The sequence below is a fragment of the Lolium rigidum genome, chromosome 5, assembly GCF_022539505.1.
Source record: "Lolium rigidum isolate FL_2022 chromosome 5, APGP_CSIRO_Lrig_0.1, whole genome shotgun sequence".
In the NCBI taxonomy this organism is placed as follows: Eukaryota; Viridiplantae; Streptophyta; class Magnoliopsida; order Poales; family Poaceae; genus Lolium; species Lolium rigidum.
In genome coordinates this window covers 59,442,748-59,514,836 of record NC_061512.1, presented here as the reverse complement: position 1 = coordinate 59,514,836, position 72,089 = coordinate 59,442,748, and the positions used below count along the sequence as shown (strand labels likewise).

The window sequence follows — 72,089 nt, the reverse complement described above, 5'->3', positions numbered from 1 at the left end:
ACTGACCAAAGACATTTATACAAACGACCAGTGTCCTCCGGTAAGCTTTGTTCTTTTCGCCGCTTCAAACTTCACAAGTTTTTGGATGTTTAACTTAACTTTTGTTCATCTTCCTTCCAGCTCAACACTTTGGCGGAAGAAAACTTTCGCACCATTCTCCGCGTCCCCGTCACCGAAGACACGGCGGAGGAGGTTCCGGATGACGATGAGGAGGAAGAGGAACAGGCACCTCGCAAGGCGGCCCCTCGACCTACAAAGCGTCCCCGCGCCAAGGCTTCCGGCTCTGAGGCCGGAGCTAGCGGCGAGGCCTCCGCCAAGAAACCGAAGACGGTAAAACCACCTCCGCTAGACTCAAGGAAAGCGGAGCGTGCACGTATAAGGATGCTCTCAACGGCCGGCCAAGGCACGCGCCCCATCATCCCCGGCGCCCCGTAAGTTTCCGAGCATGATGCGATTTTAACTTGGAGAAATTATCTCTTGTCTAAACCCTTTCACTTGTTCGCAGGAATCCGAAAATCGCTGCCACGCGGACCACCAGCCAAGAGCCCATCACAAAATACATGAAGAAATCTCCGGCTGTTGGTCCCTCTACTCCGAGCTCCACCAAGCGTCTCCCACCCAACTCCCCAACCGTCGCCCCCTCAGGCGGATCCATCTCCCCCACCTGCCGCAAACACTCCACCGGAAATAATTCCGGTTAGCAGCGGGCATGCGGGCGAAGAAGACCCTAAGGCAAAAGGCCCTGCCCAAGAAGAGGCGGAAAAACAAGTCCAAGGAGAGGTTGAAGTAACTTCTTCCGAGAAAGCTGGAGAAGGCGCTGGCGACATGGTCGTTTTTCCGAAGAACTTTGGAGATCCGGCTGACACCACTTCCACCCCAAAGGCCTATGCCACTAAGTTTTTCAACAAGCTGACTGAGGCGGAGAAGTGGGAGCTTCAACAAGACCTGCTTAACGCCATGCTGAACAACGCCTGGGGGAAACCTGATTCCAGGACGTCGGAAATCCAAGACTTCAAGAAAAATGTTGGCCGCTTCTGCGACCAGCTCATCCGTAAGCAAAAGGTACTCCCCAAGTAGCCCCCAAGCATGTAAGCGGAAACTGAAAAAGTAGTTAGCGCTTAGATGCTTAGAGAAAGATTACTTCCGGGAAAGTTTTTTAGAATGAACCAGTAGCCCCCAAGCATTATGGCGGAAAGGTTCCGGCAATGATGCTTTTAAAAGAAACCACTGCTACAGGCGGAATTTTTACTCCTGCACTGTTTAAATTTTACAGGAACAGCAGGCGCTGCACTACGAGCTGCACAAGAACATTGCCCTGCAGCGCCGCGTTACTCTGAGTCAGGCGGAAAATATCCGGACCCTGAAGGATGAGAATGCAGAATTGGCTAAACAACTGGCGGACGCCCAAGGTTGGTTTCCGCCTTCTTCATCATTAACCAAATTCAGACTTTAAATTTGCTGTTAACTTATGTTATTATAGGCGCATCCTCCTCCCTGGCAACAGCTTCGACTGAACTTGAGAACCTGCGCTCCTCGTACCAAGAATTGGAGACGAAGCTAAAGGAGGCGGAACTTAAGAGGGAGCAAGCCGAAAAGCAGCTGGCGGAGAAAAACTCCGAGCATATCAGGGAAAAGGGCGAGCTGGAACTAAAAAAGAATGCTGATAGCGAGACCATCAGGAGGCAGCAAAAAGAGCTCAACGGACTCCGGAAATATATGGAGACCGCGGAACAGCACTGGGATTTGCTCAATGAGAACATCTTGGGTACCGATACTGGAACCTTGCCCAGATTTTTGTTCCGACGTTTTACTTTATGCTCAAAACTGTATGCTTATATCCTGACTGTTTTATGCAGAACCACTTGGGTATTTGGAAGAGCGCCGGAATTTGTACCCACCTGATGACCTTCTTCAACTTGCAGGCGATGACTGCAAAGATCTCATCTCCGCCTCCCGCAAGATATGTTATAACCTATCCATCAAGAGGAGCCGCACTTGCGACGTCCGGAAACTTATTAGAAAGATGGATGTTCTGCCGGAGCTAGTGACGGATCTGCAAGCATCATCAGCCCGAGGTGCAGCTGCAATGTCCTTGACCATGTGCCTAGCACATAATGCGGATCTTGATCTTGATCAGGTAACCACGGGCGTTCCTCCGGATGCGGATGTTAGCGCGCTACTGGATGCAGTGAGCGGCTACGACACCCGTATTGCGCGCAGGATCCGGCACGAGGAATTCTACGACAAGGTCGTCCTTCCTGCGGACGAGCCCTTAGAAGCGGAACTTCAGAAGGAACTTGCTGCCAAGGCGCGACCTGCGGAATCCGGAACCCAGTTTACCTGGACCAGCTCCAAGGATGCTCCCCAAGAGGAACCCAAGACCAGCACTGCTGCTTCTGAAAAAGAAAGTGATGAAGACGTGTCTTCTCCGGCCGAAGGCGCCAAGGAAAAAGATCCAGAGGGCAAGACTTCTCCAGCTAAGGGGGAGTGAGAACTTTTATTCCTGCGGGAAAAACAATGCATCATTTTGGCCCCAGCGAGGGTTTGTAATAAGACTTTAAATTCTTAAGTAGCTAGGAACGAAACGATTATGCATGGGGCGGAAACACTTATCCTGCTATCCGTTTAATATTATGTGCATGTTTCGTTTTATGTCGGAAAGCAAGTGCTGATTTCGTTATTTTCCGGCTTGCCCGCTTGACCTTCCACGAGCCGGAAAACCTTAGCCGGAAATGCTCGCCAGCGGCGACGAAGCCCAATGGCAATCCGTCCATAACCGCGGAAACAAGCCCCCAGGCATAGGTGTCGGAAATCGCTACTAGGAATCCACGAGTTCGCAACAGATAACAACTCAATCAGAAAACTTAAGCTTACGTCCTAAAGGACGGTTTTAGAAATCACAACTTTTATACACGCCTAGGCGGAAAACATCCAGCTCTGCGGTTTTAGTCGGAAAAAGCATACACGATCTAAAATGAACAAGTAAAGGAGGTAAAAGACTCAAAGAGTGAACCATAAGCTTTATTTCATTGATCATGTATAACTATTACAGAGTTTGTAACTCGGAAAAATATGCTAAGTGTAGAAAGGACGTAGCTGTGCGATATTCCAAGGGCGATCTGTTTCAGCGTAGATGTCATCCGGATCCTCACGCTTGCGTTTCCGGCGCCGGCTAGCAGTGTCTATCCCTCGGCTCGCGGAAATCGACAAGGTAGTACGATCCGTTATGAAGCACTTTGCTAACGACAAAGGGTCCTTCCCATGGAGATTGCAGCTTATGGTCTTTCACCTGTCGAAGGCGGAGGACCAGGTCTCCGGCCATGAAGGAGCGTTTCCGAACTCGACGACTGTGATAGCGTCGGAGCTTCTGCTGGTAGATGGCGGAGCGCTGATCAGCTAGATTCCGAGCTTCCTCGATCAGGTCCACAGATAGCTGTCTGGCCTCGTCAGCTGTTTCTTCGTTATAGGCGGAAACTCGCGGTGAATCATGGATGATGTCGGAGGGAATCACGGCTTCGGATCCGTATACCAGGAAGAAAGGGGTAAACCCTGTTGACCTGTTAGGGGTAGTTCACAAACTCCACAAGACAGCGTCTAGTTCGTCGGCCCAAGCTCCAGCCTGCTCGTCGCAGCGGTTCTTCAAGGCGTGGCTTGATTCCCGATAATATTAGACCGTTAGCTCTTTCGACTTGACCATTGGATTGTGGGTGAGCCACGGATGCAAGGTCCAATCGAATCCCCATTGTCTCACAATAATCCTTCAATTCTCCCCGAGCGAAGTTTGTGCCATTATCTCGTGATTATGCCGTGTGGGATGCCGAATCTCATCACGAGGCTGCAGACAAATTTTAGTGCCGTGGCACCGTCGGCTTTTCTCACTGGCTTGGCCTCGATCCACTTGCTGAATTTGTCAACAGCCGACCAGGAGGTATTCACAACCACCAGGAGATGATCTTTTTAACTTACCAACCATATCGAGCCCCCGCACCGCAAATGGCCAGGTGATAGGTATGGTCTTCAGCTCTTGGGCTGGAGCGTTTGGTTGAGTAGCGTAGTACCGACAACCTCGGCAGGTCTTGACTATCTTGTCAAGCATCTTCTTTAGCCGTGAGCCAATAAAAACCTAGCCGAAAAGCTTTCGCAACGAGTGACCCGGGAGCGGCATGGTGCCCGCAAGTCCCTCGCGTGGATTTCTCTAAGGATTTCAATGCCATCTTGATTTGAGACGCATTTGAGAAATACCCCTGTTGCGCTTCGTTTGTAGAGCTGTCCATCAACAATTGTGTAGGATCGTGCTCGTCTGATGATCTGGCGCGCGAAGACCTCGTCCTCCGGCAACTTCTGATCGATGAGGTAGTCCAGGAAAGGCTGTGTCCAAGCCGGAATGGTAGCCAATACCTCTTTAGCCGGAGATACTGCCACTTCTGGGTTTTCCGGGTTAGCGCCCTTCACCGAGGGTATCCGGAGATGCTCTAGGAAAATTCCAGGCGGAATTGGCTTTCTGCCGGATCCGAGCTTGGATAGCATATCTGCCGCTGTATTGTCGTCTCTCCGGACGTACTTGACTTCGTATCCGAGGAAGCTCTTGGCGATCTCGTCAACTTCGTCTCTGTAGGCCGCCATGACGGAATTTCTGGCGTTCCAGGTTCCGGCTACTTGCTGTGCCACCAGGTCGGAATCTCCGCAACAAATGATGTGCTTGATCCCTATTTCCTTAGCGATGCGCAGTCCGTGTAGTAGAGCCTCGTATTCCGCCATGTTATTTGTAGCTTCGAAGTGGATCCGCGAACATACCGCAGCTCTTCTCCGGTAGGGGACTTCAGTGGTGACTCCGGCTCCCGAGCCTTGATGCTGCTTGGATCCGTCGAAGTGCATGACCCATGTTTCCGGTTCCGGCTCCGGACTTGCATCCGGAGCTTCCGTCCAATCCGCAACGAAATCTGCCAAGACATGGGATTTGACCGCAGTCCTTGGCTTGTAAGCGATGTCGAAGGCGGATAATTCGATGCCCCATTTAGCCGTCCGTCCCGTTGCGTCGCCGTTGTTGAGAATTGTTGACAGCGGAGCTTTGCTCACAACCGTTATCGGGTGCTCTTGGAAGTAGTGTCTCAGCCTTCCGGCTGCCTAGGAAAACTCCATAAGCTAGCTTCCGAAAGTGAGGGTATCTTTGCTTTGACTCCGTCAAGCACCTCGCTTATGTAGTAGACAGGTCTTTGGACGTCATATTCATGACCTTCTTCCTTTCGCTCCACCACGATGACGAGGCCGATGACTTTGTTGGTAGCTGCCGATAAAGGAGCATTGGCTCGACTCGCCGGGGCTGCCAGGATAGGTGGGGAGGTAAGTATTTCCTTCAACCCTCGAAGAGCTGCGTCGCCTGCGTCGTCCCGTACAAATTTGTCTCGTTTTCTTCAACAACTTGTACAGAGGTAGCGCCTTCTCGCCAAGACGGCTAACAAACCTACCGATTGCTGCGACACAACCAGCTAGTCGTTGCACATCTTTGAGACAAGTTGGCCGTTTGATACACAGGATTGCCTTGATCTTTTCCGGGTTAACCTCAATGCCTCCGTGAGAGACTATGAAGCCAAGGAGTTTTCCCGGCCGGCACGCCAAAGACGCACTTCAGCGGATTCAACATCATCTTGTACCGACGAAGGTTCTCAAAGGTTTCGTGAGGTCGCTGATCAAGTCGGATCCTTTCCGGGTCATGACCGCGATGTCGTCGACGTAGGCGTGCACGTTCCGGCCAATTTGGTCCTTCGTGCATCGCCGCATCGTACGTTGGTAGGTGGCACCTGCGTTTTTCAAACCAAAAGGCATAGTAACATAGCAAGAAGTGCCAAACGGGGTAATGAATGAAGTCGCCTTTTGGTCGGATTCCTTCATCCGGATCCGATGGTACCCGGAATACGCATCAAGAAAACACGAAGTTCCGCCCCCGCCGTCGAATCAATGACTTGGTCAATGCGCTGGCAGGGGAAACGGATCCTTCGGGCAATGTTTGTTCAAGCCGCAGTAATCGATGCACATTCTTAGTATTTCAGTTGTTCTTTTTGGGTACAAGGACGGGATTCGCGACCCAATCGGTGTGGATAACTTCTATTACAAAACCTGCTTCTAGTAACTTTGCTAGTTCCATTCCTATGGCGCGGCGCTTCTTATCTCCAAAGCGTCGCATAGCTTGCTTCACCGGTTTAGCCCCCGGATTTATGTTGAGGTAGTGCTCGGCGAGTTCCCTAGGTACTCCGGACATGTCGAAGGTTGCCATGCGAAGATGTCCATGTTAGCGCGGAGGAACTCGACGAGCGCGCTTTCCTATTTGGGGTCCATGTTGGCTCCGATCGAGACTTGCTTGCTAGGGTCATCTTCCTTGAAGCTGACTTTCTTGGTCTCTATCGCGGCCCTGAAGGAGTTTTTCTGTTCGGAGATCCGCTTCTTGGTGGTTTGCATCTCGCCGGATCCACCGCGGCCCCGTAGCCTTCGCCTCTTCTCCGGATATGACAGACTCTCGCGAAGGCGGCTTCGCCCAACTCGCACTCGTGAGCCTTTTTGTAGTCTCCGGTTATGGTGATCATACCATTGGGACCCGGCATCTTGAGCTTGTTGTAGATATAGCACGCTCTTGCGTGAAACTTGTGGTAGGTGGGCCTGCCGAAGATGACGTGGTAGGAGCTCTTGAAGGGCACAACTTCAAACGTGATCTTTTCTTCGCGGAAATTATGAACATCGCCGAAAGCCACGGGAAGTGTGATGCTGCCGAGGGAGTTCGCCTTCTTACCCGGAACCACGCCGTGAAACTCGTGGTGCCGTGTTTGAGCTGTTCCTTGGTGAGGTTCATCCGCTCCAGAGTCTCCAGGTACATGATGTTCAAGCTGGCTCCGCCATCCATGAGGCACTTGGAGAAGTCATACCCGTCTATGCGGGGACTCACAACCAAGGCGTAGTATTCTTTTGGCACAATGGCGGGATGATCCTCCCTGTCAAATGTGCACGGAACTTCCGACCACCCGACATATCGCGGCACAGCCGGAACCGTGGCGTTCAGGATCCGGGTAGCTGATTTTGTAGCGCGGACCGTGGGGGTTCCGAGGAAGGTGTGGTAAGTCCCCACGCTCTTTTTCTCGAAGGGGTTGGATTTACCTCGCGGATCCGGCTTTGGGATCCGGCGAGTTATCATCCTCGTCCATCGCCTCGGAACTATCCTCCTCCTTGTCCTTGTTCTTGCCCTTGCCTCCTTTGCCGCGTGGGCGGTGCTTCCGGGCTCGCTTGTATCCTCGCCTCCGGGTCGTTCTTTAGGTCGTTGACCCACTTGCGCTTGCGGTTGGTGTGAGTGGACTTCCCCGTAGCCGGATCCAAGTGGGCCAGGCAGGGCATGTCCCCGTATTCCTCGTAGGTTTGCGGGGCGCGGGATCCGCCGGCAGCGGACCTCGCGTGCCATGCCGCCGACCCCCGCCGGCTCCGCTCTCCGCGGCCGCGTCCTCTTCCGCCTCCCCGAGCCTCCGCGTTGGAACGCCATGGCGACCATGTCGGATCCGCCACTCTTCTCGGTCATCGTGGTTTTTGCGTTTGTGGCCGCTCGCTATTACCGTTATCACGGTTCTTCTTTTGTTGCTGCAGGGGGATTGTCGTAGCTGCGATATCACCGCCCGCGTCGTCATCGGCGGCAGTGTGATCACCGGCAATGGAGATCATCTCATCCAAAGTCGGTTTGTTGGCGTTAGCCAAACATGTAAGCTTATGCCTCAGCAGTCCTCCTCTCCGCAGTCCCCCAATGAAGGCGTACATGGCAAAGGTGTGGTCGACGTTCTCGCACTCGTTCCCGCATGCCAACCATCGTGTGAGGAAGTTTCTTGAGGTTTCTCCCTTCTTCTCGGATACAAGCTTGTAAGTCGCTTGCCGTGGCAGGTCTTTTGTAGGTGCCTCCGAAGTGTTTCTCAAAAGCGGTCTTCAGTGTCGAACCAAGCAAAAGATGGAGTTTTTCTCGAGGTCGCCGAGCCGCATCCGGGCTGGTCCTACAAGGTACAACCGGAGCATGCGGCAGGCGATATTAGGGGTTCCTCCGGCGAAGGTTACCGCATTGTAGTAATCCTCGATCCAGGTATCCGGCCTTTCGGTGCCATCGTAATGCTTCAGTGTTCCGGGTAACTTGAGGGAGCTCCTTGGCTTTGGTTCCTCTCGAATCATCCCCGCCAAAGCACTTCGGTCCGATGTAGTCGGTTCTCGTATTCGTTGAGGCGTTCCCGCGCGCCGCGCGAGCCGTGACGGGGGACTGTGAGCGAGAGCGAGATCTCCGGCCACCTCCTCCGCCTCCACCTCCGCCGCCACCGCTAGGTGGTGGTGAGGGAGACCTGCGAGGGGGCCGATCCGACCTCCTGCTTCCGCCTGCAGATTCTCCCCGGCCCTCCCGGTGCTGGCTCCGGCTCCTGTGGCTGCCTTCGCCGTGACGTTGGCTGCCCTGGTCGTTCCGGCTCCGGCGGGGCTCCGGGTCGCGCTCCTCATTCCGGCTCCTCCTAGGCTCGGGCTCACGATCAATGTTCTGATTCCGGCGAGGTTCCGGCGTGCGCTCCCTGTTCCGGTTTCCGGAAGGCATCACGATGTCGCGGATAATAATTCCACCATGCCCTTGAGGCCTGGTGTTTCCGGCTGGACTACGGCGACGAGGGGGACGCGGGTAACCATTAGGCGGAGGAGAGGCGTTGCGGTACTTGTCTCGTCCGGAGTACATTGCATCCTTTCCCTTTCTCGGATCCGACGGTGGCGTCTTTGATGGTACGGGGATCGGATTTGGGTGTTCCCCGGCTTTCCTTCCGCGTTCCGAGGATCCGGTTCGCGACTCGTCATCTCGATGGCGATTGTTGTGGGCGTCCTTCGCGCGCAGTGGAGACGCAATGCTCCGGGTTAGATTCCAACTTGCGCGAAGTATCCGCCTTGCTCGCTCGTTTAACCGCCGAAGCGACGAGCGTGCGCAAGTAGTTGATGTCAACCTCCTCGTCACTTTTCTTCGGAATTTCTGCAGCTTTTGCCAAATTGTCCTTTGGGGTGGCGAGCGGCTGCCGTTCGGCAGGGGTTGCGAAGTTGATCCCGCGGGGAGGGATTGCTTCTCCGACGATTCTATCAGCCTCCGCCTGTGCGTAGGTCATTTTCACCTCCCACTCCGCTCTCATACTCTTTACTTGCTCGAGCGTTGCGGTGACTTCGCGATCCTGTCTTTCAAAGCGATCCATGATCAGTGCAGCTTCTTCCCTCTCATCCAATATATCAGCTGCGGTGTTAGCAAACTTTTTGGCTGTGGCCAGCATCTCCTTTCTAGTGGCCTCTAAAGCCTCCGGATCTGCGGCATCGCCAGGAGTTATTGGCTTGTTGAGGACGTCTGACTTTGCGACCAAATCCATGCGTGCTTGTGCAACTATCTCTTCAGGCGACAGGAGGCTTTCCGAGGAAGGATCCCTACGGGGCCGTTCCCGCGACATCGGAGATCCATGGTGAGATGGCTGGGGGTCGGATTGAGTGTCTGCCGCTTCTGATCCGTCTTCTCCGAGCGCTGCTACAGTTGCAAGTACCTGCTTTGGCTGGACGGAGTCGACTTCAGGCTGTTCACCGTATCCGAGTTCCGTCACCTTGCGATCAAACTCTGCAGTGTCCATGGACTGGGTGTCTCCGGAGATTGGGCTTAGATTTCCCAAAATCGATTCTTCAGCCGGAGTCTCGCTTTCTCCGACAGCCTCCTGCTGATCCGGAGCAGCGTTGTTTTCCGGGGCCTCGACCTGCTCGGGACCAGCTCCGGCTCCATGAGGGGCGGTTCCGGCGGTATGGGCCAAGAAGTGTACGAAGTGACACCTTTGCTTCTCTAACACCTGGGAGACCCAGGCGGATCCGCATTGGTCTTCCACCGTTACTTCTCGCTCGGGGGCGGATTGGGTGGGTTTTGATTTTTTCAGATCTAAGGCGGAATCTTCGCTAGGAAGTTCCAGCGTCTCGGATCGGATCTTCGCGACCGCGTCCTCGCTCGGCCGGCGGTCGCGTCGGCGCTACTTACCAGTGGGTTTCCGTCGGAATCGACGGTTTCCCCGATGAAGATGTGTATGCCGCCAACTGGGACGATGGAGAGCTTGACGGGGTCGGTTTTAGCCGGAATCCAACACTCATCCGGAGGGACGATCGGCAGATTTCCGGCGTAAAGGACATGCCCCACAGCGATGGTGTCGTCGTAGCTTCCCATGGCGGAACCCTCCCGGTTCCGGCCTCCGCACGCCGCAGGCCCCACGGTGGGCGCCAACTGTCGTTGCCTAATCGACGGTACCCCGGAGGAGGGATCCTCACGAGGGGGAGAAGAAGTAGGGGCCATAGGGCGGAGTGCACACGGGACGGTGGTACGCGAGTTACCCATCTTCGGAACACCTGCACGATGACAGGGGCCTACCGCCGCTTGTCCGGAATTATCCGGGCGCTTTCGCGTTGTTACAATGAGTTGTGGTTGTGCCTCTAGGGCTCCCGGGATCCGGCTTATAAAGGCGCACGGATCTAGGGTTTACATGGAGAGTCCTAGCCGGATTACGGATAGCCTAGCTACGGTACAATATCTTGCCGTGCACGTCACGGATCCGCCTTCCGTACACGTCGTCCCGGATCCGGGTTCCTCATGGGCCTCCATGGATCCGGGTTACTCCTATGTCGGTACGGATCCGGCCTGCCGATCCCGGGCTGGACTTCTTCCTTCATGATCAACAAGAATCGGGCCGCCCGATGGGGCACATGCCTCATCACCGTCTGTGGGCCACCCGGGCTCGCCGGATCTAGGCACTGTCGATGGTACACCCATGAAGTATACCCACAACAGATGCCTTGTGTTCCTGGTTGCGTTCTTGATCACTGGTTTTCTATGATAATGCCTCGTTGATGCCAAATTCTGATTTACTCCCTCTAATCACCATTTGGGGTTAGGACAAGTTCCTAATTTCCATTTAGCTAGTTTCCAATATTAACATTGCCTCACCAAAGGTGAGGAAAATATTTTAACATTAACACAAACAATTCCTTTTGTCTTTGTTATTGGTTTATTTTGCAGGGAAAGAAGAATTAGAGGATTGAGAAGATTAGATTTAGGAATTCTTTTATTTCCATTTTCTATTCTTTGTAAATTTGGTTTCTTTTCATGGAGTTGTAAATAATTGAATTATGATATTTGTAATAAGGTTTAGATTATTTATCTATTTTGAATTATCAAATGTGTTAACTTTTACATATTGTATTTCAAATTATAGTTTGGAATTCAAATTCAATTCAATATCTTATTTGAGTTCATGTTATTCATATTTGATTTGAATTCAAACTTGTTCTCCCAAAAACACATGAATGCACAAAGGTCATGTCGAAATTTGTCGCACTTACATCGATGACTAACTCAATTCCACCGATGCAAGAGAAACCTCGATCACTTTGACAGTTTTAAACAAAAGCGCGAAAATTCCCCGGATTTTCTATGCATGAATGCAATGCACACATCTGTTTCCTTTATTTTTGTAACCCCAAATACTGGGATATTACAGTCTCTACCCCTTAAACTAAACTTCGTCCTCGAAGTTTAATCTCTCTCACGTTTCGGAGTGTGGATCTGACTTATGCGGTCTACATCTTTTCTCAAACTACGTGGTGATCTTTGAATATTTCCCTTGTCCAGATTCTTCCTAGAATCCATTAGTGTTTGTCTCTGAATAGTGGCTTCTTCCTTCAATTCCTTGATTTCTTTCAATACTATACTCTTGTTTCCTTTCTCATTGCAGATTCAATGATTGGGACTTCTTCTGGTGTTGTTGGTCTTAACTGAAGACTAATTTGATGACCTACTCCTAATTGGTAAATAGGTCTTTGTTTTCCCTTACTACCAAAACTGCAATAATGAAACTTAGTAAGGTACTTACTATGGAAATGGTCTTGATGGTCTATTTCCCAAGGGATGGATTAGACTCACTTAATCTATCCAATCATGGATTATGGTTGATACCTAAAACTATTTTGGGTTCTTTAGTTTCCATGAATGGAATCTTTCAATTAGTCTGTGGTTCTGGTATGGTCAAACTTCTTCGGTCTTTGGCCTTTTCAAATCTTTGTTTGGTATCCGATATTTCCTTCGTCCAACTTCATTAACCTTAGTTTACTTGAGCTATCGTACTTCTGAGTAAATATTTCTTACTTTCTCAAGTTATAGTCCACTTCTTACGTCCTCGAGGTATGAACCTCGGCTTCGGGTCTGACTTCCTTCTGAAAGTATTGTTCATCAATCTTATGAAAATAAGATCGAACTTCCTCTCAGTTTAGACCTTCTTCTTCTATCTTGCTCAAAGTATTGAGTCATTGTGCATACAACTCAATCTTTACTCTACCCCTTAAAGTTTTCTTATGGTCTTCAATTCCTTTTCTTCCAAATATTGGACTATGGTTGGAATATTGGTCTGGTTCTAACTTATGGGCTTTACTTCTTCTAAGGTCTCGCGAAGAATGTTTGTGGTGTATCCACTCAATTGTGGACATCCAATATGAATCCTTCAACTAAATGATTATAAGTTATAGTTATTTGGCTGACAGGATTTTTATTTGTTCACATACTTTTGTTACAACTAATTAAATCGTGGACTATTTGTAATACCAACTGATACTAGCTGTGGTTATTATACCAACTGTGGCTATTTGATATCTAAAAATGTACTCTATTTTAGGTTTTGATCAATTGTGCGAGACATCTTCTACTTTATCTCGCAGAATTGATCCTATACCAGTTGTGGTCTTCTGATATCGACTATGGTCTCCTTATGTCTGCTATGATTTCATATATCACCTTCCTTCATTCAGGGTTTATTTTGCAAGAAAACCACTAGCTGACACTATGAATATAGTATCCTGAGTGATTTCCCATGCATTCCCTCTTCTTACTTAACTATGGATCTGCTTCAGCTTCACCATAATCATTATATTTCTCACCTTCATGCTTCTTATGTACAAAAGTACTCCTCTGTTGAGGCTAAGCATGAGTTTTGATTGGTACTTCCTTTAGAGTATTGTGGTTACTTCCCACAACTTTGCTTCCTTTCTCTGATGAACCTTCATCTTGTCTTCAAATTCTTCGGAATTCGTCACTTCCTCACACGTTTACCATTACCCTCTAGATCTATAGCATCAAGTAAGAACTTGATATTGCAACATGCATTTGCATACCAAAGTCAAACTTCATGTATGGATCTAGTCAATCAATGAAAATCCAATAAAATCCAAGAAGATTCAGCTTTGTGTTTATAATACACACCATCATAAGCCTGAATAAAATAGTTGAGTAAGACATCTCTAAACATCAGGCTCAGATGTGTAGTATATAACACCATATAAGATAGGTTTATATCGTGATACATAGCACGAGTATATGGGATTCTACTATTTGTCTCAACATTTACCTTAATTGCACAATTGCAATGAGACAAACTTGACACAAAGTGGTTAGGAATAATTAAGGTTAACCTAATTTTCTTTGGAAGTACTAACTTAGTTTCCATTTTGTTGAGAACTATCTCACATGATATGTCTCGGTTCTAACATTGCTACTCTAAACACATACTATGGAAATATAGCTCCTATACTTCCAAGTGTTTATATTATCATAAGACTATGGTCATGATGTGCTTGGCACACTTCCCATGGTTTTGGAGCACAAATCTTGCACTATTATTGAACACCTGACTTATTTTTGTACTCCTCTTAAGTATTTATGATATTCTAGTACATCACATAATGAATCTCAAGTGAATCATATGTGATTACTATCTCTACCATGGAAGTAAACATATTTATATTCCTAAAGCTCTTCCTTACTTCCCATGATTGACTCATCATGGTTTATACTACCACATATAACCTGTTTGTATCACTTACTATCAGTTGTTTCACAAGTTTAGATAAATTTTACTTACCCTATTGCTTGTATTGGTTTACACCATCTAATAGGATATATTCCTGATATACTTTTATTTATCACTTGTTATCTCTACTATTATAGATCTGAATAACTCTTACTTAACCATGGCATGTGTTGGTATACACCTTCCAATAGGATATCTTCCTTCTGGTTGTATCCTCTCTTCGGACTACCATGTATTGTATACCAACTATGATCTACTCATCTATTGTTTTAAGGACTTATTGATGTGCTACATGTTTTGGATTAGCTAACTAACTTAGGAAAGATAGGGAAGACATGTTGACTCAAGTGTGTCAGGATTATTCTCAAGTGAATACCCATCTTAAGTCATAAAAATATTTGGTTCACCTAAGACAACTTCCTATAGACACTACCAATCATATAGGTCTCTTTTAAAGGGTTTTAATCCTAGGGTCAAAGCATTTGCTCTGATACCAACTGTGGTGACCCGGCATACCACTGCATGGTGTAGTATGCAAGTCTGATATAACACCAATGAAACACCGTTCCACTAGTATTATATCGCTCGCAGTGGTACAACGTGAAACATATGCGGGTCCAAGGCATGTCTATAGAATTATAATATTGACTCTATTACATAAGATCATCATAGCCTCATACTTTACAATGAGGTAAAACTGCAAATAAACTCCAGGAGAACGACTCGTAGTCTAATCCTAACACGAACTCTATTTGTAGAGTATTTAACTAGCTACAGAGGCTATGAGTAGATTCTAGCTAAATAGGAGCTAAGTTTAGGAAGCTAGTTCCTTCTATTGCTAATCTAGGTTGTCTTCTTGTTGGATGTGGTGTTTGACTCCTCTGACAGGTTCATGTCCCTTGAAGTAGTTGTTGATTTCCTCGGTCTTTGAGTTGTACTGTAGATCCTCCTTCGTGGACTTCATATCTAAGCAGGGGATTTAAGAGTGGGATGAGTACGAGCGTACTCAACAAGTTCATTATAGGAAAGAGGTGTTTAATGCACTAGCTACAGCATTAGACCAGAAAGCCTAATACCAATGCAAGATTTCATAATCATTTCTTCAAAAGGTTGCTTTTATTCGGAAGAACTATGTCCGTCGGCCTTCACCGGTTTACTAGAACTTCATGGAGCTCCTTTCCGGCCGCGTTCGCAGTTCCATATCCCGAACAGGGAGTGACGAGTCACGGTTCTTTACACTCTGCAGAGGTGTGTTGCTTTACCCATAAGAGATCTTAACCTTGGTGCCAACCGAGTCATGTTCTCGTTCACACTTCCTTTGGTGTGAGGCCCGGTATAAGGTCTAGCCAATCATGTTCCTCCGCTACCTCGAACACCCACCCGTTGTTGCATGCCCCGACCACCGGGTCCACGCCGGTCCCATTATTCCCGTAATTTCAGGGTGGACCCCGACCACGACGACAGTGCTGGGCTCTACCATACACTCCTACGCCGGTAGCTGCAACCCATCTTAGACCGCATTACCGTGGGGAATTAGAATGGGATCCCCACCCTCCGGTTGTTCCGCAAGACACAAGCTGCTACGGCAAGCAATGCTTTACCGTGGGGAATTAGAATGGGATCCCCACCCTCCGGTTGTTCCGCCAGATACAACTGCTACGGTAAGCGCATCCGTTGATGAACGAGAGGTGGAAACACTTTTGACTACTCCGTCCCACTCCGGATCTTATGGTTAACACGAGTATTACGGCACAAGAATCACTGGCGACATTTGTTGTTTAATCCTAGATGGATATAAACCCGTGCAATGGAACCTCCACCATATCAACACAATCCATGGTTCCATTGCCCACCACATAGTCATATTCATAGTTATGAAAGTAGTGGTTTTGATTTTTATGCAATAGTGATAACCATAATACTTTGCAAGTAATTTGATAGAAATACTCAAATGACATGAGCAAGTGATGAACTTGCCTTTCTTGTCTGCAAGATTATGCAGGCAAGGTCTTCGATACGCAATAACTCCAAATTCTGAAATAGCATCATCGTCCGGTAAGGACGATATTTAAAAGATTGCCAAGGATGCAATAATGCATAAGTATGAGATGCAATCGTTCTAAGCGTGATCTAACCCAGATGATTTAGGATTAGTGAGTTGTTAGGATGGATTTAGGGTGTGTTGCACTTTTAGAGTGATTCACAAACAAGGTTCTTATTCAGGTGTGATTACTTGGTATCATAAACAGAGTCTTTGCAAAATATTATAACAATAACATTAATAGCACACAACAATAAGATTTGGTATAATCCCAACATCTAATGAATAGTGGTTGGTTTTAGCATTATATTTCATGGTTAATGAGTGGTTATCATATACTTCAAAAGAATAACTTTTGAAGAACATGTTCTTAAATAAAGAACAGGTATGATAATTAGGTTGTGGAGTTCTATGGTTTACTATGATTTCAACTAGTTTCTAGAGTAAGTATTAGATGGATCCTAACAAGGTTGGAAGCATATCTTAGGTAATTTATTAAACATGGGTGCTATCAAGGTTGGTATACCTTGTTGGTGATAGCTGGCTAGGGTTTATAGGTCCTATTAGGTAGGGTTGATGAGCACTCTCTATTTATTTCCAAAGAATAACTTTTCAAGAACATACTTCTTAAATAATAAGAAGTATTACAATTAAGGTTGAGGTTGTCTAGGATTAGCTATTGGATCTCTAAGTAGAGAATGGTTGGTTCCTAAATGGGATGGTTCATAAGTATCTCACACTGGTAGGGTTTAGTGGAGTATGGTATGTAAGGTAAACATCAATCATGGTTACTATTAGGGTTCATCACAATGGTGTGATGCTAAATAGGGATAAATAGGGTTGTTGTCTCTAAGGATATGAACTAGGGTTTACACTTGGTTAACCCTATTTGATCATCTAGGTCTGATGCAGATGAACACATGGGATACCCATCTTATTAGTGATAGGTTTTCTACATTTTATGTGGTCATGGCAAATATTTAGTTGCTATTATGGTTCTATGACTACTATTGGAGTAACATGATCACATGTTAACTTGGGGTTTAGGTTTGGAAGTAAATTAGGGTTCACACAAAATAATAGAGTTAGGGTTTTAGTTCATAATGTAATTAGGGTTGCATCTGGAATCATGGAATAGGATTTCCTATTTGTCATATAATAAATTGATGAGCAAATTGAAATCAGTAAATCCTAAGTTCAAGTTATTATTGAGTCAGGCATCTTTTTATTTAAAAGAAATAAGGTAATTGCAATTTAGAGTTTTAAATAGTAGTTGAAATAAGGGTATATCTTTTAATTCTTTTCTAGGTTTTGGAATTATATGTTGAAGTAATGATCAATTAGAGTTTTCATATGATTAAACATAACCATAATGAAACAATTTTGTATTATATGAAATTTTAATACAAAGTGATATTTACTATTTTCTTGATGGAAAGAAAATAGAAACAAGAGAATTCTATTTTTAGTATTTAGGTCTTAATAATTTAAGATTTAAAATTGGTCTTCTAAATTTAGAGAAAACTTCAAATTATTGACCTTTAGCTTTAAAGTATTATTATTAAAGTAGTTTTCTGTTACCCACTTTTATTTATTAGTTTTTATTTAATTAATTTTTTTATGGTAATATTTCCTAGGAAAAAGGAAAGAGAAAAAAAAATAGACCAAATGGCCTGTTTGTTTGGCTCAATGGCCAGGTCAATCAGGTCCGGCCCAACCTGGTCGGGTTTAGGACCGAACCCGGCCGGTCATCGACCCCCAGTACTCTCTCCCCTCTCCCCTCTCTCGTCTCACGCACACGACCCCCACCTATCTCTCTCTCGCGACCACCAGGCCCCTACGGCGTCGCCGCCCGGCGCCCGCCCCCGGCCGCTCCCGGCCCTCGCCGAGACCGGCGAGTTAGGGTTTTGGTCGGCCTCGCCAAGCTCTACAAGCTCCCCCTGATCGATTTGTTTTCCTCGGCCTAGGTTGCTCGCTCACGACCCTGGAAACCCTAGTGGTCACCGGCGGTTTTACCGCCGCCTGCTGCTGCTCCGGCCGTCGCCGGTCTACTCCCCCGACGCTGCTCCCCGGCGTGGCTTCACCACGGACCTACCAACCATTAGCCGCTGCCTCGGCGCCGCCTCCTTTCCCGCACGCGTGCCTCACGGCAACCCTAGCCTACGAATTGCTCGGTCGCCGGCGTACTGCCACGCGCCGTTGCGCCTCCCTCTGGTCTTCTGTGTCTCCTCTACACCTCCATGAGCACCTGTACCTCAATTCCTTCAGGTTCCAGCTCTACTCCGCTGTGTCCGGCTGTTTTGGTTCATGAAGTGGTGATGCTGGTGTTGGGGTGCTGCTCGTGATGCCTACGTTGACGGTGAACTGGTGGTGTGGCGGCTACTTCGTTCTCGACGCCGGCTGGACGGTGCCGTAGGCGCAACCCCGGCATCGACGGCTGCGACTACGCCCCTACTACACTGTGAGCTATTCCTCTTTTTCTTTTTGTGCTCATAGCTACTGCTATCTGGTTACTACTAGCCTGTGGTTGTACTAGTTCATTCAATTGACTATTGAAAGCTTGTGATCATGAGGTGATATTAGTGATGTATATGAGTGTAATGCTGCCAGATGATCCAATACCTTGTGCTTGATTCAATGCCTCAATATGAATCAACCCGACATGTGTTATAGCTTTCTGTGAGGTGTGGTTTGGGGCTGACCATGCTCTGATTTAATTGCTCACCGGCTTGTGCTATGTGTGGCTTAATCTTTAACTTGAGATTGTCTGTGATAGTGTGGTACCCTATTTAACTCATATATGAGTGCGGACAATAAGATACGGATATTGTTGCTACAAAAGGACAATTTACTTGATGATTGGCACTGGGAGTTTGATTTTGAGCTCATATGCATGCTTACGGTGCTATGCTGCGATTATGGTACTACTTGGTTGGCCTGGGATTGTTTTCCTGGACCCTAAGTAGATTTCTGTAATATTTTGATTATTACTGTTTGCTTATGATAATGGCTAAAGCATATGTATATATGATCCTGGACAGAATTGTGCTGTAGTGCACAAGGGACGCTTTTGTAGATTCTGGAATATGATCTGGTTGCTCAATAGTAACCAAGAGATGATTTTTCCAATATTGGATTTTATAGTTGGATCTTGCTGTCCCCTACTTTTAGATATAACTGATAAGAACAGATCCAATGCTGGATCCTCTTGACCCTGCCTATGATGCAAAGGCTGAGGCAAAATCTTGGATAAGAACAGATGCTTTTATGTGGCTTTGTATTTCTCAGTGATGATATTGGCATAGCATTTCTATGCCAGATCTGAGAGGAAAAGATCCTTCCAATCCCCCTAGATAAAAATCTAGTGGAAGGATAGATGGATTTGCTGGCTTTGCATATTACCCTTTATTTCTCCCCTGTTGTATGCAAAAACTAAGAACAAAACTGGTATTGCTGATGGGTTTCTACCTGCTGATCTGGTAGCTTGATATCTGGTGGATTCTTCTAGCTTCTGTGTTACTTTGCTTCTGGTGACATGCCTGCTCCTCCTAGCTTCTTGATCTGCTTCATATTGATCTAGCTACTGATATATGGCTGCTGAACTAATACTTGATGTTGTGCTAATGGAGAGATGTAACATGTCTGGTCGATCTTGCAACTAGCTATTAGATGGCTGTTATTCTACTTTGGTGAAACCTGAGCCAAATGGTTTGGCTGGCTGTGATGCCCTTGCTTTTATAGTACTGGGCTAACTACTATGGTGATGACAACACATAGATTGCATGTGTGTGTGAGCTGCTAGGTAGGCTGCTTACCCTCCATGTGCATGTTGCCAACTTGACTTTCCTTGCCTCATGTGTAAGCCATTTCTCAGCTTTGTACTTATCCTATTCTGTCTATCGTTGGTACTATTAAGTGAAAATACTTCTGTTGGCTGCTGTTTCTATATGGCTTTATTTAATGGTCATTTTGCTTAACTAAGTGTGGATTTAAATTCAGTCCTGCTTATATACATGTAATTATTAACTAGTGGTCGAGGATCATACTGACTTTTCCATGTCGATAATGATTCATTAAAACAATTTTGTGGTGCCTCACAGATTCTAGCTAGATTAGAGGGAAAATATATTTGCCTATATTTAGTGGAGCATCATGTGTTGCCTTGTCCCTCAGAGATGGATCATCTAATGATGCCTTGTGTTCCTGGTTGCGTTCTTGATCACTGGTTTTCTATGATAATGCCTCGTTGATGCCAAATTCTGATTTGCTCCCTCTAATCACCATTTGGGGTTAGGACAAGTTCCTAATTTCCATTTAGCTAGTTTCCAATATTAACATTGCCTCACCAAAGGTGAGGCAAATATTTTAACATTAACACAAACAATTCCTTTTGTCTTTGTTATTGGTTTATTTTACAGGGAAAGAAGAATTAGAGGATTGAGAAGATTAGATTTAGGAATTCTTTTATTTCCATTTTCTATTCTTTGTAAATTTGGTTTCTTTTCATGGAGTTGTAAATAATTGAATTATGATATGTAATAAGGTTTAGATTATTTATCTATTTTGAATTATCAAATGTGTTAACTTTTACATATTGTATTTCAAATTATAGTTTGGAATTCAAATTCAATTCAATATCTTATTTGAGTTCATGTTATTCATATTTGATTTGAATTCAAACTTGTTCTCCCAAAAACACATGAATGCACAAAGGTCATGTCGAAATTTGTCGCACTTACATCAATGACTAACTCAATTCCACCGATGCAAGAGAAACCTCGATCACTTTGACAGTTTTAAACAAAAGCGCGAAAATTCCCCGGATTTTCTATGCATGAATGCAATGCACACATCTGTTTCCTTTATTTTTGTAACCCCAAATACTGGGATATTACACGTACTGCCATTAGGGTGTTGCATTGTTGCAGAGGGGGTGTAATTGGCATCTTTTGATATTAATATATTTCCTTTATTGAAAAATATATTTGCAGTAGGAGGACCTGGACCGAACCAATGGTTATGGGCCGCTCGCACGATCCTCCCACCTCCCCCCCCCCCCCAAGAAAAACATAGGCCGAGCATCTTGCTGGCCGCCGCCAGCGGTGATGCCCCGTCCGTCGAAGGCGGCCGATGGGGTGTGGTTGGCGCACCTTTGCTCCATCTCTTCGCGCGGAGAGGTGGTCTCGGCCGGTCACGCGCGGGCCAGCAAAGCGGCTGTTCTTGCGTGGTGATGGGATGCCCATGGTGGTGGAGTGGCGGGACATGGCGTCATCTTGGTTCGTCTTGGCTGGAGGACCGTGGCGGCTGCCTTACAACGGTCGACACCCTCCCCTCCCAGCGAAGACCAGTAGTGCGGGGCTGCTGGCTTGGCTTCAAATAAAGATGGTTTGATCCTAGGATCCCTTTCACGCCATCGCGAATATCTACTTGAGGCCTATCTTCATTGATTGGCCGGAGTGTCGAGTTCCGGAAGGCCTTGCCGGCGAACTCCAATGGACGACAAGCCGGAGATTGCCGGATCAGATGGTATTCGATAGCACGCAACCATGTTTTTTTCTGACCGTTTGGTTTCAGAGTGAGTGATGTGAAACTCTACTGCCATCGTGGGACATGTCTTTAGTTCCATGGTGAAGTCAGTCGTGAAGAATGGCAAGAAAGTCGAAATCTGATGACTGATAATGGTGGTTCAAGTCCTAGTGATTATGAGGATTTGGTTTGGTGATTTATGACTTGGAGCAGCAACATTGGCAAGTGAGGGTGGCAACACAGGAGAAATTTCGAGGCTGAACTTACAGGGCGAAAACCTAAGGTCTAGCCTTAATTAGTTGTGTCTGGCAATGACTTTGTTGAAGGCATTATTTTGTGAGCGCGGACTTTCTCCTGCGTGAAAACCTATCATTTATGATCAGGACGATGACAACGCTTGTGCACTGTTCCTTTCTCGAATGCGTTGCTTTTGGAGAAGATGAATTTCTTGTGCTGTCTTAGTGGTGTTTGGTTCGTTGTTACAAGGAATAGATTAGCAGGGCTTTTCTTTTCAGTATTTTTTTTTAGTTATGTGCATTTGTATTGCCTTTAGGTCATTGCGTTGTTGTAGAGGATGAATGTAATTGATATCTTCGCGATATTAATATATTCCTTTTGTTGAAAAAATATATTTGGAGTAGTTGGTAGCTACTCGCCTTCCGTCATTTCATTCGTATATATAGGCCGGCAGGGGGTAGTACATGCTCACACAATCATATACACATAGATGGTATATATGCTGAAGCCAAGACCTAGCTAGCTAGCACATGATCTTGAGTGTTGCCGGGAGTTATAGATCGAAAGATTATTAGCATGACGAGGCGCAAGATTGTGATTAGGAGGATTGAGAACATGGGTAAGAGGCAGGCCACTTTCTGCAAGCGGCGTAGTGGCCTGCTAAAGAAAGCACAAGAGCTGGCCATCCTCTGTGATGTCCAGGTCGCCGTTATCGTCTTCTCCTCCACCGGACGCCTCTACGAGTATGCCAGCTCCACCACCACCACCACCACCACTTCCATGGCCATGGCTTCCATTCTTCAAAAGTATCGATCTGCACAGGAGCAGCAACAGCTGCTGAATCCAGTGCCACAACTCATGGTATGCATGCATTGAGTTTGCAACCCTAGCTTGCTAACTAATCAACCCCGATATTCTAGAACATATTCCAAAATACACGACGCCTTAGATATATAAAAAAATTGTTTCCAAGATACAATTTTGGCTGTCATTTTCCCATACAAAAAAGTAGAATAACAAAGACAAAATTCATGACAAATGTAAGGATACTATTATGATTCGACCAATCCCAACGATCTTTTTTGCATAATGTTATTTGAATTCAAGAAGTTTGTCTCACGCTTTCTAGGCAGAAGTAATACTCATTTACACCCATTTACTTATCTCATCGGCATTTACTCGATCTTGTGCATTTAAGCACACTTCTTTTGGGCTGCTGCTTATGCATAAGCTAGCTTCTAGTTTTCGGTCGGGAAAAGCAGCGGTGGACAAAAACTCCAGAAACTGTGCGCGGAGACTTCTTTGGGGCTTCTGGAATTTTTTGGCTGAATTGGGTTCAGAGAGGACGAGCACGAGGTCAGCGCCCTTCGTGGAGAAAAAGCTCGAGCTCGGCGCTGGTTGGGGAGGTGGCACCCGAGCTCGTCCGTTGGGGGTGAACAAACGACGAGGGCGGAGGCGGCCGTGGGGCGGCGGCGAAGGCGGCCGTTGGGCGGCGGCGGAGGCGGCCGTTGCCAGCGGCGGAGGAGGCCGTGGGCGGCGGCGAAGGCGGCCGTTGGGCGGCGGCGGAGGAGGCCGTGGGGCGGAACGGCGGCGGCAGCGGAAGAACCTTATCTTGGGAGGCGGATGCGGGGCAGAGAACTCGTCTGGTGGGGGTTATCTGGTGGAATCGTTATTTCCTTTTTTCCTTTTTCATTGACCGAAGCGTTATCTGGTGGGGGTGGCATTCTATGGTAAATAGAACTGACAACGGAGGGCAAAGCTATATACCTTTTCGGGAGAAGCTCGGGAAACTGGTCCCGGGGAGATTCTGGAATTGCACTGCGGAGCGGCTTCGCTGTGGAAATAAGCGGTGTACAAGCCAGAGACATCTTTTGGACTTGAGCTGCCCACGATCCCGAAGCCGGTTGACAAGCCCAAAAGAAGTCACCCTTAGTATAGTATATAATTGTAATGCTAGCTACACCGTAGTCCGTAGGTCAGCTAATTAAGATATTCTTTTCTTATTTGGAAAATATCCATGCCAGTTTTAACCTTTTGTTATTTGACAAAAAATACATTAATTTAGACAGCAATTTTTGTAACGAAATTGTGACCATAGCAACTTAACAGTATTTTTCTACTGATAAAAACAAATTCCCTTTTTTGTTAGTTTTGGGAAGGTGAAGCACGGAAATTACAGGAAGAAATGCAGATGCTTCAAGAGCATCATCGGTATAAGTTCTTAATTTTACTTCCAAAACTATCTATCTACTAATATAAATCAGTTCGAGAAAAGACAGAAAAACATTAAAGTGACCACCCCCATTGCTTGGCTTCCAGGAAGCTTATGGGGGAGAGACTATCAAACTTAAGAGTCAAAGACTTGTGTTTGTTGGAACATCAGTTGGAGAAGAGCTTACACCGTATTAAAGAGAATAAGGTAGCACAACTTCTTTCAGTCGATCTGTTCTTACTCTTAACCATTATACCTTCCCACCATAATTACTATGCTAATTAACTTTGTGTCTGCTAACTGCTGTAGGAACAACGTTTTGCCAGTCTAATTCTACAACTCAATCAAAAGGTTCGCCAATGTTTGTATCACAGGCCCATGCAAGTTCACTTAATTTCCTTCTCACATCCATAAATAAAGTGAATATATATGTAGGGATGCATCTTCCATCAAGAGAGTATTAAACTCACCGAGGAAATAAAGCTTACCCATGAGCACAACATGGAACTAAAGAACAAGGTAACTAACTGAGTTCATTCTGTACATTACATGATCTTTTGGTTTAGATTAATGGTGATGCTGGATACTGGTTTCAGCTTTCTGTGTTGAATGGCTCTACTAAGGGTGCAGCATGCTATCCTCCAAGGCAGAGGATGACAAGTACTATGGAGCTTTAATGCTTCCAATTATATGTCAAGTACTACTTAACCTGACATCCTCCTCTTGTACTAGGCGAATTAAACAGTGCCATATACAGACTGGTTTGTGCATCTTAGATGCAGATGTAAGGAGTTAACTCTTATATAGTCGTATCGTATTGAAACGGTGCTTGTAATCGAAGTGTATAGCCGAATAATTAATGTGAATGTACATGTTTTGATCATCTACAACTAGCCTATGATCTAAATATATATATGCTTTTCCTTAATGTTCCTGAAGAATCCGAAGTACTTTTCAAGTACTACCCAAGATGAAAAATAAAGTAAAGAGGCTGTTGGCTGGAGAAGAAAATAAAGCGCGGCAAGGAGAATGAACGACTCTAGCTTTATCCATCCATCCCCAAAAGCCTGAAGGTACACCTGAGCTGATTCAGCAAGGAAGAAAAAATAAACCTAGTATTAGCGTTGGTTGCATCATTAAGGACCACTTTACTAAAGTTCAAGTGGTGCCATGACCCGGAGCACCAAATCTGGAAGGAAATCATCTTTAATTTAATTAATCGAGTACTGGTTCGAATCGAGATCGAAACGCTGTCACTCACATGGGCTGCAACATTTTTGCATCGTTCTATATGCCCACTTTCCTTGGGCAACCTTAAACCGTACTTTTTTAGATGAGGCAAGTGTACTCACCAATCCAACAACCTTAAACAACATGTTATTAGGAAGTTATTTACAACCTGGTCGCTACCCCGAATGGTAACGTTCCTGCAGTGCCTACGTACGTACTCCTGTAAGTACGGTTACAGACGATTATAGTATTAAAATCAGAAACAACGAATCATTTCAAAGTGTGTTGATCACTTGAATTATAGAGTTTCATACACATTGTAAACTAACAAAAAGTTCTTAAGAGTGCTGATCACTTGAAATATAAAACCCATTGACATTATGTACCACCACAGGAAATATATTTCTTAAAAGGAAAGTAAAAACCTGAAGCATTTGTTAGCAAAGAGACGATTTATTAACGTGGCCGAGTCGTATCAAAGAAGCCACAAGATTTATTGGTTTCTGGTGGATCTATTACTTTTCAGCCGCAAGATTTGGTATCTTAAGTACCCACCATAATGTCAGAAGTACGATAGTGGCATGACAGGTCTTACACAAATTCTCATTGAAAAAAACAGTGCAGTTTGTTGCCTTTGTTATCACCCCAATACTTCAATTATACCATGTTGAGATATCATTGGACAACTCTACAAAGATATCATACATATTATTACATAGTTCCGACGAAAATCTACTACCCACATGTTACATATATATGATACATGTTGATGTACAATTGGAGAGCTGGATATGAGCACATAATTAAATTTTTTTTTACTACCAACATGTTACATATATGGTAACGTGTCGAGATACAGTTGGCCAGTAACTCTACCAAGACATGATTGGATGGCTCTACCAGGATATCTGGATATGAGCATACCGTTGTAAATAAATTTCAAAACCTTAACCCTGGTTCTCCCTCCATCCTGGTTTATAGGTCATGCGCGTCTCTCTTGGTCGTAAATTTAGCCATCGTAATAAAAGTAATATATTATAAAACATATATCATTATAAAGTTCATATTATGTTGGTAAAATTAACGATCTATGGATACGTGCGTTCTCTATAAACCGAGATGAAGTGAGTATCCATGTTACACCATTTGTTAGTAAAACAGGTTAAATGTTAGGTAGCTACCGCAATTATTGTTAGCTTGTTAACCAGGTGTAATATAAAGAAGTTGCTGACCACATATTATACGGAAGGTTAGCAACTTTTTATGAGATAGGAAGGTTAACTAGAGACTTGTCTGAAGTCAATACGCTATCCTCGTACTGCAGACTAGACTATAAGGAAATTAGTATATTATACATGGATGTCCTCGGTGCAAACGTCATGAACATAATATGTAGCAGGGCCATTAATTAACCTGGAGTACTATGATTAAAATTGGTATTTTAGTTATTTTATCGTAGCTTGTGTCGTCATCAGCACATGGGCACGATCTGGCCTTTAGTTTGCAAACCAAAACAAATAAAATATACAATGCAGTACAGTACAAAAAATAGCTGGATTGGCAAGGGGAAAGCTCTTCTAGCTAAATTAGACTTGTTGTCACCTACAGGAGGGAAGAAGCCATTAGCAGCCTAGCGTTCTATCAAACTCCATTCCGATTCTTATGTTTCCTTGATTCGGCTGGACGGCAAGAGGATATATAGAGCGGTCAATAGATCGAAGGTCTGGAGAAGAAGAATAAGAAGATGGGGAGAGGGAAGATTGCAATCGAGAGGATCGAGAATGCAACGAACCGTCAGGTGACCTTTTCCAAGAGGCGTGGCGGGCTGATGAAGAAGGCCCGGGAGCTCGCTATCCTGTGCGATGCCGATCTCGCACTCATCGTCTTCTCCAGCACAAGTCGCCTCTACGACTATGCAAGCTCGAGGTTTATTGTAGTTAACTTCAGCTCTTCCTTCTGTGCGTTCTAATTAATTAATTAGCACTTTCTCAGTTGATTAGGTTGATTGCTATTAGCACTCTTAACTTCTTAAGTAATGTAAAATCAGATATTCGTGTGATTTGTTATTATCAGCGGCATGAAGGCAATACTAGAGCGCTACCATGAGGCAAAAGAGGAGCACACTAGGGTTTTGAATCCAACATCAGAGGCAAAGGTATGTATACATTCAGAGTAGCATGCATAGGCTGGGGCTGCACCGAAAATATAAATTCACAGTAGCTGGCTAGCTTAATTTCTACACCAGACCTATCGACCAGAGAAGGAAGATGCATATTTCCAAGCTACGTATGTGTACATGCTGTCACTAATTATAGTTGTGTACAATTCGCAAAAAAAAAAGTGTACTAAAAGTCTAAAATGCTAATCATTAAATTGCAAGTTAAGTGTCCGCATTTTTGCTAATTACTTGGTTGGACTCTATGAGAAGGATATCGAGTGAGCTCTCATGGAACTTTGGTAACATAATTACCAAGCAAGAGCCAGGAAATCATGGGCTGCGGCATAAGACTACACAACTGATGATAGAAGCCTCATAGCATTAATTGAAATTACTTGGTTGGACTCTATGAGAAGGATGATCGAGTGAGCTCTCATGGAACTTTGGTAACATAATTACCAAGCAAGAGCCAGGAAATCATGGGCTACCAATTTTTGGCATAAGACTACACAACTGATGATAGAAGCCTCATAGCATTAATTGAAATGAAATTTGCCAAAAGAAATTAGGATATAGTAGAATGGATGAAATAGTGTAGAAATATATTATATTTTAGTGTGTTATCTATGAAAAATTGTGCTCGTGCGCATATAAAAAATGTAATGAATAAAATTATCAAGACAAAGTGTGACAAAAAGGTACCATCTAGTACAATGGAGATAACTGTTTTATGATTAACTTGAAGAGAATATCTCTTAGCTCTTATTTCTCTCTCTTCTACGCCACCAAACATCATATGTGGTATTTTAAAATAGCACAGTTTGTCTTAATGATCTCCCAATGTGGTGAGTGGTAATTATTATCCTATTTCAGTTTCTTTTTATTGTGCAGTTATGGCAGAGGGAGGTTGTAAACTTGAGGCGGCAAGTGCAAAACTTACAACACAGTAATAGGTAAATATTTTATATTCTTCAGTCTTTTCTCCATTAAAGTTTGTATGACCCTTTCTAGTTTTGAGACTGACCTTTACCATTAAATCGAAATAACAAAATGTATGTTATTTACCAAAAATAATATACTATCGACAACTTATTTCAAGTAAGAATTCGGTGGTGTACTTTTTTTGCAACATATAACACATGTTTCATTAGTTAAATTCACGGTCAAAATTAACATCAAATTCGTGAAGGCTTTACAAACCTGGACCGAGGAAGTATTACTTACGCGTAGAATTAAAATGCTAATTGGTATAGCTATCGAAAACAATTCTTGTTTTGTCTTTTTCATATGCAAATTAATTGGGGTGAAGAGTCTATGATGATGCATGTCAAGATCTCTGGCTTGGGATGTGATTGGTTGCTTGCCAATTTTTATTCACTCCTAGGGGCTAGGCCCTAGGGTGGCATGGCCATTGAGAAATGGCATCTCGTCCATGTTGTCCATTTTATTTGTCTTCCCACACTGACACTGGTTGCATGAGTTCGGCAACTATTCCCATTTGTTGGTATGTTGCACACATGTCTTTTGGGCTTGGCTGCAAATGGAAGGTGTTTAGTTACCCACATGAGGTTGCATGTGGTTAACTGGTTCAAATGTGATGAGCTTACAATTTCATTCCATGCCACATCCGATCATACACAACAATTAGAAAAATATGAACTTCACGACCACCACAAACATGATTATGATGACGAAGTGTTTGAGCATACACTGTCAAACTTGTTGTGTTCCTTCGGCTGCGTGTTGGTTGTTGTTCTCGTCATCCAAGAACTTGGAGTAATCCTCCTCGGCATCCTCTCTAGTTTCATCCCCTTTGTAGCCATTGTTGGAGAAACCGTCCACTTGATCTTGGCACCTGCGCCAGGACCGTCAGTCCTCGACGCATCCCTAACAGTTTATCTAACAAGACTCAAGAATGACATGTAGTGTACACCATCAACAAGATCATCATAACAAGCATCCTTGAAATTTTAACAAGCATCAAAAGTTTAAACCAAATCAGAAACTAACATGAGCATGCATGATCATTAGAAAAACATGACCACAAGTTCATCTTACACCTATGGTGTTAACCTACCACCACAAGAAAAGTGGACTCCATCTCCACAAGTTCACCATCAGATTACAGGTTTATTAGTGTATACCAACTCATCAAAGTATACAGATCACTGAAAGTTTGCAAGACCTAGCTACCACCAAAATATACATCATCAACATGATGATCATCATCATCACCATCACTATCAACGTGCATTACCACCCCTAACCCCGCAAGGAACCCTAGACCTATAGATTATAGTAGTGCTTAGCCAGGTGAGTTCTAAGCCAGAGGGTTCTACGTTGCTCATGCATGTTATAAGACAAGGTCTTATTGGCTCCCTCTTTCATTAGACGATGCTAGAGTATAATCATCGACAAGTGCATTTGAATATAAAGACACACGACAAAAGAGGTCAATCAACAAGACCAAGTTAAATGTGCAAACAATGTGCAAGATAAGTTTACAACACACAACTTATAGATCATTCAAAACTAAACCTAAGCAAGTTCGTCATACAAATTAACCAACAACATCGTCACTTTCGACTCGACCTCGGAGAGAACATGCGGACACCATCAAACGTCATGAAGTCCTGGTGGTCGCCCTGAAGATGACATCGCTCTTCTATCTACCTCTGACTTGGTTTTACAGGGCCATAGTAGAACAACCCCTCCGGACCGCAGACAACATTCCTAATGATTTTTCCAAGCTTATGCTGAATGCGATACAACTCAAATCTGGAATCTTCCTCACACAGTTCGCAAAGTCCTTGACCCATGTTGTCAGACTAGATGAATCCACAAGTAGCCGATGACCCCGTGCAAACTTCCGCATGTGATGGGTTGCGTAGAATGCCTCCCTCGTGCTCTCTGTTGGTTGCTTCACGTGGGTAAACTCTTGTCTGTGGCCGAATACACGCCTTCCATTGATGACTACTTATCTTTTGAAGCCGCTACCGTTCAAGTAGTAGCGGTTGAGAGAATCATCCAGAATGTTCTTGATGTTCCTGATGTTGGTGTAGTTTTTTGGTTTCACGCTCGTCGAGTCAAATACACGACATGCGGGTGATTGAGGTGTAAAACAATGAGGGTGCAATATTTGTTCTGTACGCAACACAATTCAAATAAACCATTATATCCTCAACTCAAACATAATGAAAGAAATACATACGGAAGCATCTTGTGGCGCTAGCGAGTGACTTACTCGGGAAAATAAGGAAGGAAAAAACATTTCTTTGTCCTTATTCGCCAAGAAGAGACTCTCGATGTAATGCATCACATTGAGTCTGTTCTCATAGGTGACCAAGTATCTCTCATACAGGTAGTAGGGGTCCTCTATCTCCAAGGTCGGGGATAACTCTTGCACTTTTCCGACATGGTAGGTCTCAGTGAGCGCAAATAGGCGGAGGGATGTCTATTCATTTGAAACTGGAGAATATGTCTTCAAATCTTAGGAAGAACACGTCCGTGGGTGTTTATCAACAAAGCCCAGGCCCTTGACGACAAAAAGTTGGTACGTTAGATATGCCATACAAAGAAGACGCCTTTCTTCTGCTAGAATGATGTCATGCAGACTCTTCATATCACCGGGTAGCGTTAGGTACTTTTCCCACGATAACATAGGTTCACCCTCCACATGATATTGCCGCTCTTGCATTGAGATCTTTTCCAGAACCCGGGTTGTTTGGCAAGAGACATAATCCTTTTTCTTTGGTCTTTTCCATCCCTTTTTCTTCAAACCAGAAGAATCTGACACCACATGTGTTGCGGCCTCGGCCGGATCTGATGCCACATGTGTTGCGGGTTCGGCAGGATCTGACACTACTAGAAAATAGCTAATCAGTGGCGCACCTATATTAGCTATTAGTGGCGCATCTATGTGCGCCACTGCTATCACGCCACTACCAACTGTTAGTAGTGGTGTACTAGTGGTGCGCCATTGCTATCTGGCTTAGCAGTGGCGCACCAAGTAGTGCACCACTACTAGCTTCGTGGTGTGCCACTGCTAAATGTGTGAGGTGCGCCACTAGACAAAAACAAGGTGCACCACTGCTAAAATTTGAAATTTCTAGATCTAGATCTAGGTCTGGTACATTTTCTTCGAATTTTTTTAGCTCGTTATTTTTTCTCGTTTTTGTTGCCCAAATTATTTGTCCAATGTTCATTCTCATTTTTGATAGCCTAGCCGCCGGTGAGGATGGATGAGAGAGGTAGGAGAGGTGAGGATGGATGATGGATGAGAGAGGTAGGAGGGGTGAGGATGGAGGAGAGGAGGAAGGCTGGAGGGTCGTCGGAGAGGAGGAGGGAGGTCGGACGGTCGTCGGAGAGTAGGATCACCGGAGTGGATGGAGAAGTCGAAGGAAAGGATGAAAAGAGAGGAGGAGGAGATGAGAGGAGAGGAGAAGGAGAGCAGGAGGAGAGGAGAAGGAGAGCAGGAGAATGTGTGGAGGAGGAGGGAGTAGGAGGGGGTAAGTGGCTGGCCCGTCCGTTTCAAATTTCGTGGGCGGGAAGCTTAGCAGTGGCGCACCAAGGCATGGGTGCGTCACTGCTATTTTTTTTTTCCTTTTTTTGGAATTTCTGCCTTGGTGCGCTAGTGCTATTTTTTTTTCTTTTTTGAAACTTCGGCCCAAAATCGAAAACCTGAAAAAAGTCATATTTCTGTTTTGAATTTGACGAATCCAATTTTTATCTAAACGACCTATGAAATTTTGCGTAGATACATTTTCATAGAAAAATAATTTTCATCGGAGGTCATATGCAACTAGAAATCCAGTTGTACCGAAACATGACACCATTTTGCAAAAAAAAAGTTGAAAGTCATGTTTGTTAATTCTCATTAAAACTAGATGACATAATACATGGGCATCTCGAAGGATTTTATTTTTTGAAATTTCTGTCTATTTCTTTTATTTTTTGCTAATGTAGGTGCGCCACTGCTACCTCAAATAGCAGTGACGCACATATATTTGGTGCATCACTGGTAACTCTTGGCCATTCTATACCCACAACCCATACTTACCAGTGGCGCACCAAAAAGGGGTGCACCACTGGTAAGTGTGTGGAGGGGTGGCCTTGGCAGATCCTTAGTGGTGGCGCACAAAAAAGGGTGTGCCACTAGTATTTTTCTATCAGTAGAGCACCACTATTCGTGTGTGTAACTAGCAGTGGCACACCAAAAAAGGTGTGCGCCACTGGTAGTTTTCTATGACTAGCCCTTTCTCTAGTAGTGTGACACCACATTGCCTTGGCTTGGCGCCAACTCAACTGGTGTTGCCTGGTATTTGGGATGTGGCCCTTGTCGACCTCCAGCAATCCAATCTTCGATCGACTGGATCAAGATAGGAAGGTGGCCGTTGACCCTATTTTCCACTTGGTTTTCAACAATGGTGGCCATGTTTGCTTTAAGGGTCGCCAATTCTTGCTTAACTTCATGATGTTCTTCTCGTAGGGTGTGGCCCGTGTCTACATTTTCTTCTTCGCCTCCACTCCAACCGCTTGAAGATGACCCGACGACACCTTCATTGTCTTTTTCGGAAAACGAAATGGCTAGCTAACACTAATCAAAATTGAAACTATTAGTAATAAAAAAATCACGGTAAAATTCGATATGACCTTTGCTTAGAAAGGGTATACGGAGTGCGAGAAATTTGGTTGAAATGGAAATTAATCAATGTTCCGACAAAACATTAGCAACTCATATTCCTGTAAAACAATGCTCAAGAATCGTTAATCGTTAAGTTATCGGTCGTCCTCAAAATGGAGATTAATTGCTTATCGGTCGACTAATCAATTTTATGGGTCGGCCATATATTGGCTTATTTTTTTGTAAATCCTAATTTTCGGCACTAAAATTTGAATAATGTGCCATGTAAAAAATATTGCAGCATTGAACATAAGTTTTGCCTTGATTCCTTGCACTTGAATCAATAAAAATAGAAAATATGAGCTAATGTACAGTTATACAAGACTGTAAGAGAAAAATATCGACTGACCGAATTTCTATGACATTTCAATGAAAATCAGCAGAAATATTGACCATCAGACTAAAAATCGGCTAAAATATTGGTGACAGTGATAACTTAGATAGCTGATATGCCAAAATCTTATTGGTTACCACCTGATTCACAATAAATCAGACAATAAATCGGTATCTGGAACGATTTTTTGAACAATGTTGTACAACAAGTCATTTTTGCCATACTACCATACACCACATATCCATGTAACTTATCAAGCATATACTGTAATCAACAACTAATATCCCTACAAATTAATTAGATAAGCAAATCATATCCTTGTAATAAACGCAGCTAATCAACCATATAGTGTAATCGGCATTTCATGGAGCAAGTGCAGGGCGCGGTTTCATACCGGGGTGGGGGCAGGGGAGGGGGTCATGCGGGATGGGGGAGTAGCAGGTGAGCTCGACTGCAGGGACAAAGGAGGCGCGACGCGGTCGGCGACCATTTTGATGGTGAAGGCGAGGCGCAGAGTGGCGGGGTCAGAGGCGTGGAGCGGTCGGAGGCGTCGAGGTCGAGCGCTCCGCCATCCAGAGAGATTGGCGAAACTATGGTAGGAGAAATTGACTCAGCGCGTCGACTGAACTTTTGGTTAAGTCCAAATTAATAATGGTAGCCGGCGGCGATAAGTTACGCTACCAGTATTTGGTGCACACTCGGTCTGAAACTATTGGCAGCGGTTGGCGTCGATGACACATGGCCAAGAAGAGCGTACTAGCCGCGTGCCATGACGGCCGCACGCGGTGGATAAGTTCTGTGCCCAGGCACAACCGGGCCCACATAATAGTCGCGTGTCGAGGGCAGCGACACGCTTCTAGTAAGCACATACTGGTCGCGTGCTCCTTTCTGGCACACGCCAATTATGAGCAGTCGCGTGCACCTAATAAGGTGTGCTGCCAATAAGCCTGCCCATATGCCTTTTTCCTACTAGTGGAAGCTGCACTAAGGGACTCACTTGAGCCCACGACAAACTTTCATGTGGACAGATCGAGGGAGATGGTATGCATCTCATAGTAGTTCATGATTGGCTTGTTGAGGAACTTCGCATCATTGGGATGATATTTAGATTGGACGACAATGTGTTAGTTGCGCATCATAGTTTTTGACGACCAAGTGAAACAAGGATGCAAGATAGTGCGCTAACCATGTTGTATCCCCGATGATAGTGCTCCAAGAGAATGGTTAAGGTGACCTCAGAACATGCATTGAGCGCCGAGGTATTTGAACTTTCTCACCTAGAGCCACCAATACCTGCACTTCCCGAGGTCACCTCAGATCCAGAGTGCTCAAACATATTATTCTCAATGGCAGTCCAGTGGTCCTCCATGAAGCTTGTGTCAGTCCAGACATTGGTCCTAATGAGCCCGCACATCTTCTCTAGGAAAAAGGTGGACATGAAGGGAAGACATTTCATGGTCCATTCGATTGCTCCTTCTCCGCCTTTCCAATCCTTGTGGCCACCTTTTAAGCTACGGTCTTCACCATGATACGGGCCTTCGTGATCGGTGCAAGCGGCATGAATGGAGGGGCCACTACATTTTGGGTATTGAGTTCAGAATCATCCACAACCAAAAGGGATTTGCGAATCACAAATGCTGACCACAATCAGGCTAAAGTAGTCAAATGGAGTGCTACATTGATCATGCATGACATGCTAATGTCAAAACATGAAAATCTAACCGAACAAAATATGCACAAACAAGAGCTACCACATCCAGTACAGAAGCTCAAGCTAGACAGTGGGTCAACATAACTAGATCATACTTCAAGCACACACATATTTCAACAACCTACCATACTACAACACACATATCTACCCTACTAGTGATAGATTTCGACAACGTACCATACTATAAGAACACACATATACCCTAAACAAGTAGTAGACATGCACAACCTAGGTAGATTTACCATTCCAAGATCACATATCTACCCAATCCAAGATGGAGGTGTGGTTACTTACAGCCATCGTTGAGGTGGACCACAAAGAGGACAACTCAAGGAAGAGGAGGTAGTAAGGTTGCCCTCGCTGCCCAATGATGAGTGTGCTGCTTACATGCACTTCGACAAGAAAATGGAGCTCGATGGAGGGAGATGGTGGTTCTGGAATGGGATGTGAGAGTGGAGGGTATAAATAGGTGGAGGATTTCAGCGGGAGGTGACCGAATTTCTCCCTCTTCTTTTTCGATGAAGGGCATGAGGTCTCGTTATTTCAACGGTCTCGAAAGCTCGTACAGCCTGCACTCCCCTTTTACATGGAGGGAAGCCACGAGGGTGGTTCCACGAAAACAACCGAATCAATAGTTCCTAGCGGCCCGAGGCTGGAGGTGCTTTAAGCATTGTGCGGGCCACAGTGCAGAGGTTGTGCATGCATCAAATTAGCCCATATTTGGCTCCCCAAGGCATGGTCTAGCATCATGCGGGCTATGAATGCCCTTGAAGACTAGGCCAATGAAACCCATATTTCCAGTAGCACTTGTTGTTGCAATGAATGAGTACGTAGTTTCATCAAAGGACAAGACAAGTTCAAAAAATGCATGTGTTTCTACCAAATCGAAACCGAGGTGACTCGAAACCCGCAGGCAACATTGTTGTATTGGCGGGGTTCATCCTCCAAAAGAGGTACGTTAGGCTCATTTTTTGTTCGAAATGGGGAAGAAGCTCCGGCCTCTATCAAAATATGCATACCCTCTATTTCTTTTTTTTTAAAAGTCTACAAATCTTCAAAGAATAGCTTATTATATCAAGTATCACTAAAGGTGCTACATGGATCAATCATCTAAAATAAAGTAAATAAAAATATGTGCTAGTGGATCAACATGTGAGCCTACGATCAAGCCGTGAGCCACACCAGCTGAATAAATCACGTGCCACCGTTTTCAATCGATTGCACCTAAAATTCATGTCCCTTGACTCGCGCTGCTCCTTCGACCAGAGACATAACCACGTACATTGAGTATTATGTGAGATAACATGGATCACGATATCCGTAAATACCAACCCTAATATGTCCCTTGACTCTTTTATATAGTCTATGCAACCATCTACCAAAAGATTAATAATGTTTCTTGGTGTGTATATTCAAAACGACATATGGACAATACACAAAATAATTGTGGCAAGCACACAATCAATGAAAAAAAGTTTGATTGTTTCATTTTTGTCAAAAAAATATATTTTTATTACCTTGCCAGTTTCTTTTGAAAAATCATCCTTCCTTAATACAACTTTCTATGCAAGAACAACATAAAGATTCTTATCATAACTAGACGCAACTATTTTATGCTGCTACCCTCTTCTTAAACAAGTTTTACTTTCGCTCGCTGCGCCCACTTTGTTTCTTCGTCCCTTCGAAGTTGCAAAACTTCTCATTTGCCTCCCTCATAGCCTCTTTGTCCGAGGTGCAAAGAGGAGATATTTCAGCTTTTCTATCTAAGTGTTCATTTTCTTTTTTACACATACTAATTTGGTTGCGAGCCCACCCTCTAAAGAAATTATGGAGCTGTCAGATTTTATTCGGCCAAATTTTCATTGGTGAGTTACACTAAAATCACCCCAACCGATATCGGGAGTGTAGTATCATCACATATCCGTACAAGCTCTGCAAGAAAACCAACTTTCTGTGCATCTCGAGCAGCACTATATACCGCAACCATACACCATTCAAAACCATCAGATTTTTTTTGAATGTTAAATTTAACACATCTATCTCCTCTAGTGATATCTTTAATGTTCACTGTGGATGAATTTGTTAGGGAAATATGCTTGTTGTATTACCAGGGGGCCAAAGGCCACAATATATAGTACATGTACAGGTGGAAATATGCAGGAAGCCCCCTAACATATGGGGAAACTACAATATACAGATATATACATCTAACACCCCCCCTCAAACTCATGGTGGATCCACAACACTGAGTTTGGAGAGTAAGAAATCATGCTGCGCTCGAGTCTGTGCCTTCGTAAAGAAATCCGCCAACTGCAAATCTGAAGGCACATAATGAACCGCAACAACATCATCCTGCACCTGAGCACGTGTGTAAAAAGAATCAACACCAATATGCTTGGTCAGCTCATGCTTGATCGGATCACGTGCAATACTGATAGCACCTGTACTGTCAGACAAAAGTGGAGTGGGTGTCGTAACAGAGACCCCAAAATCTGCAAGCAACCACCGTAACCAAGTCACCTCAGCAATCAACAAAGCCATAGCCCGCAACTCAGCCTCAACACTCGAACGGGAAACTGCGACCTGTTTCTTCGTCTTCCAAGCAACAAGCGAACCACCAAGAAACACACAGTAAGCAGAAAGTGAACGACGATCCGTAGGATCACTCGCCCACGTAGCATCCGAATAGCACTAGAGCTGGAGAGAGCTGGAACGGGGAAAGAAAAGGCGACGAGTGATCGTGCCACGAAGGTAACGGAGAACACGGAGGAGATGACTATAGTGAACAGTGGTAGGAGCTGAAACAAACTGACTCAGAATATGAACAGGATAAGAAATATCAGGACGAGTGACAGCAAGATAAACAAGACTCCCAACAAGATGGCGATAACGGGTGGGATCAGGAAGAGGATCACCATCAGTAGGACGAAGCTTAACATTAAGCTCCATAGGAGTATGGACTGTGCGCTCATCCCCAAAAGCAGCACGAGCAAGAAGATCCTGAATGTACTTTTCCTGAGAGATAGAAAAGCCATCAGAAGTGGAAGAAACCTCAATGCCAAGAAAATAGCGAAGAGGACCAAGATCAGTCATAAGAAACTGATCACGAAGACGAGCCTTGACGAAGGCAATATACTCAGGATCATCACCAGTAATGATCATATCATCAACATAAAGAAGAAGAAGAGTACGTCCACGAGGAGAAGTGTGAACGAAAAGTGCTGGATCATGAAGACTAGGAGAGAAACCAGCAGCAGTGACCACAGAGGCGAAGCGCTCAAACCAGGCACGAGGGGCCTGTTTGAGACCATAGAGAGAACGTCGAAGACAACAAACCATCCCATCGGGAACAGAATACCCAGGAGGAGGCTGCATGTAAACCTCCTCACTCAACTCGCCATTAAGAAAAGCATTCTGAACATCAAGCTGGGAGACAGACCAGCGGCGAACAGAAGCAACAGCAAGAAGGGTACGCACAGTAGTCATATGAGCCACAGGGGCAAAAGTCTCATCATAGTCACGCCCGTGCTCCTGCTGAAAGCCACGAGCCACAAGACGCGCTTTATAGCGCTCAAGAGATCCATCAGAGCGAGTCTTAATTTTATAGACCCACTTACACGTGATAGGACGAACACCAGAAGGGGGAGAAACAAGATCCCAAGTGCCAGTGCGCTCAAGCGCAACAATCTCCTCAGCCATGGCAAGCTGCCATTCAGGATGACGCTCGGCATCCCGATAAGAAGTCGGCTCGGAAACGACAGAGAGACCATACTGACTAGGAGAGTAACGAGCTGGAGCACGACGCTGACGCACAGGCCGTGAAGGGGGAAGCTCATCTGCAGAAGACAAGTCATCAGAAGAAGAGGAAGAAGGGACAGCATCGGAAGGAGCCGAAGCCGGAGAACGAGGAGTACTAGGTGGACTAGACAAACGAGAGGATGGCGCCGAGGGGGGCGCATCAGAAGTAGGAGGGAGGGGAGGAGGAACAGCAGGGGCTGCATCCGGAAAAAGAAGAAAAGAGATATCATCCACCGGGTAAGTACCCGAGGTGGGGCGAGGATAGAAAGGACGCGTCTCATCAAACGTGACATCACGAGAGATGCGCATCCGACGACCAACGGGGTCCCAACAGCGATAGCCCTTATGCTCATCACTGTATCCGAGAAAAACACACTCAACAGACTGAGCGGTTAGTTTGGTGCGTTCACGAGGAGGCAGAAGGACATAGCAGACGCAACCAAATGAACGGAGAGTCGAGTAGTCTGGAGAAACACCAGAGAGACGCTCGAGAGGAATGCCACCCTGTAGAGCAGCGGAAGGCTGAATGTTAATGAGGTGGGCCGACGTAGCAACAGCCTCAGCCCGAAATGTGGCGGAAGAGAAGAAGCAATCATCATAGCACGGGTGGTCTCAAGAAGATGACGATGCTTACGCTCGGCGACGCCATTTTGAGCATGCGCGCCGGGACAAGAAAACTGAGCGAGGGTGCCCTCCTCAGCAAGGACACCACGAAGGAGGCGGCCCAAACTGCCGGCGGCGCGGGGCAGCCGTCGGGGAGTAGGCAGGCGGCCTCGCGCGGAGTAGCCGTCGGGGAGTAGGAGGGCGGCCTCCAGAGATCAGGCGGGCGGCCGCTTCGATCGAAGCTCCAAGGCGGCGGAGAAGCCAGGCAGAGCGGGAGCAGGCGGGTCGGGGCGGCACGAGCGGGCGGACGCGCGCCTGGAGCAGAGAGATCCCGAGGTGGGCCGGGGGAGGCACGAGCGGGCGGACGCGCGCCTGGAGCAGAGAGATCGGCGATCGGCGATCGGCGGGAGATGGCAGGGCGGCGGCCGGCGATGAGGAAGAGACGGCCGGCGACGAGGAAGAGATGGCCGGCGCGGGTGAACAAGCCAAGACGCACGGACTAGAAAAATAGGACCAAAATTTGCTCTGATACCATGTTAGGGAAATATGCTTGTTGTATTACCAGGGGGCCAAAGGCCACAATATATAGTACATGTACAGGTGGAAATATGCAGGAAGCCCCCTAACATATGGGGAAACTATAATATACAGATATATACATCTAACAGAATTCACTCCTACTACAACGCCTCCCGACCTTCAAATAGGTAGGAAACAATACCACACAAAATCTAAGACCCCGACAAGGTATATGGTGGTTTCCACATGAAGTTGGCATAGTTGTCGCGCTAGAGGTGCTCGCTATCAAGTTGAATCTTCCTAGTCGCTGGCAAGTGTGGCCGTTGCTGTTTCAAGGGGGATGATAACGATAACACCGCACAACCTTGGCCATGGTTCGGTATTGGCGGAGTGTGTAGAGTATGTGTTGGTATCCAAGCTGGCACATGTCTTGTTCGATGACAGTTGCTTGGGTTGGTTGCAACGGTTTTTTTGCTTGGCTTTACGCTAATTTGTCCGCCAATTCTCTTCTTCTTGGTTAATAAAATAGCAATTTCCTAGCTTCTAAAAAATGTAAGTATCTAGTAGCTAGTTACATTGTTAATCCATGTGTTTTCTGATGAAAATACAGACAACTACTGGGAGAGGAACTATCTGGCTCAAATGTTCGGGATCTGCAGTTTCTCCAGAACCAACTTGAGATTAGTTTGCATTCTGTAAGAAAGAGGAAGGTGCACTATCCTTTCCCCTTCTTCTTTAATTTATTTAATTACGCTGCAATTATATATGCATGATACAATCTTTAATGGTAACTGATTTCTGTAGGAGCAACTTCTGGCCGTGGAGATCCAAGAACTCAACCAAAAGGTTCACTACATCTTCTTCCTCTTCTTCCTTTTGCTAGTACTGTTGTTGGTGTTGAGATAGCTCAGGTGTCTATTCTGGGATAAATCAATGCCATTAACGACTTATTATGTTATGGTGAGATGATTTTTTTTTTCATGTAGGGGTTTCATATTGAGAAGGAAAACATAGAACTTTGCACCAAGCTGAGAATTGCTCATGAACACAAGATGGAACTACAGAAGAAGGTAAGAAATATTTTAGAATGCCAAGTACTGAATGCAAGGTAATATCAGTACTGGTCACGGATGCATGCCCGCGCGCTTCACTAAAAATCAATTTTGAAAGAATCACAACATCCAAAGAACTTAAGTATGTGTAACTAGTCAAAATCATAAATCTTTCAAAGCTCTAGTATTGACAAAGTAGCAAATGCAATATTCATGACTCATATGTAGTGCGAAATAATATATGTACGTGCTCACGCAACAGTTCTATTCCAGTAAAATATTAATACCAGCTTAATTCAGTACGTTATATTTGGTTACAAGCATGGAAGAGAACTGGTGCTTGACAAGTGAACTTATTTGATAATTACTTAGATTTCTGGAGGACTCAGATCGAGTGAGCAGCAGACTGGCGCAAGCAGCTCAAAAATGAGAGTACGTGAGCCAAGTATTGACCTTGAGTTGTGCCAGCAGGAGCAGGATGACGAATAACACATAATATCTCGTCAACATCAGTAAGTAATTCCTGTCTAATAAATGCGAGTGGTATTTTGGAACATGGGAGTGTTCCCTTCATTTTGAAATGCGTTTTACACATGTGTGAAATTTCAAAAAACTGAAACAAAAAATCGTACGTACATCTTCACGTGCTACGCGCTGATAAAATAGTTTCTGGAAAAATCGACGTGTCACGTAACGTGTGTAAAATAGATAAAATTCAGGGCTGAAAATAAGACTGTTCACAAAATAAATTTTCTCTTTTTTATATAGATCAGAAGAAATATTTTTTTCATGAAACTTGCCGAACTCACATATATTATGTAGATGTACATGTAGAACTTTTTGTAATTTTTTTAAACATTTCTAATTATAGTTTTTTGGTAGAGGGAGCATATGCACCCGGGAGCCGAATTAAATTTCCTCAATGGCATCTCAAACAAGTTATAAATGATTGCACGTACTATTTGTTAACTACAATTTGTTGAATTACATGAAACAACTTTGGTTTATTTTCAGTGCCTGGACGATGTCGCAGCTCATCAATTGTTGTGCATACACCGTGTACGGTGCACGAGGAGTCAAGAAACATGTATGCATATCGTGCATATTAAGATGAAACTAAACTGAAGAAGAACATGCTAGAACCCTATATATTTTTGTGGTGTCAAAGACACATATACAGCTGCAAATGTATTTATGTGGATCTAACTCGATCTTGCATGGAGAAGAGAGAAGATCATATAGATTATTAATGAATGTGTATGCTTTTGTTTTTTTGTGTAATCGCAAAGATCGATCATTGTAGATATATGGTCACAATCATGTACATCTGTAACTCGAACACTATGTACGCTGACACGCGTGGAAAATAGCTTATAGGAGAAAAATTTACGCCACTAGTAAGTGGGATCTAGGAGTGAAACATGGCCTAAGTTACTAGCGGCGTACCAATTTTTAGCTACACCACTGGCTTACCAGCTGAATATAGTTATGAGCGTCACTTTATTGGTGGCTTTTTTTGGGAGTGGTGTTTTGGAACATGGGAGCATATGCTCCCTCTATTTTGAAATGCATCTTACATGTATTTTGAATTTCAAAAAAAATGAAACAAAAAATTCACATGTACATCTTCTCGTGCTACACGTTTATAAAGTTGTTTCATAAAAAATCGACATGTCATGTGACGTGTGTAAAAAAGACAAAATTCAGTGCTAAAAATAATGCTTTCCACAAGATAAGTTTTCTCTTTTTTACATAGACCACAAAAAATATTAGTTTTCGTGAAACTTGACGAACGAACATATATTATGAATATGTACATGCAAAAATTTTTGTTAAAATTTTTCGAAATTTTGAAATATGATTTTTTTTGGTAGAGGGAGCATACGCACCCAGGAGCCGAATTGAATTTCCGGCTTTTTTTCTAACGCCTCTACCAACTATAGTACTAATAACGAAGGTTGTAATACTACTGGCATAGTTTTTTGGCACACCGCTAGTATTTCAGTTACCGGGGGTAACTGTTACAGCCGGTGTGCCACATACATGGTACTAAGGACAATTTTAGCACGCCGCCGGTAGGATATTTCTCACGAGCGTGAAGTCAAAAGTGATCCACTATTCACTAGAAGAGAAATAGTTATAGAGAATCAAGATTAGTGGCAGAGGCATCTAGGAATACCAATGGTAATCATTACCATACCCAAGTAAATTTTGCATATTTCTAAGGACTATGATTCCGGGTTTACTATTGTGTTGATGTTTGCTCTTGATAAGTTGTGTCGATGTTTGATCCTCCATTCTAAACGTGCTTAAACCCCATGATGAGCATAAAAAATGTCCTTGTTGTAAAATGCAATTGAGCTGGGAAGGAATGCCAAATACCAAGTTTATAAGAAAAAAGAGGTTAATCACCTCCTCAATGTAGGAGACAAAGTGGGGAGGGACCTAAAGATCGGAACCACTCTCAAGTAACATGTTAGGGTGAAATATCACAATGTTAGCATTTACCTACCTTGCACATGAACGTTTCCATATCCACATGCACTTCTAATCTCAAGATCTGCACATTACATATTAATCCTCACTTTCCTCTGCCAAGATCCCAACCTATTCTTAGTTCCTTGATGACGCGTGAAGCACATGCCCATTGGGAACCCCAAGAGGAAGGTGTGATGCGTACAGCAGCAAGTTTCCCTCAGTAAGAAACCAAGGTTTATCGAACCAGTAGGAGATGAAGGCCACGTGAAGGTTGTTGGTGAAGGAGTGTAGTGCGGCGCAACACCGAGATTCCGGCGCCAACGTGGAACCTGCACAACACAATCAAAATACTTTGCCCCAACTTAACAGTGAGGTTGTCAATCTCACCGGCTTGCTGTAAACAAAGGATTAAACGTATGGTGTGGAAAATGATGTTTGCTTGTGAAGAACAACAGAGAACAGAGATTGCAGTTGATTGTATTTCAGATGTAAAAGAAAGGACCGGGGTCCACAGTTCACTAGTGGTGTCTCTTCAATAAGATAAATAGCATGTTGGGTGAACAAATTACAGTTGGGCAATTGACAAATAAAGAGGGCATAACAATGCACATACATATCATGATAACTACTATGAGATTTACTTAGGGCATTACGACAAAGTACATAGACCGCTATCCAGCATGCATCTATGCCTCAAAAGTCCACCTTTGGGTTAGCATCCGCACCCCTTCCAGTATTAAGTTGCAAACAACAGACAATTGCATTAAGTATGGTGCATAATGTAATCAACACAAATATCCTTAGACAAAGCATCGATATTTTATCCCTAGTGGCAACAGCACATCCATAACCTTAGAACTTTCTGTCACTATCACAGATTCAATGGAGGCATGAACCCACTATCGAGCATAAATACTCCCTCTTGGAGTCACAAGTATCAACTTGGCCAGAGCCATTACTAGCAACGGAGAGCATGCAAGATCATAAACAACACATATATGATAGATCAATAATCAACTTGACATAGTATTCCATATTCATCGGATCCCAACAAACACAACATGTAGCATTACAAATAGACGATCTTGATCAGGATATGCAGCTCACAAGATCTAAAAATGATAGCACAAGAGGAGAAGACAACCATCTAGCTACTGCTATGGACCCATAGTCCAGGGATGAACTACTCACGCATCAATCCGGAGGCGGGCATGATGATGTAGAGCCCTCCGGTGATGATTCCCCTCTCCGGCAGGGTGCCGAAGGCGATCTCCAGAATCCCCCGTGATGGGATTGGCGGCGACGGCGTCACAGTAACTTTTCTCGTATCGTGGCTCTCGGTACTAGGGTTTTCGCGACAGAGAGTTTATATAGGCGGAAGGGCAGAGTCGGGAGGCTCACGAGGGGCCCACACCATAGGGCGGCGCGGGCCCCTCCTTGGCCGCGCCACCAGGTGGTGTCGCCACCTCGTGGCCCCACTTCGTATCTCCTTCGGTCTTCTGGAAAGCTCCGTGGAAAATAAGACTCTGGGCTTTTGTTTCGTCCAATTCCGAGAATATTTCCTGTGTAGGATTTCTGAAACCAAAAACAGCGAGAAAACAGGAACTGGCGCTTCGGCATCTTGTTAATAGGTTAGTGCCGGAAAATGCATCAAAATGATATAAAGTGTATGTAAAACATGTGAGTATTGTCATAAAACTAGCATGGAACATAATAAATTATAGATACGTTTGAGACTTATCAAGCATCCCCAAGCTTAGTTCCTACTCGCCCTCGAGTAGGTAAACGATAACAAGGATAATTTCTGAAGTGACATGCTGCTATCATAATCTTGATCAATACTATTGTAAAGCATATGAAATGAATGAAGTGATTCAAAGCAATGGTAAAGATAATGACTAAACAACTGATCATATAGCAAAGACTTTTCATGAATAGTACTTTCAAGACCAGCATCAATAAGTCTTGCATAGGAGTTAACTCATAAAGCAATAGATTCTTAGTAGAAGGTTTTGAGGCAACACAAAGGAAGATATAAGTTTCAGCAGTTGCTTTCAACTTCAACATGTTTATCTCATGGATAATTGTCAACACAAAGTAATATGATGAACAGATAAGCAAGTATGTAAGAATCAATGCACACAGTTGACACAAGTGTTTTCTTCTAAGATAGAAAGAAGTAGGTAAACTGACTCAACATAAAGTAAAAGAAAGGGCCCTTCAAAGAGGGAAGCAGGGATTACTCATGTGCTAGAGCTTTTTTATTTTCGAAACATAGAGACAATTTTGTCAACAGTAGTAATAAATGATATGTGTTATGCATAAGACATCCTATAAGTTGCAAGCCTCATGCATAGAATACCAATAGTGCTCGCACCTTGTCCTAATTAGCTCGGATTTCCATGGATTATCATTGCATTACATATGTTTCAACCAAGTGTCACAAAGGGGTACCTCTATGTCACCTGTACAGAGGTCCAAGGAGATAGATCGCATTTGATTTCTCGTTTTTGATAGATCTCACTTGAGGACATCCATATCGGGACAGCATATACAACATATAATGGACTCCTCTTTAGTGCTTAAGCATTCAACAACAGATAATATTCTCATAAGAGATTGAGGGTTATTGTCCAAACTGAAACTTCCACCATGATACATGGCTTTGGTTGGCGGCCCAATGTTCTTCTCAAACAATATGCATACTCAAACCATTTAATCATGATAAATCACCCTTACTTCAGACAAGACGAACATGCATAGCAACTCACATGATATTCAACAAAGGTGTAATAGTTGATGGCGTCCCCAGAAACATGGTTACCGCTCAACAAGCAACTTATAAGAAATAAGTGTTGGAGATATGCCCAAGAGGCAATAATAAAATGGTTATTATAATATATCTTTGTGTTTATGATAATGTTTACATACCATGCTATAATTGTATTAACCGAAACATTGATACATGTGTGTTATGTGAACAACAAGGAGTCCCTAGTAAGCCTCTTGTATAACTAGCTTGTTGATTAATAGATGATCATGGTTTCGTGATCATGAACATTGAATGTTATTAATAACAAGGTTATGTCATTATATGAATGATGTAATGGACACACCCAATTAAGCGTAGCATAAGATCACGTCATTAAGTTATTTGCTATAAGCTTTCGATACATCTCTACTATTAAATTGCAATCCGTCGGTTCGTACGTGTGCGTCGCACCATCGAGCGACGTTGCTACCGAACGGGCCAAGCAGGCCAGGCCCAAAGAAATCTGCCGAAAGATTCATCCTGGGATGCTGCCGCGTCCACGCTTGGGTTCACGAGGAGGCGTGCAGGACGACCGAGCGAGGTCGGATAAGAGGGAGGCGGAGCGGCGGGCCGAGGAGGACGTGGCTGATCCGGTCGGTGGCAGTGAGCATGGGTGGAGGCGCGCGGTGGCGGGATTGCGCATGAAGCGTTGCAGTGGTAGCGTACTGGTGGTGGGGCAGGCAGTCGCGTGGACACAGAGATCTTGCTGGAGGTGTCCAGAATAGGGATTATGGGAACCATGGTCGAGCAAGGCCTCCTACGCAGCGGCGGTCGGTTGGGGTGGTCGGCCTCGACAGACACTTCGAGGAACGGCGCTGAGCGGCACCACGGCTGGCGTCCGCGGCTGGAGCAAGGCGGAGCACGGCCGTAGGTAGCAGTGGCGCCATGGGGAAGGAGCTCGACGCGGAGGGATCGGCGGAGGCAGAGCAGGGAGGCGGCGCTCGAGCGGTGGCGAAGCTGTGGATCGAAGTGATGCAGCAGGGAGGAGATCGAGCAGGGAGAGAGGAGCGGGGCAGAGCCGCAGAGGGGATCGATGAGGGGGCACTCTCAGGAGAGGATCGGATTGCCTTCTGGAAAGGATGCAAGGGGGTGGATGCAAAAAGGCTGTGCAGCCGACTGGGTAGCTGGTAGCACCATAGCAGTGGTGGACGAATTTCTCAAAAAAAAAAAGTAGTGGGGACGAGGAGGCCGCAGCGATGGCTGGTCGAGGTGGGGCTTGAGCTATTTCCTCAATCTTACTCTTGGGCCTGACATTGGTATTGGCCTATTAGTCTGCCGTAAGTAATTTTTAACATATGGTCACAGTGGCACTTGGCCAACGATCGTAAGAGACATAAAGAGTTAGTTAATTGCTTCATTTCTTATATGGATCGGTGATGTAGGCCTTCGTTGCAGCTTCTTGTGTTCTCGCACTTTCCTACAAGAGTTACATCTGCTTATATGTTTTATACGTGAGACAAGCTAGAGATAGAAGTGAAATGCTGCACTAGACTTGAATTTGATTCAGATCATACCTATGATAGATAGCAACTTAATTACCGTGTATCTTGACAGTTGTACCGGGTGGCTTGGATCAAATAACGGGCAGAGAAGGCAAGGATGGACACAAGTCCAACTCTATTTAATTCCCAATTCGATGAAAGCTGGTTATCTTCATGTGACATTGATGCTCGGAACCAAACAAAAATGGGATGAGAGGGTTAGTTTCATAGAGAAATTTTATTTTATTGTTAGCCCCACGGCAAGAAGCAAGAAATCACCACTTCGACATTTAGCCCCTCAACTATATCCACTCACCTGCACCTAATCGGTGTCGTACCAGTTTCTGATTGCCTACCTGCTTGGAGTGCACTGTCTCCGCCACTAACCTTGTTGCGGACCACCGACTAGCACGACCTAAACTGTGCTTCCCTACATCCTCATCTCCCATGTTCACGGTTGCTTCAACATATTGCTATTGGTGGTTCCGTGCCGAAGCACGGGTAAGTTGCTAGTAGTTACCTAGTCCTTTCGACCATGAGATCATGTAAATCACTTATACCGGAAAGGTACTTTGATTACATCAAACGCCACTGCGTAAATGGGTGGTTATAAAGGTGGGATTAAGTATCCGGAAAGTATGAGTTGAGGCATATGGATCAACGAGTGGGATTTGTCCATCCCGATGACGGATAGATATACTCCGGGCCCTCTCGGTGGAATGTCGTCTAATAGCTTGCAAGCATATGAATGGTTCATAAGAGACCACATACCACGGTACGAGTAAAGAGTACTTGTCATGAGACGAGGTTGAACAAGGTATAGAGATACCGATGATCAAACCTCGGACAAGTAAAATATCGCGTGACAAAGGGAATCGGTATCGTATGTAAATGGTTCGGTCGATCACTAAAGTCATCGTTGAATATGTGGGAGCCATTATGGATCTCCAGATCCCGCTATTGGTTATTGGTCGGAGAGAGGTCTCAACCATGTCTACATAGTTCGCGAACCGTAGGGTGACACACTTAAGGTTTGATGTCCTTTAAGTAGATATGGAATATGGAATGGAGTTCGAAGTTTTGTTCGGAGTCTCGGATGGGATCCAGGACATCACGAGGAGGTCCGGAATGGTCCGGAGAATAAGATTCATATATAGGAAGTCATATTCCAAGTTTGGAAATGATCCGGTGCATTTATGGCAGGTTCTAGAAAGTTCTAGAAAAGTCCGGAAGAAATCACCATGGAAAGTGGAGTCTCGGAGGGACTCCACCTAGCATGGCCGGCCAGCCCTAAGGGGGTGGAGTCCCAGGTGGACTCCACCATAGGTGGCCGACCATCCCACCTAAAGGAAAGGTGGGAGTCCCACCTTGGGTAGGACTCCCTCTTTGAGTAGGTTTCCCACTTTTGGGAGGTTTTGTTGTTGGGGTCTTATTCGAAGACTTGGACTACAACTCTTTTGGATTTCCACCTATATAATGAGGAGGAGAGGGAGGGGGGTAGCCACTCTTGGCCGCACCACCTAGGGCTTCCCATGGCCGGCGCCCTAGCCACCCCCTCTCCCCAAACCCTAGCCTCTCCTCCTCCACATAATACTCCCGCAGCGCATAGGCGAAGCCCTGCCGGAGTTCTCCACCACCACCGCCACCACGCCGTCGTGCTTCCGGGATTCCGAGGAGGATCTACTACTTCCGCTGCCCGCTGGAACAGGGAGAAGGATGTCGTCTTCATCAACACCGAACGTGTGACCGAGTACGGAGGTGCTGCCCGATTGTGGCACCGTCAAGATCTTCTACGCGCTTTTGAAAGCGGCAAGTGATCGTCTACCGCAACAACGAGAGCCTCCTCTTGTAGGCTTTGGAAATCTTCAAGGGTTAGTCTCGTTCATCCCCTCGTTGCTACCATCTTCTAGATTGCATCTTGGCTTGGATTGCGTTCTCGCGGTAGGAACTTTTTTGTTTTCTATGCTACGAATCCTAACAGTGGTATCAGAGCCGTGTCTATGCATAGATTGGTTGCACGAGTAGAACACAATTGTTTTGTGGGCGTTGATGCTTTGTTGTCTTTAGTTCGAGTACTTTGCATCTTGCGGCATGGTGGGATGAAGCGGCTCGGGCTAACTTTACATGACCGCGTTCATGAGACTTGCTCCACGTTCGACATGCAACTTGTATTGCATAAGTGGCTTTGCGGGTGTCTGTCTCTCCCACCATAGTGAAGATTCAATTTACTCATTCTATTTACAACATTAGTATCACCGTTGTGGTTCATGTTCGTAGGTAGATTGGATCTTACTCGAAAACCCTAAACCACGTAAAATATGCAAACCAAATTAGAGACGTCTAACTTGTTTTTGCAGGGTTTGGTGATGTGATATGGCCATGATGTGATGATGAATATGTATGAGATGATCATTATTGTATTGTGGCAACCGGCAGGAGCCTTATGGTTGTCTTTAAATTTCATGTTGAGTAGTATTTCAAAGTAGTTGTAATAGTTGCTACATGAGGTGAACAACCATGAAGACGGCGCCATGGACCTTGACGCTACGCCGACGATGACGGAGATCATGCCCGTTGATGATGGAGATCATGTCCGTGCTTCGGAGATGAAGATCGAAGGCGCAAAGACTAAAAGGCCATATCATATCACATATGAATTGCATGTGATGTTAATCCTTTTTGCATCTTATTTTGCTTAGAACGCGACGGTAGCATTATAAGATGATCCCTCACATTAATATCAAGATAATAAAGTGTTCTCCCCTCATATGCACCGTTGATATAGTTCGTCGTTTTGAAGCATCTCATGATGATCGGATGTGATAGACTCAACGTTCACATACAACGGGTGTAAGCCATGTTGCACACCCGGAATACTTGGGTTTGCTTGACGAGCCTAGCATGTACATACATGGCCTTGGGACAACGGAAACCGAAAGGTTGAACACGAGTCATATGGATGATATGATCATCATGTTGATGTTCACCATTGAAGCTACATCATCTCACGTGATGATCGGTTTTGGTGTAGTGGATATGGATCGTGTACCACTTAACAACTATGAGGGATGTTGTATTAAGTGGGAGTTCATTAGTAATTAGATTAAAACATGAACTAATTGTCATAAACATAGTCTAAGTAGTATTTTGAATTAATTTTGTAGTATTGGCATCCGTTTTCTACCATGCGCTAGTCTTGTAATTGAGATAGAAATACTGTTAAGTCTGACAAGAAACTTTACGGACTGGTACTGTATTGTTAAAGAATCAAGAAATGATTAAGTCCTACTGCAAACTTTTAGTAAACCTCACATTGTTGATTCAAAGAGCTATGGTTTCAATTAGTACCTAAAGTCATCTTGTGTAATGTCCCAGGTTTAGAGACGATCGAGGGGTAGATTTTAGAAAGGGATGTGCACTGCATCGTAAATTCTGGGGGAATTTTGTAACATCCCAAGAATTTCAAAATAAAACAAATGAATTTCACTAGTTCCAAATTTTGGAACCAACAAAAACTTTTATTAAATAGAGTATGATACATAGTGATCTTGCTTAATTCTTGTGTTATTGCTATGATTGCTTGTTATTAGTATTTGAAGTGATCTTAAACCCTAAACCTCACCCCTCTTTTCACCATCCTAATTAAAATAGAATAAAAGGAAATTAAATAAGAAAGAGGCATATGTGCCTATGGATATATTTATAAAACCTTACCCTAAGCTTTTCTACTTTGCTTAGAGATTTGTAAAACCTTCATACACCATACCTAGTACCTATCAAACCAATTTCAAGTGGTTTCCAAGAAAATTAAAAGAAACTAAAAATGCCATAGAGGCATATGAGAGCAAAATAGCAAATTGTGATTTTAAGAATCTTGACCCTAATACATGTTATGAATGGAGGGATCACTCCTATATACCATTTCAACACTCAACCACACCAATTGGGTCAAGCCAAGTCAAATCTAAAATCAAATGCAACATATGCATAGAGGCATATGTGACACATAGCCATAATACCCAATTCTTGCCCTATGACTCTAAACCTTGACTAAATAATGTGAAACCATCTCTCAACCTAATATAACACTAAATTGACCCTAACCCATGTCCAAGTAAAGCAAGATCAACCATTTACAAGTTTAGTAAAATTTGACACCTCATCTCTTATGTATTAAGGCCAAATTTGCAAATCTTTGAACAAGACCATTTGAATTGGTTTCAATACTCTTAAAATGTTTCTAACCTAATAAGAACCACATTAGAGTCAAGAAATATCAAATCAAGTGAAGAGAAGTTAAATAGGGAGAAAATCCCCAAAATTCACTCACATACACATTATGCCAAATAGCAAATCTTCACCAAAGGCCACCATTACTTGATCTCTTGCTTGTGTAATACTTTAATATGATAAACTAACACAAATGCATCTTTGGATCAATAATCAAACACAAGGAAATCAAGATTTCTTCATACATGTGATAATGGTCATATGGCCCAAAAATAATTTCTTCACTACTTTGCCCCTCTGTTTTTCTCAATTCTTAAACTAAACTTGGTCAACTATGACCATGTCATCCAAGACCATATGAAAGTGAACAACTCTAATGTTGACCATTAGTGCTGATGTTGACCAGGTTGACCAGTAGTGAGGTGACAAGTGGAGACTTTGAAGTAATGAGAAGATAACCCCCAAATTTGAAATGTTGCAAACCTTCATCAAAATGGACACCACCACCACCATTCCATCACTTTATTTATATAATTGAATTGCACCAAAAATAATTTCGAAATTTGAAAAGAATTTTCATGCGGCCATTTCATCAAACACATGGCAGGCATAGTTTCAGAATTTCAACACATGCTATTACCCTCCGGTTTTAGCCTCCACCCCTTTAACTTGGTGATCATCAACTTCCTTGTACCCTTCCTGCATCATCCTATAACCTGCAGCCCTACTAAAGTCGAAGCAATGATCAACATCTCCACCATGCCGAGATCAAGGACACCACCATGCCACCCTACCTCAACCCCTCTCTCTGGCCCATCAAACCATGTCAGCTAGACTCACCAGGAGGTACTGAGCATGCTTGACAAGATCCTTTTTCCAAACCATGCAAGACAAGCCTTGGCCACGCCGTGATCACCGCGTTTGGACGCGCCGCAGCGTGCATCGGCGTGTCACCGGACGCCGCGAGACACCGCCTCGCCCGCACGCCCTCGTCCTTCTCTCCCTCTCTCACTCGGCACGCATGATCACCACTCCCTCGCCTACCTCCTAGACACTCTCCCTAGCTCGCGCATGCTCCCGTCACCGTCGCCATGATCGCCACCTGCCGCGCCGTGCACCGCAAGTACCCCAACGTTGCCAGCTCGCCACAGACCATCATTGGACGCGCCATCACGCTCACTAGCCTCGCCTAGTCATCGCCTACCCGACGCGCATCGTAGCTTGCCCCTTCGCGCCTCAGAACGCCGACGCCATGATCGACTTCTTCCGCACCCCTCGGTCACCTCGCGTTCATATAAATAGAGCCCCTCCCGTGCTTCAAGCTCCACACCAAACTTGCTCCCCTCCTTCCCCTTGTTCTCCTCGACCACCTCCCCTCCTCAATTAGTCGCTAGTTCACCGGAATTTGGTCGGAGTCCGCCGCCACAGTAGCTCCACGACTCCGTTGATCTACTCCACCCCAAGCCCTGCTGCGACCACCCTCTGCCTCGCCATCGTCTCCTCGTTCGATCGCCCGCCTCGCCGAGTCCTGCCAACGCCCAGGTACGCCGGCGACGACCCCCGCTGCCGCCGGTAGGGTTTCGTCCCCGACGGGCGGTGTCGAGGAAGGTGATGAACCTCATCCGTCGATCGCCCTTTTAATCGAACAGCGCATCTCACCCCATACCGTTTCGGTGTTTTAAACACACTGACATGTAGGCCCCACCCCTGACAGCCCACTAAACACCGAACCGTTACTGGGCCTGTTTCCCCCATTCAAACCAATTCGGCCCATCTGTTTCCCGCGCAGCCCAACCATTTAAACTTAGTAATAATCCATTTCAGCATTTATTTCAATTCTGGTCAGTGCTATAATTTGAATAGTTCAAATTCTACAAATCCAATTTGAGTAATTCAAAATTTCCCAGAAAGCTTATGAATATATCTAGCCAACCCCACTGGATTCAACCTCATATGTTATGTAGATTTTGAATAGCAAAAATAACAAAACAGAGACTTTTCAGTATTCAAATAAATCTTAAAAATCAACCAATTTGAATTTTAAAGTGAATCCAATTGCAATAATTCACATTTAACAAACTATAATTTATTATGTAAAAGTATGATATATGTTCTGTATATGATCATGGGCTAGAAGCAGAATATTTGCTATGTAGTCAATACTAGCCCATTTAAACTATTTCAAATTTTAGAATTTAAATCTATGAGGTGTAGCATCTCATTTAAATCATGGTCTCATATATTATGAAGTAATATGATGACCTCTACTGCATAGGTTCATACTTGCTCACTTGTAGAATTTAAATCAACATAGTATTTAAATTGCATTAGTTATTTAAATCACATGAGATGATGAATCTCATTTAAATCACTTTTCTCAAATACTAAGTGTGAAGTGTTGACCTTGGTCAACATGGGATCATCCCTAGTTATTTGAGAAGATTAAATATTAAGAAGATTTAATGAGAGGAAATTAATTTCTCCAAAGACTTAAATAGCAAATCAAATCAATGCTCCTAATAAGAGGAAATTATTTTTCTTCTAAATAAGAACAAATCAAGTAACTCACCATACCATGCTTGAATTGATGTTAGAATAAGTTGTGTGAATCCTTTTTGGTGTGTTTTAGTCTAGCATGTAAGTATTGTTTGGTGATTGTGTACCTCGTATTCATTTATAGACGCTAGTACCGGAGACTATCAAGAGGAAGAGGTATTCTACCAGGAGGAAGAGCCAGAAAACTTTGATCATCTCACCAATCAAGGCAAGCCAATATTCTTGCAAGATACCCTAAGGCAAAGCTCTACAAGAGCAAGGCCTCATCCCCCTTTACTTTATGCTTAATGCTCCTATCCCAAGTTTTTACTTTACAAGCTTTTCTAAATTTTGTTTATCAAAGTTTACCTTTTTGATTCATGATTCACTTGGTTTAGATATAGAGTAGAACAAGAGCATCAAAGTTAGCCTAGAGCAAGACAAGCTAGTTAGCACCCCTCATGACTAGTTGCTAGTGCTAAACAAATAAAATTGACTACTCTAGATGGGATCATGTGAAATGAAATGACTTTGAAAACCTTGGAATGATGCTTCATTCTATTGAAAGATTTTGAAGGTGAATATGACTGGTGAATGACTTGGTGAAATTTTACAAAACTCGATGGTTGGGTTCGGATGCGATACCATTCCAATTTGAAAGTACCCCCACAATACCCAATATGGGTAAGGGCTTAACTAGAAATTTATGTGCTTTAGTATGGGTTCCCTCTAAACAAGCGTCATCGGGGTTAGGCCGAAAAGCTGCCTCTACAACAAACAAAACGATGCGATATGACGTGGAATGAGGTGAATGTCCGGCCCAAGCCCTGTGCAGTTCCCGGTTGACTGCGGTTTTCACCGGGAGGCCAAACTCATGGGGAGAGGTGCCTATACTAGAGTATGTAAGTGAAAGGTTATGGTTGGTAGTCCGCATACGGAGTATGATAAATCAGGGCCAGTTAACCCTGACGGATTATTGCAAATATTGTGGCACAAGTGTACGACCTCTGCAGAGTGTAGAACTATTTGAATAGCCGTGTCCACGGTTATGGACGGTTAGAAAGGCCATACTGTTCCGTCATCAAACTTTTCTAAAAAATATGAATGGTGACTTGTGATTTGAATTGAAAGGTGACTTTGACTTTGAATCACACCAGAGTTGTGGGAATGACACTAATGTTCCCACTTGAGTTAGTATAGCAAATGAAGAGTCTTTTCTAAATGTTTATGAAATAAACTTGGCTTTATGCAAATAAACCTAGAGCTTAGTATTCCCTTACTAAAATTGATAGTGCTTACACTAGTATTAGTTTGCGAGTACTTTAAAAGTACTCATGGCTTTGTCCCTGGCTATTCAAATGGCCATGCTATGAAGGTGAACAGCAGTACGAGGAAGATGGACAGCAGGACGTCTACGACAACTAGGACCGCTCTTGACGTCAAGCGTTGGCCTGTGGATTAGATAGCCACTACTACTTCGCTTCCGCTATTTGTGATTTTCGTTGATCGATAGATCAACTACTATTGTAATATTGGATCATGTGATCTACCTTTGTAAGACGATTATGTGTTGTAATAAATGATGACTCTATGATATTCAACTATTATGTCTCGCAACAACAATATTCCCGGGATTGCGATGTACGGCATAATAGGCATCTGGACTTAAAAATCCGGGTGTTGACAAGTTGGTATCGAGCCATTGTTTGACCTTAGGAGACCCTAGTTAGAATGGACGTCCGAAAAACTTAGATTCAAAACAAAGAAAGTGAATATTTCTGAAAACTTATTCTCACCCTTATCTTAAGATCTTTTCAAAAGAATAAATCCATGCTCTACTTTTCTTTGTAATTGTACATAAAATTTTGCACACTTGAGCACTTCTTTAACTTACTTATCCTAATTGCTCACAGATGGAGTACCAATGGGAGTGTTATCAGCTTGGTCCCGGAGGCAACCTCAAGTTCGAAAAGGATTTGAAGCAACTAGTGGAATACCTAGGACACCCGTATCCCGAGTTCTTCGGAATACCCCTCAACAACCACTCCGGAGAACCACCTCGGTGGGAAGTTTCTACTGATCTACGAAGAAAGCTTGGAGCCCCGGTATGGGAAACCATCTGGTTTTCTGTAACGGGAAACACTTGGAAGGAAGGACTAGTCAGAGCTATTCCAGAAGCAATTTTCCGTTTGTGTGGACAAAATGAGAACAAGATCAAAAACACTCGCTTCATCTACTACCCAAGACATGACCCCGTGGGAAGACCGATGACCATGCCCCCGCACACGGAGATGAACCCCTATGTAGCACACCAGGACTTCAGGACGTACAAAACCCGCAGGGATTTGGACAACGCCCTCGCCTCTCGCCAAGCACATTACCCGTGAAGACGAAGAATTCCACCCTAAAGAGTAGTATCATTTAAGGCACCTTCGTATGTGTGAGTTGTATCAGGATCCCCTTGTATCGTAGAGCGATGAATGGTTCTTCAAACCAACGGTGTGTTAGCTTTGTAATATGTGATGTTTGGTATGAATGAAAAAGTGTTGTTGGTTTTTACTCCCGCAACACTACTCAAGTTTTCAATTTATGAACTTTATAAAATTTTCACAAAACAAACCCTAGAAATTTCCCTCTTATCTTATCATCTACCTCAATGTTCAGATGGCCCCACCAACCCGCAACACCACCCAAGATGCCATGATGCAACTGCTGCAGACGATGATGGCAGACCGAGAAGTCGAGAGAGCTGAACGCCAAGCCAACATTACCGCACCGCAACGGATAGCTCGTAACAATCAAGGCCACGGAAACAATGATCACCCCGGATCAAAGCCGAAGAACTTTCAGCACACCAACCCTCCGGTATTCAACAAGACCGAAGAGCCCCTTGATGCCGATGACCGGCTCCGCACTATGGAGAACAACCTAGAAGTTGCGGGAGTTGAAGCCGCAGAAAGCATCGTTTGCCACCCACTACCCGTCGGGACCTGCCGCGAGCCTCGGTGGACAAGTGCCCGTGCAATGAATGCGGGACGGATGATGACCCGGGAAGACTTCAAGCTGAAATTTAGCAAATATCATGTGCCCCAAGGACTAATCAAGAAAATGAGAGACGAGTTCCGTGAACTCAAACAAGGAAGGATGTCCGTGGTGGAATACCGCGACGAGTTTCTCACTCGTCAAGGTACGCCCGGATGAGACCGACACCAATGAGAAGAGAAAGGAGAGATTCCCGAACGGACTACACGACGAGATGCAGACCGTGTTAGTGAACATTCCGTTCGCCGACTTAGAATCCCTCGTGGACTCAGCCATACGTGATGGAAGGAAAGCTGCATCGTGCCAACGAGAATCGCAAGCGCAGAATGATGAACCGAATGGACCCCACCATACCCGTAAGTACCGCAACAACTCCTCCGGAGGATTCACCCCCAGTAAACAATAGGCCATCTGCTCAGACTTATCGCCCCAACTACGCCAACAACAACGGAGGACCCCCGAAGCCCGGAGGCAACAACAACAATAACAGCCACCCCAACAACAACAGCAACAATGGGAACAACACCAACACCAACACTGCCCCAATAACTGGAAGCAACACTGCTCCCGTCAAGCCCAAGGACAAATCCACCATCAACTGCTATGAATGTGGAGTGGTGGGTCACTACTCCAACGAGTGCCCCAAGAAGCTTGCCAAGATTGCCGCCAATACCGCTGCACCTGCTCAGCAACAACGTCGCTTCGCAGGTAGAAGGAACCAGAACAACAACAACGGCCGCCTCTACCACATGACTGCCACTAAAGCTCAGGAAGCACCCCAGACCATGCCAAGTATGTCTTCCTGTTCATACAATGCTCAATCTCTCTTACGAATCTGACTTTTCTTAAAATCTCGGGACGAGATTTGTTTAAGGGGGAAGGGTTTGTAACATCCCGAGAATTTCAAAATAAAACAAATGAATTTCACTAGTTCCAAATTTTGGAACCAACAAAAACTTTTATTAAATAGAGTATGATACATAGTGATCTTGCTTAATTCTTGTGTTATTGCTATGATTGCTTGTTATTAGTATTTGAAGTGATCTTAAACCCTAAACCTCACCCCTCTTTTCACCATCCTAATTAAAATAGAATAAAAGGAAATTAAATAAGAAAGAGGCATATGTGCCTATGGATATATTTATAAAACCTTACCCTAAGCTTTTCTACTTTGCTTAGAGATTTGGAAAACCTTCATACACCATACCTAGTACCTATCAAACCAATTTCAAGTGGTTTCCAAGAAAATTAAAAAGAAACTAAAAATGCCATAGAGGCATATGAGAGCAAAATAGCAAATTGTGATTTTAAGAATCTTGACCCTAATACATGTTATGAATGGAGGGATCACTCCTATATACCATTTCAACACTCAACCACACCAATTGGGTCAAGCCAAGTCAAATCTAAAATCAAATGCAACATATGCATAGAGGCATATGTGACACATAGCCATAATACCCAATTCTTGCCCTATGACTCTAAACCTTGACTAAATAATGTGAAACCATCTCTCAACCTAATATAACACTAAATTGACCCTAACCCATGTCCAAGTAAAGCAAGATCAACCATTTACAAGTTTAGTAAAATTTGACACCTCATCTCTTATGTATTAAGGCCAAATTTGCAAATCTTTGAACAAGACCATTTGAATTGGTTTCAATACTCTTAAAATGTTTCTAACCTAATAAGAACCACATTAGAGTCAAGAAATATCAAATCAAGTGAAGAGAAGTTAAATAGGGAGAAAATCCCCAAAATTCACTCACATACACATTATGCCAAATAGCAAATCTTCACCAAAGGCCACCATTACTTGATCTCTTGCTTGTGTAATACTTTAATATGATAAAATAACACAAATGCATCTTTGGATCAATAATCAAACACAAGGAAATCAAGATTTCTTCATACATGTGATAATGGTCATATGGCCCAAAAATAATTTCTTCACTACTTTGCCCCTCTGTTTTTCTCAATTCTTAAACTAAACTTGGTCAACTATGACCATGTCATCCAAGACCATATGAAATTGATCAACTCTCATGTTGACCATTAGTGCTGATGTTGACCAGGTTGACCAGTAGTGAGGTGACAAGTGGAGACTTTGAAGTAATGAGAAGATAACCCCCAAATTTGAAATGTTGCAAACCTTCATTAAAATGGACACCACCACCACCATTCCATCACTTTATTTATATAATTGAATTGCACCAAAAAGAATTTCGAAATTTGAAAAGAATTTTCATGCGGCCATTTCATCAAACACATGGCAGGCATAGTTTCAGAATTTCAACACATGCTATTACCCTCTGGTTTTTAGCCTCCACCCCTTTAACTTGGTGATCATCAACTTCCTTGTACCCTTCCTGCATCATCCTATAACCTGCAGCCCTACTAAAGTCGAAGCAATGATCAACATCTCCACCATGCCGAGATCAAGGACACCACCATGCCACCCTACCTCAACCCCTCTCTCTGGCCCATCAAACCATGTCAGCTAGACTCACCAGGAGGTACTGAGAATGCTTGACAAGATCCTTTTTCCAAACCATGCAAGACAAGCCTTGGCCACGCCGTGATCACCGCGTTTGGACGCGCCAGAGCGTGCATCGGCGTGTCACTGGACGCCGCAGTACACCACCTCGACTGCACGCCCTCGTCCTTCTCTCCCTCTCTCACCTGGCACGCATGATCACCACTCCCTCAGCTACCTCCTAGACACTCTCCCTAGCTTGCGCACGCTCCCGTACCGTCGCCATGATCGCCACCCTGCCGCGCCGGTACTGCAAGTACCCCAACGTCGCCAGCTCGCCACAGACCATCATTGGACGCGCCATCACGCTCACTAGCCTTGCCTAGTCATCGCCTACCCGACGCGCATCGTAGCTTGCCCCTTCGCGCCTCAGAACGCCGACGCCATGATCGACTTCTTCCACACCCCTCGGTCACCTCGCGTTCATATAAATAGAGCCCCTCCCGTGCTTCAAGCTCCACACCAAACTTGCTCCCCTCCTTCCCCTTGTTCTCCTCGACCACCTCCCCTCCTCAATTAGTCGCTAGTTCACCGGAATTTGGTCGGAGTCCGCCGCCACAGTAGCTCCACGACGCTGTTGATCTACTCCACCCCAAGCCCTGTTGCGACCACCCTCTGCCTCGCCATCGTCTCCTCGTTCGATCGCCCGCCTCGCCGAGTCCTGCCAACGCCCAGGTACGCCGGCGACGACCCCCGCTGCCGCCGGTAGGGTTTCGTCCCCGACGGGCGGTGTCGAGGAAGGTGATGAACCTCATCCGTCGATCGCCCTTTTAATCGAACGGCGCAGCTCACCCCATACCGTTTCGGTGTTTTAAACACACTGACATGTAGGCCCCACCCCTGACAGCCCACTAAACACCGAACCGTTACTGGGCCTGTTTCCCCCATTCAAACCAATTCGGCCCATCTGTTTCCCGCGCAGCCCAACCATTTAAACTTAGTAATAATCCATTTCAGCATTTATTTCAATTCTGGTCAGTGCTATAATTTGAATAGTTCAAATTCTACAAATCCAATTTGAGTAATTCAAAATTTCCCAGAAAGCTTATGAATATATCTAGCCAACCCCACTGGATTCAACCTCATATGTTATGTAGATTTTTAATAGCAAAAATAACAAAACATATACTGTTCAGTATTCAAATAAATCTTAAAAATCAACCAATTTGAATTTTAAAGTGAATCCAATTGCAATAATTCACATTTAACAAACTATAATTTATTATGTAAAAGTATGATATATGTTCTGTATATGATCATGGGCTAGAAGCAGAATATTTGCTATGTAGTCAATACTAGCCCATTTAAATTATTTCAAATTTTAGAATTTAAATCTATGAGGTGTAGCATCTCATTTAAATCATGGTCTCATATATTATGAAGTAATATGATGACCTCTACTGCATAGGTTCATACTTGCTCACTTGTAGAATTTAAATCAACATAGTATTTAAATTGCATTAGTTATTTAAATCACATGAGATGATGAATCTCATTTAAATCACTTTTCTCAAATACTAAGTGTGAAGTGTTGACCTTGGTCAACATGGGATCATCCCTGGTTATTTGAGAAGATTAAATATTAAGAAGATTTAATGAGAGGAAATTAATTTCTCCAAAGACTTAAATAGCAAATCAAATCAATGCTCCTAATAAGAGGAAATTATTTTTCTTCTAAATAAGAACAAATCAAGTAACTCACCATACCATGCTTGAATTGATGTTAGAATAAGTTGTGTGAACCCTTTTTGGTGTGTTTTAGTCTAGCATGTAAGTATTGTTTGGTGATTGTGTACCTCGTATTCATTTATAGACGCTAGTACCGGAGACTATCAAGAGGAAGAGGTATTCTACCAGGAGGAAGAGCCGTGAAAACTTTGATCATCTCACCAATCAAGGAAAGCCAATATTCTTGCAAGATACCCTAAGGCAAAGCTCTACAAGAGCAAGGCCTCATCCCCCTTTACTTTATGCTTAATGCTCCTATCCCAAGTTTTTACTTTACAAGCTTTTCTAAATTTTGTTTATCAAAGTTTACCTTTTTGATTCATGATTCACTTGGTTTAGATATAGAGTAGAACAAGAGCAACAAAGTTAGCCTAGAGCAAGACAAGCTAGTTAGCACCCCTCATGACTAGTTGCTAGTGCTAAACAAATAAAATTGACTACTCTAGATGGGATCATGTGAAATGAAATGACTTTGAAAACCTTGGAATGATGCTTCATTCTATTGAAAGATTTTGAAGGTGAATATGACTGGTGAAGGACTTGGTGAAATTTTACAAAACTGATGGTTGGGTTCGGATGCGATACCATTCCAATTTGAAAGTACCCCCACAATACCCAATATGGGTAAGGGCTTAACTAGAAATTTATGTGCTTTAGTATGGGTTCCCTCTAAACAAGCGTCATCGGGGTTAGGCCGAAAAGCTGCCTCTACAACAAACAAAACGATGTGATATGACGTGGAATGAGGTGAATGTCCGGCCCAAGCCCTGTGCAGTTCCCGGGTTGACTGCGGTTTTCACCGGGAGGCCAAACTCATGGGGAGAGGTGCCTATACTAGAGTATGTAAGTGAAAGGTTATGGTTGGTAGTCCGCATACGGAGTATGATAAATCAGGGGCCGCTTAACCCTGACGGATTATTGCAAATATTGTGGCACAAGTGTACGACCTCTGCAGAGTGTAGAACTATTCGAATAGCCGTGTCCACGGTTATGGACGGTTAGAAAGGCCATACTGTTCCGTCATCAGAACTTTTCTAAAAAATATGAATGGTGACTTGTGATTTGAATTGAAAGGTGACTTTGACTTTGAATCACACCAGAGTTGTGGGAATGACACTAATGTTCCCACTTGAGTTAGTATAGCAAATGAAGAGTCTTTTCTAAATGTTTATGAAATAAACTTGGCTTTATGCAAATAAACCTAGAGCTTAGTATTCCCTTACTAAAATTGATAGTGCTTACACTAGTATTAGTTTGCGAGTACTTTAAAAGTACTCATGGCTTTGTCCCTGGCTATTCAAATGGCCAGGCTATGAAGGTGAACAAGCAAGTACGAGGAAGATGGACAGCAGGACGTCTACGACAACTAGGACCGCTCTTGACGTCAAGCGTTGGCCTGTGGATTAGATAGCCACTACTACTTCGCTTCCGCTATTTGTGATTTTCGTTGATCGATAGATCAACTACTATTGTAATATTGGATCATGTGATCTACCTTTGTAAGACGATTATGTGTTGTAATAAATGATGACTCTATGATATTCAACTATTATGTCTCGCAACAACAATATTCCTGGGATTGCGATGTACGGTATAATAGGCATCTGGACTTAAAAATCCGGGTGTTGACAAATTTCGCGTTTTTAAAACAAAACTGCATTGAAGGGGGACAAGTTTCTCTCTCGACACCTTACAGGGTTAGGGTTTCGAGAGTGCGACAAACTTGCTTCTCATTCAACCAAGTTAGGGTTTTGAGAAGAGAGGAGAGTTAAGTGCATTACAACTTAAGTTGCATGATTGAATTCAAACTTAAGTTGCATGATTGAATTCAAATCTAAGTTGCATTTGAATTTCAAATTCAACCACCAAAGGAATATCTCATAATTCAAATGTGAAGTAATTCATTAGGCAAATTATAAATAATAAACAATATAAATATTACAAATATAAAGTAAAGCTCATTAGAGAAAATTGGAGCTTTATTGATAATAACACAAGATACATTGTCTTTACAATATTCAGATTTGAAATTAAAGAAATTACAACATATTACAAGAATTGACAAAATAGAAAAAGAAAGAAAATTACAATGAAATGAACTATCCTAAACTACAAGTAGATCTTCATGAATTACATGATCAAGATGATCTTGAGTCTCATCTTGATCATCTCCAAGTCCCTGCACACAAACAAAGCCAAACACTAGTTATGCCAAATGGCCTTGCCACTTGGCAGGTTAGTAAGAAAATGGTTAATTGGAGAGGATATGATCACAAGCTGCCGAGCTGATCCTCTCACAACCCAAGTCCCAAGCCCAGGACACACACACACAACCTAGCTGCTCACCAGGCTATGTGCATGCACAACAGCACACACAGCCAGGGGAGTCATCAAGTGTTGCCAGGCCTTGTTGTTGACCAGAGAAGAGGAGGAAGATCACATAAAAGCCTCCACAGTAAACCCTAGCCATTCCATCGACAGGACTTCACCGGGTAATTCACCAAGAACACAAGAACACAAGAACAGGAAGAACAGCCACTGCTGTTCAACCTACTCAAACAGCCACATCACTTAATCAAGAACCATAAGCTTGCAAGGAGGAGCAGGACAAGCAAATCAAGCAATCACTGAAGCAATCCTCTACACCAACACCCATTTCTAGGAGCTGGAGTGAGGTATACCAGATAAACATGAGCAAACCATGGTTTTGCTCATAATTAAGCATGTGCATATGTCACAGAAGCAAGAAAGGGGTATGAAACCCTGGATGTATGATGCGCGTGGTTGACGTATTGTCTTTTCGTTCGACACGCGTCCGTTGGGAACCCCAAGAGGAAGGTGTGATGCGCACAGCGGCAAGTTTCCCTCAGTAAGAAACCAAGGTTTAATCGGACCAGTAGGGAGTCAAGAAGCACGTTGAAGGTTGATGGCGGCGAGATGTAGTGCGGCGCAACACCGAGGATTCCGGCGCCAACGTGGAACCTGCACAACACAACCAAAGTACTTCGCCCCAACGAAACAGGTGAGGTTGTCAATCTCACCGGCTTGTCTGTAACAAAGGATTAACCGTATTGTGTGGAAGATGATTGTTTGCAGAGAAAACGAGTAAAACAAGTATTGCAGTAGATTGTATTTCGAGTAAAGAGAATTGGACCGGGGTCCACAGTTCACTAGAGGTGTCTCTCCCATAAGACGAACAGCATGTTGGGTGAACAAATTACAGTTGGGCAATTGACAAATAAAGAGAGCATGACAATGCACATACATATCATGATGAGTATAGTGAGATTTAATTGGGCATTACGACAAAGTACATAGACCGCCATCCAACCGCATCTATGCCTAAAAAGTCCACCTTCAGGTTATCATCCGAACCCCTCCAGTATTAAGTTGCAAGCAACGAGACAATTGCATTAAGTATGGTGCGTAATGTAATCAACAACTACATCCTTAGACATAGCATCAATGTTTTATCCCTAGTGGCAACAAGCACAACACAACCTTAGAACTTTCTCGTCATCGTCCCAGGTGTCAATGCAGGCATGAACCCACTATCGAGCATAAGTACTCCCTCTTGGAGTTACAAGCATCTACTTGGCCAGAGCATCTACTAGTAACGGAGAGCATGCAAGATCATAAACAACACATAAGAATAACTTTGATAATCAACATAACAAGTATTCTCTATTCATCGGATCCCAACAAATGCAACATATAGAATTACGAGATAGATGATCTTGATCATGTTAGGCAGCTCACAAGATCCGACAATGATAGCACAATGGGGAGAAGACAACCATCTAGCTACTGCTATGGACCCATAGTCCAGGGGTAGACTACTCACACATCACACCGGAGGCGACCATGGCGGCGTAGAGTCCTCCGGGAGATGATTCCCCTCTCCGGCAGGGTGCCGGAGGCGATCTCCTGGATCCCCCGAGATGGGATCGGCGGCGACGGCGTCTCCGTAAGGTTTTCCGTCTCGTGGCTCTCGGTACTGGGGGTTTCGTCACGGAGGCTTTAAGTAGGCGGAAGGGCAAGTCAAGAGGCGGCACGGGGGGCCCACACCATAGGCCGGCGCGGCCGGGGGTGGGGCCGCGCCGCCCTAGGGTTTGGCCACCCCGTGGCCCCTCTTCGTCTCGTCTTCGGACTTCCGGAAGCTTCGTGGAAAAATAGGCCCCTGGGCTTTGATTTCGTCCAATTCCGAGAATATTTCCTTACTAGGATTTCGAAACCAAAAACAGCAGAAAACAAGAATCGGCACTTCGGCATCTTGTTAATAGGTTAGTTCCAGAAAATGCACGAATATGACATAAAGTGTGCATAAAACATGTAGATAACATCAATAATGTGGCATGGAACATAAGAAATTATCGATACGTCGGAGACGTATCAGCATCCCCAAGCTTAGTTCTCGCTCGTCCCGAGCAGGTAAAACGATAACACGGATAATTTCCGGAGTGACATGCCATCATAATCTTGATCATACTATTTGTAAAGCATATGTAGTGAATGCAGCGATCAAAACAATGTGTATGACATGAGTAAACAAGTGAATCATAAAGCAAAGACTTTTCATGAATAGCACTTCAAGACAAGCATCAATAAGTCTTGCATAAGAGTTAACTCATAAAGCAATAATTCAAAGTAAAGGTATTGAAGCAACACAAAAGAAGATTAAGTTTCAGCGGTTGCTTTCAACTTGTAACATGTATATCTCATGGATATTGTCAACATAGAGTAATATAATAAGTGCAATAAGCAAGTATGTAGGAATCAATGCACAGTTCACACAATTGTTTGCTTCTTGAGGTGGAGAGAAATAGGTGAACTGACTCAACATTGAAAGTAAAAGAATGGTCCTCATAGAGGAAAAGCATCGATTGCTATATTTGTGCTAGAGCTTTGATTTTGAAAACATGAAACAATTTTGTCAACGGTAGTAGTAAAGCATATGCATCATGTAAATTATATCTTATAAGTTGCAAGCCTCATGCATAGTGTACCAATAGTGCCCGCACCTTGTCCTAATTAGCTTGGACTACCTGGATTATCACCGCAATACATATGCTTTAACCAAGTTTCACAAAGGGGTACCTCTATGCCGCCTGTACAAAGGTCTAAGGAGAAAGCTCGCATTTGGATTTCTCGCTTTTGATTATTCTCAACTTAGACATCCATACCGGGACAACATAGACAACAGATAATGGACTCCTCTTTTAATGCTTTAAGCATTTGACAACAATTAATTCTTTTCTCATTAGAGATTTGAGGATGTTTGTCCAAAACTGAAACTTCCACCATGGATCATGGCTTTAGTTAGCGGCCCAATGTTCTTCTCTCACAATATGCATGCTCAAACCATTCAACTCAGTGTAGATCTCCCTTAAACATGCATAGCAACTCACATGAAATTCAACAATGAGTTGATGGCGTTCCCCATGAACATGGTTATCGCACAACAAGCAACTTAATAAGAGATAAAGTGCATAATTACATATTCAATACTACAATAGTTTTTAAGATATTTGTCCCATGAGCTATATATTGCAAAGGTGAATGATGGAATTTTAAAGGTAGCACTCAAGCAATTTACTTTGGAATGGCGGGAAAATACCATGTAGTATAGGTAGGTATGGTGGACACAAATGGCATAGTGGTTGGCTCAAGTATTTTGGATGCATGAGAAGTATTCCCTCTCGATACAAGGTTTAGGCTAGCAAGGCTTATTTGAAACAAACACAAGGATGAACCGGTGCAGCAAAACTCACATAAAAGACATATTGAAAACATTATAAGACTCTACACCGTCTTCCTTGTTGTTCAAACTCAATACTAGAAATTATCTAGACCTTAGAGAAACCAAATATGCAAACCAAATTTTAGCATGCTCTATGTATTTCTTCATTAATGGGTGCAAAGCATATGATGCAAGAGCTTAAACATGAGCACAACAATTGCCAAGTATCACATTACGCAAGACATTTATAGCAATTACTACATGTATCATTTTCCAATTCCAACCATATAACAATTTAACGAAGGAGAAACTTCGCCATGAATACTATGAGTAGAAACCAAGGACATACTTGTCCATATGCTACAGCGGAGCGTGTATCTCTCCCATAAAGTGAATGCTAGGATCCATTTTATTCAAACAAAACAAAAACAAAAACAAACCGACGCTCCAAGAAAAAGCACATAAGATGTGGCCGAATAAAAATATAGTTTCAGGGGAGGAACCTGATAATGTTGTCGATGAAGAAGGGGATGCCTTGGGCATCCCCAAGCTTAGACGCTTGAGTCTTCTTGATATATGCAGGGGTGAACCAACGGGTGCATCCCCAAGCTTAGAGCTTTCACTCTCCTTGATCATGTTGCATCATACTCCTCTCTTGATCCTTGAAAACTTCCTCCACACCAAACTCGAAACAACTCATTAGAGGGTTAGTGCACAATATAAATTGACATATTCAGAGGTGACACAATCATTCTTAACACTTCTGGACATTGCATAATGCTACTGGACATTAGTGGATCAAAGAAATTCATCCAACATAGCAAAAGAGGCAATGCGAAATAAAAGGCAGAATCTGTCAAAACAGAACAGTTCGTATTGACTAATTTTAAAATGGCACCAGACTTGCTCAAATGAAAATGCTCAAATTGAATGAAAGTTGCGTACATATCTGAGGATCACTCACGTAAATTGGCATAATTTTCTGAGTTACCTACAGAGAATTAGACCCAGATTCGTGACAGCAAAGAAATCTGGAACTGCGCAGTAATCCAAATCTAGTACTTACTTTTCTATCAACGGCTTAACTTGGCACAACAAAACACAAAACTAAGATAAGGAGAGGTTGCTACAGTAGTAAACAACTCCCAAGACACAAAATAAAAACAAAGTACTATAGGTAAAAACATGGGTTGTCTCCCATAAGCGCTTTTCTTTAACGCCTTTCAGCCTAGGCGCGAAAGTGTGTATCAAGTATTATCGAAGGGTGGTACTTCTACAGCGGGGTGCGGAGTTTTCTCAACCAGGCATAGTATATTAGATACATAAGTTTTAGCATCTCCCTTTTCATTAGTTTTAGGCGTGCTACTCTCATCAAACAAATTTTCGGGAACAAGCCAAGCATAGTTATTTTCTAGCGCATCATTCATAGCTAGGAGCTTACATGGTATTGGTGCTTTGATCTCCCCACCATCATCAATATTATTAGTGTATCTTATTCTATCCATATCCATCTTTTCAAGGAGACTAACAAAATTAGTAGGAGAGCCAAGCATATTAAATTTAGCAAAGACCTTTCTAGCTTCTCTTGCTAGACCACCAAATTCTCTAAGAAGGGTTTCTAAAACAAAATCTTTCTTTTCCCCTTCTTCCATATCACCAAGTGTGAAAAACATGTGTTGGATTATAGGATTAAGATTAGCAAATTTAGTTTCCAACAAGCGAACTAAATGCGCAGCAGCAATTTGATAAGTAGGCGCAAGGTCTACCAAGTGTCTATCTTCAAAATTTTCAATGGTACTAACATGGTTGAAGAATTCTTCTATATTATTTCTCCCAACTATAGACCCACGTCCTACCGGTATGTTCTTTGTGGTAAAATTAAAAGGAAACATGATGAAATAAGTAAAGTAAATGCTAGTAACTAATTTTTTTGTGTTTTTGGTATAGCAAACAAGATAACAAATAAAGTAAAACTAGCAACTAATTTTTTTGTATTTTGATTTAGTGCAGCAAACAAAGTAGTAAATAAAATAAAGCAAGACAAAAACAAAGTAAAGAGATTGAGAAGTGGAGACTCCCCTTGCAGCGTGTCTTGATCTCCCCGGCAACGGCGCCGTAAATTTGCTTGATGCGCGTGGTTGACGTATTGTCTTTTCGTTCGACACGCGTCCGTTGGGAACCCCAAGAGGAAGGTGTGATGCGCACAGCGGCAAGTTTCCTCAGTAAGAAACCAAGGTTTAATCGGACCGAGTAGGAGTCAAGAAGCACGTTGAAGGTTGATGGCGGCGAGATGTAGTGCGGCGCAACACCAGGGATTCCGGCGCCAACGTGGAACCTGCACAACACAACCAAAGTACTTTGCCCCAACGAAACGAGTGAGGTTGTCAATCTCACCGGCTTGATGTAACAAAGGATTAACCGTATTGTGTGGAAGATGATTGTTTGCAGAGAAAACAATGAAACAAGTATTGCAGTAGATTGTATTTCAAGTAAAGAGAATTGGACCGGGGTCCACAGTTCACTAGAGGTGTCTCTCCCATAAGACGAACAAGCATGTTGGGTGAACAAATTACAGTTGGGCAATTGACAAATAAAGAGAGCATGACAATGCACATACATATCATGATGAGTATAGTGAGATTTAATTGGGCATTACGACAAAGTACATAGACCGCCATCCAACTGCATCTATGCCTAAAAAGTCCACCTTCAGAGTTATCATCCGAACCCCCTCCAGTATTAAGTTGCAAGCAACGGACAATTGCATTAAGTATGGTGCGTAATGTAATCAACAACTACATCCTTAGACATAGCATCAATGTTTTATCCCTAGTGGCAACAAGCACAACACAACCTTAGAACTTTCGTCACTCGTCCCGGTGTCAATGCAGGCATGAACCCACTATCGAGCATAAGTACTCCCTCTTGGAGTTACAAGCATCTACTTGGCCGAGCATCTACTAGTAACGGAGAGCATGCAAGATCATAAACAACACATAAGCATAACTTTGATAATCAACATAACAAGTATTCTCTATTCATCGGATCCCAACAAACGCAACATATAGAATTACGGATAGATGATCTTGATCATGTTAGGCAGCTCACAAGATCCGACAATGATAGCACAATGGGGAGAAGACAACCATCTAGCTACTGCTATGGACCCATAGTCCAGGGGTAGACTACTCACACATCACACCGGAGGCGACCATGGCGGCGTAGAGTCCTCCGGGAGATGATTCCCCTCTCCGGCAGGGTGCCGGAGGCGATCTCCTCGGATCCCCCGAGATGGGATCGGCGGCGACGGCGTCTCGTAAGGTTTTCCGTCTCGTGGCTCTCGGTACCGGGGGTTTCGTCACGGAGGCTTTAAGTAGGCGGAAGGGCAAGTCAAGAGGCGGCACGGGGGCCCACACCATAGGCCGGCGCGGCCAGGGGTGGGGCCGCGCCGCCCTAGGGTTTGGCCACCCCGTGGCCCCTCTTCGTCTCGTCTTCGGACTTCCGGAAGCTTCGTGGAAAAATAGGCCCCCGGGCTTTGATTTCGTCCAATTCCGAGAATATTTCCTTACTAGGATTTCGGAAACCAAAAACAGCAGAAAACAAGAATCGGCACTTCGGCATCTTGGTAATAGGTTAGTTCCAGAAAATGCACGAATATGACATAAAGTGTGCATAAAACATGTAGATAACATCAATAATGTGGCATGGAACATAAGAAATTATCGATACGTCGGAGACGTATCAATGTATCATCACTTGGTTGCAAAACCATTTGGTGCCAGCAAATAAAACAAAGGCTAGAAGGAAAACAACCAAGGGAACACTGGTTGTGTCAACACAGTGACACAACCAGAGAAATCCATCATGGATTTGATCCTAGTTAGCCATCCAAAGTCACCAAGCACCTAACAGTTAGCTACACCATCAGACAGATAGACCATATGGTGTCTATTCATGTGTCTCAACATCAAAAGCCACTGGAAGTCCAGTATTGGATCAACCAGTGAGCAATCATCCAATTACAGCAAGCAATCACCAACCATAGCAAGCCACAGAGAGGGGGAGCTACCCATGACAGCAACACAAGGCTGCCAGGGCCACCTCAACCCATAGCCAACACTTGAAACCACCACATCATCACCCAGTAGGGTTCAATAGTGGGCTAGGGTACCCAACCAGTGGTTGGCATCCAGCTAGCCCTCACAAATTCATTGAAATGATCATCACTGAATCATAGTTCACATCATTCATCCATTTCATAAAGCAAGGTAAACAGATAAATGAAGTACACAAGCAATTGATACAACAGAGCCTTGCAGATGATCCAATGGATTATTGCAAGCATCAACTGATGCTTGAGCAAGCACCATCACACACAGGCCAAGCCTGTGTGATGCACACACAACACAGAGTGAGCACCAGATAGTCACAAATAGAGACACAGTAGCTAATCACCAAGCAACTGGTGATCACATGATCACCAGAGCTTGCTA

At 44.0% G+C, this 72,089-nt stretch overlaps 2 protein-coding genes across 3 annotated transcripts; both read left to right on the top strand.

Moving 5' to 3' along the window:
- Positions 1-22,287: 22,287 nt before the first annotated feature.
- On the top strand, positions 22,288-24,120 carry LOC124657906 (MADS-box transcription factor ANR1-like). The gene is made up of 2 exons (XM_047196381.1): positions 22,288-22,572; positions 24,031-24,120. Exons 1-2 carry the CDS (start codon positions 22,288-22,290, stop codon positions 24,118-24,120), a joined length of 375 nt encoding a protein of 124 aa, XP_047052337.1.
- A 2,777-nt stretch (positions 24,121-26,897) lies between these two features.
- Positions 26,898-41,500, top strand: LOC124653725 (MADS-box transcription factor 25-like). Of its 2 annotated transcripts, none has more exons than XM_047192790.1 (7): positions 26,898-27,079; positions 27,227-27,308; positions 28,203-28,264; positions 40,570-40,669; positions 40,764-40,805; positions 40,946-41,029; positions 41,384-41,500. In XM_047192790.1, exons 1-7 carry the CDS (start codon positions 26,898-26,900, stop codon positions 41,498-41,500), a joined length of 669 nt encoding a protein of 222 aa, XP_047048746.1. The 2 variants fall into 2 exon arrangements, with proteins under 2 accessions (XP_047048746.1, XP_047048745.1); XM_047192789.1 differs by having other exon boundaries at positions 40,946-41,053.
- The last annotated feature ends 30,589 nt before the right edge of the window (positions 41,501-72,089 follow it).

Coding starts and splice junctions, on each gene's coding strand:
- LOC124657906 (XM_047196381.1), top strand. CDS start 22,288: ATGACGAGGCGCAAGATTGTGATTAGGAGGATTGAGAACATGGGTAAG. Junction 22,573..24,030: donor ATCCAGTGCCACAACTCATG/GTATGCATGCAT, acceptor CTTGGCTTCCAG/GAAGCTTATGGGGGAGAGAC.
- LOC124653725 (XM_047192789.1), top strand. CDS start 26,898: ATGGGGAGAGGGAAGATTGCAATCGAGAGGATCGAGAATGCAACGAAC. Junction 27,080..27,226: donor TACGACTATGCAAGCTCGAG/GTTTATTGTAGT, acceptor TGTTATTATCAG/CGGCATGAAGGCAATACTAG. Junction 41,054..41,383: donor GAAATATTTTAGAATGCCAA/GTACTGAATGCA, acceptor ATAATTACTTAG/ATTTCTGGAGGACTCAGATC.